The sequence below is a fragment of the Gobio gobio genome, assembly GCF_949357685.1.
Source record: "Gobio gobio genome assembly, chromosome: 17".
NCBI lineage: Eukaryota > Metazoa > Chordata > Actinopteri > Cypriniformes > Gobionidae > Gobio > Gobio gobio.
In genome coordinates, this window is record NC_137110.1 from 2,512,504 (window position 1) to 2,584,592 (window position 72,089).

General features: G+C 39.2%; 4 protein-coding genes across 5 annotated transcripts in view; all 4 read left to right on the forward strand.

The window, feature by feature from the left end:
• csrp1b (cysteine and glycine-rich protein 1b) overlaps nucleotides 1–18,744 on the forward strand; it is a 19,886-nt gene extending 1,142 nt beyond the window's left edge. Inside the window, exons 2-6 of the mRNA XM_079841032.1 lie at nucleotides 527–636; nucleotides 6,099–6,267; nucleotides 12,151–12,280; nucleotides 18,405–18,498; nucleotides 18,575–18,744. Of these exons, the coding sequence (XP_079697158.1) occupies nucleotides 528–636; nucleotides 6,099–6,267; nucleotides 12,151–12,280; nucleotides 18,405–18,498; nucleotides 18,575–18,651 (579 nt within the window). The 5' untranslated portion in view covers nucleotide 527 and the 3' untranslated portion in view covers nucleotides 18,652–18,744. The remainder of the gene's footprint in view (nucleotides 1–526; nucleotides 637–6,098; nucleotides 6,268–12,150; nucleotides 12,281–18,404; nucleotides 18,499–18,574) is intronic.
• A 4,845-nt stretch (nucleotides 18,745–23,589) lies between these two features.
• LOC307141246 (uncharacterized protein) lies at nucleotides 23,590–40,533 on the forward strand (the record flags this gene model as incomplete). The annotated part of the gene is made up of 5 exons (XM_079841302.1): nucleotides 23,590–23,627; nucleotides 29,744–30,128; nucleotides 32,376–33,223; nucleotides 36,744–37,190; nucleotides 40,473–40,533. The coding sequence occupies 5 exons, from the start codon at nucleotides 23,590–23,592 to the stop codon at nucleotides 40,531–40,533; spliced, it is 1,779 nt and encodes a 592-aa protein (XP_079697428.1).
• tnni1b (troponin I type 1b (skeletal, slow)) lies at nucleotides 31,338–48,755 on the forward strand. 2 transcript variants are annotated; one of them, XM_079841033.1, is made up of 9 exons: nucleotides 31,338–31,588; nucleotides 40,991–41,018; nucleotides 41,385–41,400; nucleotides 41,560–41,601; nucleotides 44,726–44,857; nucleotides 45,028–45,117; nucleotides 46,544–46,720; nucleotides 46,788–46,910; nucleotides 48,617–48,755. In XM_079841033.1, exons 2-8 carry the CDS (start codon nucleotides 41,011–41,013, stop codon nucleotides 46,878–46,880), a joined length of 558 nt encoding a protein of 185 aa, XP_079697159.1. In that variant the 5' UTR covers nucleotides 31,338–31,588; nucleotides 40,991–41,010; the 3' UTR covers nucleotides 46,881–46,910; nucleotides 48,617–48,755. The 2 variants fall into 2 exon arrangements, with proteins under 2 accessions (XP_079697159.1, XP_079697160.1); XM_079841034.1 differs by lacking the exon at nucleotides 31,338–31,588 and having other exon boundaries at nucleotides 40,863–41,018.
• A 21,088-nt stretch (nucleotides 48,756–69,843) lies between these two features.
• Nucleotides 69,844–72,089, forward strand: part of tnnt2b (troponin T type 2b (cardiac)) — a 36,650-nt gene continuing 34,404 nt past the window's right edge. The window contains exons 1-2 of the mRNA XM_079840360.1: nucleotides 69,844–69,904; nucleotides 70,012–70,058. The gene's annotated coding sequence lies outside the window, so the exon portion shown is untranslated. The remainder of the gene's footprint in view (nucleotides 69,905–70,011; nucleotides 70,059–72,089) is intronic.

Below are 72,089 nucleotides of genomic sequence, written 5' to 3' on the forward strand. Positions count from 1 at the left end.
TGTGTGTGTGTGTGCGTGCATGCATCCCTGTGTGTGTGTGTGTGTGTGTGTGTGTGTGCGTGCATGCATCCCTGTGTGTGTGTGTGTGTGTGTGTGCGCGTGCATGCCTGTGTGTGCGCATGCGTGTGTGCATGCCTGTGTGTGTGTGTGTGTGTGTGTGTGCATGCGTGTCTGTGTGTGTGTGCGCGTGTCTGTGTGTGTCTGTGTGTGTGTGTGTGTGTCTGCGTGTGTGTCTGCGTGTGTGTGCATGTCTGTGTGTGTGTGCGTGTGTCTGTGTGTGCGTGTGTGTGCATGTGTGTGTGTGTGTGTGTGTGTGTCTGTGTGTGTCTGTGTGTGTGTGTGTGTGTGTGTGTGTGTGTGTGTCTGCGTGTGTGTGCATGTCTGTGTGTGTGTGCGTGTGTCTGTGTGTGTGTGTGTGTGTGTGTGTGTGTGTGTGTGTGTGTGTGTGTGTGTGTGTGTGTGTGTGTGTGTGTGTGTGTGTGTGTGCATGTGTGTGTGTGTGTGTGTGTGTGTATGTTACTCTCAGGATGCCGCTCGGAGGAGGAAACAAGTGTGGCTGCTGTAAGAAGACGGTGTATTTCGCAGAGGAGGTCCAGTGTGAGGGGCAAAGCTTCCACAAGTCCTGCTTCCTGTGCAGTGAGTCTCATCAGTTCCTCTGTCCAACATAAGAGCATCATCTCCTTTACACGTCTGAGGAACACTTTACAATACACTTCCGTCATTAACACATGAGTAGTGCAGTATTAACACTCTAGTAACTACTATTAACTATTTTATTCATACCTCAGAGGACTATAGGAACTACAGTTTATAATTAACGTGAGTGATGCATAATGTATAATTAACTCTAAAGTGAAGGTAATAGTAATGACTCGAGTGTTACTACATACAGAAGGAACTACTATTGTTGTGGATCAGTATTCTACAGTGAAAACATAACTCTGTAGTAATGAAGTCATTGTAAACCTGACGGTTTTGGATAGTAGTGAGTCAGGTGTTACTACAAACTTACAGAAGAATTACTAGTGATTTGGATCAGTATTCAAAAGTAAAGATCACGGTAACCCATTAGTAATTACTCAAGTGTTACAACACTGCAAAAAATGCTCTTCTTATTTGGTATTTTTGTATTGTTTTTAGTCTAAATATCTAAAAGCTTATAATCATTAGTATTCCTTTAGAAGGATGTAGTAACCCTTGAGTAATTACTAGTGGATTACATATACCTTCGCTTTAGAATTAATTATACATTACTCATGTTAATTATGAACCTGTATGTAGTAGTTCTTAGTCCTCTGGGAGTTATGAAAATATAGTTATTGATTAGCTAATAGTGAACTACCTCATTCATCAGAGTTTGTTGTTAGTTAATAGTAGCTATGCTAATATTGCATTACTCATTTGTTCCTGTTATCACAATATGATATCTCAGATGAGAGCAGATGTTCACACACACACACACACACACACACACACACACCGCTCTATAATCGAGTATTTGAAGAGTAAAGGATGTGAGTGTGAGTGTGAGATTGTCCGTGTGGGAACGGGTGGTGATGGCTAGTCCTGTAGAGACAGGGTGTTAACCGGAAAACAGGAAGATCATGCACGCAGATGGTCAAATATGATGGAAAATATAATATGTTTGGGCACCAATAATCTCATTCGTGTTTTGTATGTCCAGTTGCATTTATTGAATGGCTTGCTGAACTGTACACACGATGATTATCAGGACTTTGAGCTCATGAACTGAAGAACTAAAGAGTGGAAAGCTGGCATGATTTTGACACTGGGCTAAATCTCTTCTGCGTGTCCATATTAGGTGTTGAACAAACGAACATCCCAGTGGATTCGTCTGCCTTTTATGGCCGCACATCGCCTGCAGATCTGGGGAACAAATGGATGTTTATGTGCAGATGACACTAGAGATATTAACACTGATGATGATGATGATCATGTCACCACATCGCAGGGAGAGCGAGTGTTAAATGTTCAAACTGAGCTTTGCTATTCACATCAGTTTTTATAGCTTAAGTTAATAAAAAATACTATTGTTTTGCATTAATAAGTGCAGTTACTAATAATATTACATGTTTGTTTATTGGAAATGTGACAGTAATGCACTGAGCTTGGATTAAGAACTTTTCTTAAAGGTGCAGTGTGTAAGTTTTAGCAGCATCTAGTGGTGAGGTTGTGAATTGCACCTGCTCACCCCTCCCTTTCAAAGCACATAGGGAAGCTACGGTGGCCCACACAGGACAAAGATGACGTCATCTGAGACAGCAGAGAGTAGCTAGTACTCTGTAGAGAAGTTTGTCCCTTTAGGGCTACTGTAGAAACATGGCTGCACAAAATGGCGGCTTCACTGTAAGGGACCCGCGGTGTGTGTAGATAGAAACGGCTCATTCTAAGATAATAAAAACACAACGGTCTTTATACTCCACTGAAAACATAGTTATGTGTATTATATTGCATTTCTGTTAATAGAGCCTCGTGAATATTACACACTTCACCTTTAATAACAGTAACGTGCAAAAACCTGATTTTTATAGGGGAATTTTAATATTCTACTCTTGTTAAATTTACCATTGTTCTTTTATAGTATCACCAACAGCTTCTGTGATGATAAAAGGAGTAATTAAGTCACAATTTGAAGAAAAGTTTTGTTTTTCATGAGACTTTGTAACTTCCTACTTTTTTCCTTATATTCGGGAGTGAATTATAGTCAAGTCAAGTCAAGTCAACTTTATTTATATAGGGATTTTTACAATGCAGATTGTTTCAAAGCAGCTTCAGGAAAACAAGGCAACATAATTTGATTCCGCCTGCAGTTGATTCTGATATTGTGGGTATGATCAGCTGGCCAGAGTTTAGAGAGCGCAGTAGACGTGATGGAGGATAATGTGTTAAGAGCTCAAGTACTGGAGATTAACCATTTAGTGCTTTGTAAGTAATAAGCAAAATTTTAAAATGTATGTGATGTTTAATAGGCAGCCAGTGCAGTGTTGACAGAACTGGGCTAATATGGCCACACTTCCTGGTTCTAGTAAGAACTGGAGCTGCTGCGTTTTGGACCATCTGGAGTTTGTTTATTAGGCGAGCAGGGCAACCGCCCAGTAGAGCATATAGTGGTCAATTCACGTCTTCTTTAACACAGTTTTTCTACATCTTTAAACTTTAATTTTTAAAATAACATTAAAATTGGATAATATTTAGAGCTTTGAAGTGCTGGGAAAGCTCTTGAAATCTCTTGAAAGTGCTTGAATTTCACTCTCAAACGGTTTGTACGAACCCTGAAATGAATAATGTAAAAACATTTGACTATTTCTGCCACAATACCATGGTTACAGTCAGCGTCACTGCGTTAAATCCACGGTGAATGTTGGTGATTTGTGGACCGAAAAGCCTTCTATAACTTGTTTGTTCATGACTCAATGTTTCTCCTGGTCTCCACATCACTGTTTGATCTGATGTCTGGGGTTTATAACAGAGTTCTGCGCCGAACGCTTCCACTAGATGTCACTGCGATGTTATTAATTCTGCTGTCAATTCAGACGCTTTCTCACTGGATCTCCCAGTGCTGTGTGGTAATGGTGTTGCGTGAATGAGATCGGCACAGCTCAAACCAGTAGCGCGGGTTTGTTTGATGTTTCTCATATGCAACAGAAAGGCAGCTCTTATAAGTTGGGCTATGTGGTGGTAGAACCAGTGTGACCTCTGACAAAATGTAGTCGCACCGGCAGGAAAAAAGGTGGCCGTCTGGAGCCCTGCTGTGCATCCGTTATGATTTCAGATTTACTTTAAACCTACTCCTTTCCTTGGGTCATTTTGACCTGAAATAAGTTCATTTAATTTTTTTTAAATCAGGTGTTTACCTGAGTGGTATAAGAGCTTGCTTTAAACTCTCACATTTGAAATGGAAATACACAAAAATTGACTGGATTCAATGAGTTTTTGTGGTTGTGATAAAAATTAAGGTCATTCCGTGTCAACTCAACCAGAGCTCCCTGTCTATTTTTTCTGTAGAAAGACAGACATAAATAATTATGAAAGCCAAAATATTACATGTAATCCAGTGTTTTGTAGAGGAGGGTCAAAATGACAATTTTTGATTTGGATCCAAATTACAGGGGTGTAAACATGAATTTAGAAAGATGGCAGCATCATTATTTTATTTTCACACAGAGATTGGTAGACCTATTAGTAAAATATGTTGTCTTCAGCTATCTTTTTTGCATTATATGCCAATGGTGAGCGCTCAAATATGGGAAAAAGCACTTTTTTTTTTTGTACAAGTGACCAATTTACTCACAGAGTTGCATTGAGATCCTCATATCTCTGGGTCTGAACCATCAAGGGCCTTTAAAATGAAAACACCAAAAGTAAAGTTTGTTAAGAACCAGAATCTAAAAGAATATTCAGATATCTTTAATATTTCTTGTGTTATAGGCATGCAAACTTGAGGCAAAAACACACAAGAAGTGCTTTTTTCCCATTTTTGAACCATCACCGTTGGCATATAATGCAACAAAGATTGATAAAGTCAAGATATTTCACTAATAGATCTACCAATCTCTGTGTGAAAATACAATAATGATGCTGCCATCTTTCTAAAGTCATTTTTACACCCCTCTAATTTGGCTCCAAATCTCAGCTGAAAAATGTAATTTTGTCATCTGTGACATTTGTTTTTCTTTTTCTGTTGAACGAAACCAAATGTCTGTGACATTTAAGATTTTGGCTTTCATCACCATTTATGTTTGTCTTTGTACAAAAAAAAAATTAAAACTTGAGCCTTTAATTTTTAAAAAATTAAAACTTGAGCCGGGGAAGATTCCGAAATTTGGTTGATTTGACACAGAACGACCCAATAGTAACAAATCCTTCCCTCACCGGTCAATTTGACCCCCCATAAGGAATGAATGGGAAATGGGGATTTTTTTTTTCCAGAACACACAGAACTCAAGGAATGAGACTATAGAACATCCCCAATGCAGAACACATTCACACACACACACACACACACACACACACACACACACACACACACACACACACACACACACACACACACACACACGTTTGTTTTTGTGAAATGTGAGGACATTCCATAGGCGTAATGGTTTTTATACCGTACAAACCATATTTTCTATCCCCTTACACTGCCCCTAAACCTACCCATCACACACACACACACACACACACACACACACACACACACACACACACACACACACACACACACACACACACACACACACACACACACACACACACACACACACACACACACTGCCCGGAGACTGTGCAGTTTACTTTCTGTGAAAAAAACCTTGTTCTGTGTGATTTATAAGCATTTTGAAAAGTGAGGACATGGGGAACGTCCTCATATTTCACCCTCTTTTTGTAATACCTATGTCATACCCATGTCATTATACACATTTGTGTCCTGATATTTCACAAAAACATGCCCACACACACACACACACACACACACACACACACACACACACACACAAACACACACACACACACACACACACACACACATGGGGGGTCATAAAACGGGGGCTTTTTTTCAGAATGCACACAGATATGAAGTGGTTAGATTTAAACACATTTACAAAGCAGAACAACATTCATAATGTTAGTATGATATATAGCAAATGTCAACTGTCTGATTTTTTTATTCCATCCCAAAATGTAACTATATTTTCACCCAGCTCTAATCTGCTAAATGCAATTATAAGGCATTAAGATAATTATAAACATGAACCACATACTCTTCTGTAAAGCTGCTTCAGGACAATATGCATTATGAAAAGCGCTACACAAATAAATTTGACTCAACATGCTCGACATTCACACAGTGGGAAATAAACAGACAAATGAGTCATTTTGGCAGCTTGTTCTGGTTTGGACTAACAAGGACGTTTCGAGTTCTGAAACTTACAATATAGTAGTCTTGATAGTACATTGAGCTCTTATAGATCAGGGAAATGTAGGCTTCTCAGTTGAAGTCTGTGAGTAAAGAGCAGTCGTTGAGCTGTGGATTATTTTGCTAAACTCTGTGTCTTAAACGTGTGTGTTTACTGCAGTGGTGTGCAAGAAGAATCTGGACAGTACCACTGTAGCCGTGCATCAGGAGGAGATCTACTGCAAGTCCTGCTACGGTAAGAAATACGGCCCAAAAGGGTACGGCTTTGGTGGAGGCGCGGGAACTCTCAGCATGGACACGGGCGAAGCTCTGGGAATCAAACCAGCTGGGTTAGTAAGAGCACTTCATTCAAAGCATACGATCTGTGTCTTCATCAGGGTTGGGGAGGAACCATGTCACTAGTTACGCATTTAAAATACAAAATCTGTATTTCATTTCAGTTGAGCGGTAATCACATTACAGTTACATCCGAAAAAGTATTTTAGATTTCCAAAGTTATTACTTTAATGTTTAAATGACATTAAAATTCAATGTAAACTGGTGATTCTCAGGTGATTCCGCGTTTTCATTACCCTATTTAAGTAAAGGATTTACTCACAGAGCTGCATTGAGATCCCCATATCTCTGGGATTGAACCATCAAGAGCCTTTAAAATGAACATGCCAAAAGTAAAGTTTGTTAAGAACCAGAATCTAAAAGGATATTAAGATATATTTAATACTTCTGGAGTTACAGGCATGCAAACTTGAGGCACAAACACACAAGAAGTGCTTTTTCCCCATTTTTGAACCATCAACGTTGGCATATAATGACACAAAGATTGATAAAGTAAACAGATTTCACTAATAGATCTGCCAATCTCTGTGTGACAATACAATAATGATTCTGCCATCTTTCTAAAGTCATTTGTACCCCTCTGTAATTTGGCTCTAGATCTCAGCTGAAAAATTGTCATTTTGTCATCTGTGACATTTAATATTTTTGTCTTTGTACAGAAAAAATTAAAAACTTTAGCCGGGGAAGATTCTGAAATTTGGTTGATTTGACACGGAATGACCCAATAGTAGCAAATCCTTCCCTCACCGGTCAATTTGACCCCCCATAAGGAATGAATGGGAAATGGGGGAATATGGAAATTAATTTTTTCCAGAACACACACACACACACAAATTCCCAAAGTGATTACTTTAATGTTAAAATTAAATAAATGTAAACTGTAATGGGCCATAAATTGGTGATTCTCAGACACTAGCCGTGTTTCCATTACCCTTCAAACTGCGCAAATTGAAATTGTCAATTGAAACTACGGCCATTGGAAATGCGTCAATTTAGCAAAAACTCCCATATGTCGCAAAAACGTTTTTTTATGCTCACATGTGGTGGATTTTCAGTCAATTTGAAAATAAATGTTTACGCAAAACTGCAATGGAAACGCATTTACAGGTCATCTGGCGTACTTAAAAGACAATAGCCGCGTTTCCATTACAGATTTACGCAAAACTTTTACGATATTTTCTAAATGTCAATAAAAAACTTTTGTGAAATGACGGCGTTTCCATTAACTGATGTTATGCGACTAAAACTTATTTTTTTCCTCTCTCGATAAGTAATTAAAAAAATTATGCCACGTATGTTGGGTTTACGTATATCCCAGTCACCGCACTAGCCATAATTATTATTAATGGAAGGAGACGTGTGTGCTATCCAAGCATTAATGTCAAGGAAAGCCCCTTACACTTGAGCGTATGAGGTGTGTGTGTGTGTGTGTTTCTCCCTCATATCTGCTTCAAGGTCTTCTTCATGATCATTTTTGACATCTCTTTGTTGTTTATAATCCAGTATTCCTGTAATTCTATTGTCTTTTATGAGTTTAATAAAGAACTCTTGTCTCGTCTTCTGTCCAAACACAGTGTCATCTGTAAAGAATGATCCACTTTTATACGGCAGATGACCTGTAAATGCGAAAAAACTGCTTCCATTGTAGTTTTGTGAAAATTTCCTTTTTTGAATTGCCTGAAAATCCACCTCATGTAAGCGTAAAAACTTTTTTGCGATATATGGGAGTTTTTGCCAAATTGATGCGTTTCCATTGGGCGGATTTTCAATTCGCAATTTTATTTCGCGCATTTTGAAGGGTAGCCTAATGGAAAAGCGGCTAATCATTCTTTACAGATGACGTGGACAGAAGGACAGAAGACGAGACAGAGTTCTTTATTAAACTCATAAACAACAATAGAATTACAGGAATACTGGATTCTAGACACAGAAATGCCACATTATCATGAAGGGATATGAGGGAGAAACACACACACACACACCTCATACGTGACGCTCAAGTGTAAGGGGCTTTCCTTGCAGTAAATGCTTGGATAACACAGGAACCTTTAAAGAACCTTTCACAAAACGGTTCTTCAGGGAACCAAAAATGGTTCTTCTATGTGAAAAAAACCCTTTTGGTTCTTCCTGGCACCTTTATTTTTAAGGGCGTAGCCTAATAGATACTTACATACTTCACAAGAAAAAATTACTGAAATTATACAAATGAAGTACAAACCCTTGAATCTGAAGTGCTGTCATTCCCTGATGACTGTTCTCATGTTTCATGTCAAGTCATTTGTTTGGGCAATTGCGACTTTTTATCTCACAATTCTGACTTTTTTTCTCGCAATTGCAAGATTATATCTGACTATATTCTGACTTCTTTTCTGAGTTATAATTCACAATTATGAGTGAAAAAAATACTAGCAACACAAAATCCATAACTTTTTGTCGGCACGGTCTGAAGATGATATGACTCGAATTTGGTGAAAATCATACAAACGGTCTAGTAGTTTGAAAAATTCGTTTTTTAAAGAAAATCTAAATGGTGGACAGGAAGTTTGGCTGACTATGGCAAAATTGATATCCATGTTCTCAGCATGACTCAAGTTTCATTTCATTATAACTTTTGCCGCTGCCCTGTGTACCTTCAGGGTATGGTGCCTCCATTTCGTAACGATACGCCAATGCGCTCGTAAAATACAGAATTTTACAACAAAATTCAAAATGGCCGACCTTCGAAATGGTCAATATGGAAAAATTGGGTATCGTTCGATTGGGCATGCTGCACCGAGTCTAAAGCTGTGTTCATTTTGTTGACAAATCATTTTCGTCATCATTTTCGTCAATTACTTTTTTTCACTGACAAAAACGAGACGATCACTAAATAAAAACTAGTGTTGGATGACAAAAACTATGAGGAAAATCAACTGTCATTTTCGTCAACAAATAAAAGCGAGAGGAGAATAGTGAGGTTAGTGAGGGTGGATTAGGGCAGAGATGGGGTCAGAACTGATGTCCTGTGTCACAGATGAACACATTTGATCTGAACTGATCTAACCTCTGGAAAACACACGATCTACAGGCTCACACACACCCAATCCAGCTCCAGAGCGGCTCAATCAATAACACACACACACACACACACACACACCCAATCCAGCTCCAGAGTGGCTCAATCAATAACACACACACACACACACACACACACCCCCAATCCAGCTCCAGAGCGGCTCAATCAATAACACACACACACACACACCCAATCCAGCTCCAGAGCGGCTCAATCAATAACACACACACACACACACACACACACACACACACACCCAATCCAGCTCCAGAGCGGCTCAATCAATAACACACATTTATGCCAGACCAGTTTTTATCAACTAATGCTGATGAATAATCACAATGTTTATATAGTAATATGTTTTAGACGGTTGTAATAATGCATATTTGATCTCCTGATCTGAACTTGAATGAGCTCCTGCAACTGCAATAGAGGCGCAGACATTTCAAAATAAGAGTCCTGGTGTATTTCCAGCTTGTTTATAATTAAAAGTCACTCATTATATATTCGTTTTTGCTTACACAATAAACTATATTTAATTTCATTCCCATTTAATTCATATTCAGGAGGAAAGACCAGTATTTGACACATATTCAATAAAGTATCAGGGTTATAATAGTTCACTAAAACCATAAAAAAATCTTCATTACTTGAAATTAAATAAAAGTTAACTGAAATTAAAAAAATAAATAAACTTATTTGAAGCTTTAGCTTAATCTGATATGGCCTACTAACTAAAACAGAAATACAAAGTTATAAAAACTATAGAGATGTTTTTAAAAAACAAACTAAAAGTGAATTGAGCTCTTTCGTGTATTTTTAATGTCAAAAACAAAATGATGTCAAAATGTCAGTTCAAGTGACAGTCGGTTATGTAATGCTTGAATGCTTAATGTATTACAATTAAACTAAACTCATTAGATTTTAGGAGACTAAAACTAGACTAAAACTAAAAACAATTGAGGTGACTAAAATATGACTAAAACTAAATGGCATTTTAGTCAAAAGACTATAACTAAATCAAAATTTGCTGTCAAAATTAACACTGGTCTAAAGAGATACTTTTATGATTTTCTTAGAATTGCGACTTTAATAAAAAAAACTTTAAATGTAATTGTAACTTTTTATCTCACACAACTGAGTTTATATCATGCAATTCTGACTTTATAACTCGCAACTCGAAAAAAGTCAGAATCGTGAGATAAATCGCAATTACCTTTTTTATTTCCCAGAAGACAAAATATTTACCCAGTTAATCCAATTCAAAAATATTTACACCCCAGATGTTTCTGCATCGTGTTTCTTTCTTGAGCATCAATCATTTTTTAAGATTTTCTGCATTTTTTGCTTTAATAAATATTGTGGGAAAACTGATGCTGTTTAAAATAACATGAGAGGAAAATGTTTGTGTTTTCATGCCTTAGTATTCCAAAGTATTTACGTTACAAAACTTGTGCAATCTAACGAAATACATGACAATGGACCTTTTAAAGCATGTAATCTGTGGTGAAACACATTTGAAAGTAACCCAGCCCTGGTCTTCAGCGATGTGCATTAAAGTAGCGGGTCTACAGGGAGTGCAGAATTATTAGGCACAATGATTTTCTGATCATATTTTTTTTCCAGGCACATTTGACCAATTCCAAACCACAGTAATCCTAATAACTACTATTGATTTAGTATTTAATAATGTATAAGTGATATATAATTGTTCATGAAGGCTGGAAATGAAAATCACCTTATATTCAGGTGTGCAGAATTATTAGGCATGTTTTCTTTTACAGATAAATTGAGCCAAAAAAGAGATTTAACTCAGACTGAAAAGTCAAAAAGTATTAAATGCCCATGAGAAGGATGCAATGCTAATGCAATACTAGACATTGCAGTTAAGGCGAGACCATTGGACAGTGAAATGCTCGTTGGGTCAGCAGGATCTGACAAAAACAGGTGGTGAAGAAAAGACACCTGTTAACCGCAAAAGAATGAAGAATTAAGGTGAAGAATTAAGGGTGAAACCATCAGGAACCCTTTAGTCTCCAGCGCCAGCATTTTCCAGAGCTGAACCTACCTGGAGTCTCCAGAAGTGAAGGTGTCAGGATCTCAGAGACTTCAGTTAGGTAAAGAATCCTAAAAAATGACCCCCACTAGATAAGAATCACAAGCTGAAGTGTTGTAAAATACATGAAGAAGGTTTTTTTATAGGCTTTATGGACAGATAGGTTGAGAGTGACTCTTGAAGGACCAGCACCACATCCTCTAGTACCACTGTTTGAAGAATTCATCTTCCAGAATCTGGCAGTACGTTTTGGGAGTTCATTTTAGTCCATCCTGAAGTCCGTTTTGCAGAGATGGACTAAAAATGAACTCCCAAAACGTACTGCCAGATTCTGGAAGATGAATTCTTCAAACAGTGGTCTTTTCTTCACCACCTGTTTTTGTCAGACCCTGCTGACCCAACGAGCATTTCACTGTCCAATGGTCTCGCCTTAACTGCAATGTCTAGTATTGCATTAGCATTGCATCCTTCTCATGGGCATTTAATACTTTTTGACTTTTCAGTCTGAGTTAAATCTCTTTTTTGGCTCAATTTATCTGTAAAAGAAAACATGCCTAATAATTCTGCACACCTGAATATAAGGTGATTTTCATTTCCAGCCTTCATGAACAATTATATATCACTTATACATTATTAAATACTAAATCAATAGTAGTTATTAGGATTACTGTGGTTTGGAATTGGTCAAATGTGCCTGGAAAAAAAATATGATCAGAAAATCAACGTGCCTAATAATTCTGCACTCCCTGTATATTTGTCACACAGACAGACATCCCATCATCCCACCAACAACCCCAACCCGTCGAAGCTGGCGCAGAAGCTGGGCGGTTCCGATGTTTGCCCTCGCTGTGGAAACGCTGTATTCGCCGCAGAGAAAGTGGTGGGAGGAGGAAATGTGAGTTTTCTTGACCGGACTTGCAGAGATAGTCATTTTGCCCTGGGCCTAATGGCTTACTAAGTTAACCGAAACCTCATCTGTAAGATTTCTTTGTGCTGTAATAATTTGAAGAAAGTCTTAATTGTTTTGGCCCAGTTGCCAAAATAGACTTTTTACAGACTATTATAAAGAAATCCAATACAAACACAACATCATGCCCTGTCCTGCCTTCAAATAATGCTGCAAACTGACAAAAATCACTGCCAATCCGAACTAGAGGTTGAACGACTTTATGATTTTTGTTTTATGCGATTAAAGTCGAGCTGACCTTGACCAGCATTAATGAACATATGAGCCTGAACCTCGAGCTGAGACTGCACAGATATGCCACATGGCAAGCCATTTTGATTTTTATTAATTCCCAGAATATTAATCCTCGATATCATTTCCACTAGTAAAAATGTTCATTCTTGATATCGACATTGAGTGCACGTTCTTAAGCCGATTATACAACCACGCAAGTGGTCTTTTATCGGTGTAAGGTCATAAAAGGCTTAAGCATAAACTGGTCGACACAGGTCGTTTTTTGCCTCTAACCCTGATGGTAAAACTTTATAATAACTACACGCTATGAAGCATTAGTTCAGCATTAGTAAATAGTTAATTCATCATTTATAAAGCATTAACAATCATTAGTTAGCAGTTTATAAATACAGCTATAAATGTTCTATTCTTGATTTTATAAGCATGTCTATAATGTGTTTTATTTTCATACCATATAAATGATCAATTAATAATTTCTACATTAAGTATTACATTATTTACAAACCAGTTATTTAGGAGTTGTCAGTGGTTCATCAGATCATTTAGAAAGTGTAAGTAAAGGATTAATAAACTATTTAAATGTACATTTATACATCTTATTATTTAGACATATAATAGTTACTCATTGTGTTAAGAAATGCTTTATTAACATGCATTCATACTGTAATTCATGATTAATTCAGGTAGTTATGAAATATTTAGTAGTTGTCAGTGAACTATATCTGTGAGCTCATCTAAAGTGAGGACTATTTATGCCTCGTAAAGCTTTTACAGAGGAGATTAAAGGCTCTTCTGCACTCCTGTTCTCTAATGTTTTAAAGTTATACTGTTTTGACACTGCAAAATATTTAATTATATTATTATTGTTTTATTTAAATTGTATTTGTTGTATTTTGGCACTCCTGTAATCCAGTGTGATCCACTGGTACATTTTTATTCAGCAATGTTTACACTTTACATAAATGTATTTTCATATCAGATTGCAGAGGCTTAGTTTCATTTGACTGCAGTTATGGTTTCTGGCGGTCTACAGGAATATTATTTTCTATGACATTGAAGAGGTTTCATTTTAATTTGATATTAAGTTTCAGTTGTACAGTCTCCATTTTTGCATTTTGAAATACATATTTCTATGCATAAATAGTCCTCACTTTAGATAAGCTCACAGATATAGTTAACTGACAACTACTAAATATTTCATAACTACCTGAATTAATCATGAATTACAGTTTGAAAACATGTTAATAAAGCATTTATTAACACACTGAGTAACTATTACTATATGTCTAAATAATAGGATATATAAATATTTAAATAGTTTATTAATCCTTTACTTACACTTTCTAAAATAATCTGATGAACCACTGACAACTCCTAAATAACTGGTTTGTAAATAATGTAATACTTAATTTAGAAATTATTAATTGATTATTTATAAAGTATGAAAATACAATTATTAAACACAGTATAGGCATGCTTATAAATCAAGAATAAAGCATTTATAGCTGTATTTATGAACTGCTTATTAATGTCTATTAACGCTTTATAAAAGATTAATTAACTATTTACCGATACTTAACTAATGCTTCATAGCGTGAAATTATTACAAAGTTTTACCGAACCACTATCGTCAAAGATGATAGACAATTAGCATATAGTTTAGATTGGCGGTATGGTTCTGTTCTAGGCAAGAACTCCAGCTTAACATGGATAAGAGCAGGGAGAGCAGCAATAACCCCTTAATAAGATGTTTAAAACATAAATTCTCCTGATCCAATGAGCATCCAGATCAGGGGTGTCCAAACTCGGTCCTGGAGGGCCACTGTCCTGCAGAGTTTAGCTCCAACTTGCCTCAACAAGAAGTTTCTAGTCTCCTTAGTAAGGCTTTGATTATCTGGTTCAGGTGTGGTGAATTGGGGTTGAAGCCATAGACTGTAAAGAAATATGGGCGTAGTGTCCGTGACGTCACCCGTAGGATCTGAAGAGCCGTTCTGAAGCTTAAAGTCGGGTCGAGCTGGCCGTCGCCATCTTGTCTTTCACTCCCGGATAACAGAAAACGGGCAAAGAGGCGGGACGTGGGCGGAGCTGAGGTGACCTGATGACTAGCAGACAAACGGCACCTGTCACTCGAAGTGGCCACGCCCTTAATTATGCAGAACTTTAAGGCTTTATATAATGTAAACGAATGAGTTATAAATAAATTGCCCCCCCCCCTAATGTGGCGTTCACACCACATTAGGGTGTGAAAGTGGACGCTTGAACATTTTGAGTTTACTCGCTTCAATCGCGCGTGACATTCACTGCACAACAGACGCAAATTTGCCTCATGGGCGGAGCTTCTGCCAGCGGCTCGTCTCGTTGCGAAATGGCTGACATGGGCTGTGTTTACACGTCTTTTTTGTTAAAATCTACTGTTAATGTGTGACAAAACGTAGTTTTAAGACTTTTTCAGTCGATAATGTAGTGGTTTAAAGCTCAAATCTGTGGTTTATTTATATAAAGAGTGCCTATTTGAACATGTGATCTGGCGTTTTTGGAGTTGTGAGCTCCAGTGGATCAGCGGCGCTCATTAACCCGGTGAGATCAGCTTTTCCTCAGTCAGTCCTTCTGCCGCTGGCTCTGATGTCTCTGTGGCTTTCGAGCTATAATTCGTCTTGTATCGGCCGATCTTTGGTCTCATGGATCTATAATTTTTTCCCTGGCGAATCGTTTAGACTGAAGGCAAAGAGAAGTTTCATTACTTTATATTTTTAAGCTATAACTGTACGTTACAGTAACGTTAGCCTACTAGCACTGACTTTGAATGTTTGACTGAATTGTTTGCTTTATTTCATGTATAGCTTATTATACCTTTTACTTATACTTTTGTATTATTAATTATACATAAACTTGCATTTAACAAAAAGAGACTGGATTGTGTTTCATGTCATTTAATGTTATCACAGTGATAATCATATTGTCTGAACCAGGTATTAATATACAGATTTTCTCCGCATTGTTGTCGCTACTAGAGCAAGCTCCTGATTGGTTAGCGCGGCGCGAAATATCCGCCAAAGTTCAGATTTTTCAACTTGAGCGATTCGCGCGATTCCCGCGAATTGCGCGTTCAAAACGCTCAATGCGCGTCCTTCGCGCCGCCTCATTCGCGTGAATCGCGCCGCAGAATGCCATTTCGCGTCTCTGCATTGACTTAACATGTACATCACTCGCGCGAATCGCATCCGGAGTGAACGCACCATAACAGTCGTCGTAAAGGGCAAAATTAGCCGTACAGACCAAAAGCACAGTTTGTCGCAGACTATAAACATGTGTTCTTCTGCTGTAAAGTTGGGCATTTTAACATGAGCTCAATAAGATTCTGCTCCTTCTGGAGTCTGTCTCTAGTGGCCAGTCCATGAACTGCAGTTTAACTCACTTCCATATCGGCTTCAGGAGATATTGCGGGAGGAGCCGCTTGGTTGGAGCTAAACTCTGCAGGACAGTGGCCCTCCAGGAGCAGGACTGGACACCCCTGATCCAGATGGTATAATCCAGTGGTCGCTAACCCGTCGATCGCAATCCACTGGTAGATCTTTATCACTGTCCCGTTAGCTCCTGATAAATAACCGAAAAATAGAGTTTTGCAAATTGCCCCATGTGTGCATGGGATCGACGACGCTGATAATAAACCCCTTAGAAATATCAGACACGTGAGTTTTTCTTACACTTGGCTACAACCATTCAGGCCAGCTATCCGGCCTCTCTGTGTAAAGCGTTACAAACACATTTTCAAGGCTCGAAATCGCTCCATAGTGCTCCCAAAATTTATTCTCTGCAACCTCAAAATTCGCACCGCACAAATCGGGCGATGTTATAGCCAGAAACTGTCACAAATGAAAGTCAAAGTTGCAGACGCTCAATACACAATCATCATCATTAAAAGTAAAGAAACTAAATGATCAGTGCTTATGCCACTCTCTCTCCTATTACGGTCTTTGATTTTGAAATCAGCTGTTGATCAATAAAATGCAGCTCATATTTGTTGATTTCGGTGACGTGAACTCCATTAAAATGCATATAGCGTGGGAATTTAAGATTTTCAATTTTTGCGGACACACATTTATGTGACCAAGTGTAAATGGAATCGTTCTGATAAATCAGAGATATCTGATCTGTAAAAACACACGAAGTGGACCAGGTATAAATAGCCCCGGCAAGATCACTGTTCGGGATGCTGAAATATAGTAAAAAAAATATAAATATTGAATTGGGGAGGGGGGCTACATGAATGCATCTCTGAACGAAACTCACTGTCTTCAGAATAGTTTCGATGGCATTTTTACAGCAGGCTACCCAAAGAAACGCTTCTTTTCCATAAGCGCCATCTACTGTCAGAAAGTAAATTAGCATTTTTATTCAGTCCATCTGTTTTTAGTTTTTTTTTGTGCAGGTGTGTCTTATGTAACACTTTCACAAACCTAAAGTCAGACCATTCTGTATTTGCTCTAAAACTTTGTCTTGAAATTATGCAATTTAAATAAAAAACCACTGCTTATGCTACATGTGTGTATCTTTGTTTGGATCGTGATTAAAATGCAGTAGTTGTCTTACATTTCAAATGGCTATTTTTTTAAAGGCCAGTTCGGTCTGTTATAGAGCAAATAAACAACAAATAAATTTGCTTAAACAAAGACAAAAAAAAAACGATAGATGGTGTCGAAAAAAAAAAACTACGGAATCGGCCATGAAAAATCTAGGTAGATCTTGCCTTTCATCAAGGCTGAGGTCAGGGATCTTTGGCTTGAAAAGGTTGGTGACCACTGGTATAATCAAAATCTTGAGGAGCGCTCTCAGAGTATGCATATTTGTCATTTTAAAGTCCCTCTGTATATCATTTTATCCCTTAAAACTCATCTTTGATCACCTAAATGACATATTTAAACGTTTCTTTTCCTGTGAAAATAATGTATTTGTGCCTTAAAATAGCTTGAATGTAACTCGACACCCTTGCCTCATTTAGTATGCGTGGATATATAAATATGCAAATTAGCCCGCCTCCACTCACTCACTCCAGATTCACTCGCTCAACTTTACTGTAGTAAACGCTGCACAATGGTATCGCTCTCGACAACGCCAGACACATAACGCTAATTAATATGATTAGCCTTTAGCTTTACTACGTTATCAAACGGATAATAATGTGTTGCTAAAGTTAGCATGTTCCCGTTCACCATCTCAGAAACGCTTTGAACATCATAGAGTGTCAGTGGAGAAAGGCATATAGTTCATCATAACATCGTAATATACATCATATACATAATTAACCCGCTATATTGCTAAATGTACCTGATTTTTCATTACAGAAGAATATATAGGCGGGATGGCCTGCTTTCTCTTGAGACTCACTGCTTCAGAGAATAGTTAATGATATTCTAAAGCCCCGCCCATAGCAGTCATATTTAATAATATGCTAAAGCCCCGCCCACAGCAGTCATATTTAATAATATGCTAAAGCCCCGCCCACAGCAGTCATAGCTAATGATATGCTAAAGCCCCACTCATAGTAGTCATAGCTAATGATATGCTAAAGCCCCACTCATAGTAGTCATATCTAATGATATGCTAAAGCCCCGCCCACAGCAGTCATAGCTAATGATATGCTAAAGCCCCGCCCTCTCGCTGACGTGATTGGTTACAAGGTAGTTTGTGATGTCAGAAACACCAGCAATTTCAAACCGTGTTTTTGAGACTGTCTTTGGTTCAGTTTTAAAGAGAAAATACTCAGCAATGGTGTTGACTTATGAATATGCACACTGTGTTTATGTGTGTCCTGCTTTAGTCTTGGCATAAGAGCTGCTTCAGATGCGCAAAGTGTGGCAAGAGTCTGGAATCCACCACTTTAGCAGATAAAGATGGAGAGATTTACTGTAAAGGTCAGTATCATGTATACGGTTGATGTATATAATAATGTTATTTACTTGAATATTAATTTTATTTATATTTCTATAGGGTGCTATGCTAAGAACTTCGGACCGAAGGGCTTTGGTTTTGGTCAGGGAGCTGGTGCTCTGGCTCACGCCCAATAGAAATACAGCACACATCGGTGAACCCAGGAGGACAAACTGGCCACTTAACCACCTATAAACCTCACGCTGTATGAGAAACGTGTCTAATACATGTTATACACACACATAAGTGCCCATGTTGGTGCTCAATATGTACTAAATCCAATAAACGGGGTTTCATGTGAAAACCAAGACAGTTTCAACTGACATTTTTATGCAATAATAACACTTTTTATTTATTGTTTTTATTTATAAATAGGCTATGCTATGCATTATACTCTTGAAAAATATAATAACTAAGAATGCATGAATGAAACATGCACAAAGAACATGACAAGTCATGCCAACATGGCTGGGAGCATCAGACCAAGTGCAACAATGAGCAATAAAAGACATTTTAAGATGATTTTAGACAAAATGGCTGAAAAATCATAAATATAGCCACTGGTCAAATTATTTAATGGTTTATCATTTTCAACCAATAGGTGGCGCTGTGACCAAACTGATGTGGTGTGGTCAGAGTGAGGTGACAATAACACATGTAAAGTTTGGTGTAAATGTGCCAAAGCATTGCAGAGATACAGCCTCAGAGTCATTCTGGTATCATGCCTTAACTTTTTTGCTGTGGTATACAAAAATTATTTTGTCTGTCAACACGAAATCCATAACTTTTTGTCGGCACGGTCTGAAGATGATATGACTTGAATTTGGTGAAAATCAGACAAACGGTCTAGGCGGAGTTCAAAAAATTTGTTTTGTAAAGAAAATCAAAATGGTGGACAGGAAGTTTGGCTGACTATGGCAAATCTGGTATCCATGTTCTCAGCATGACTCAAGTTTCATTACAATAGGGACATTTTAAACAAAAGTTATTAGCATTTTTGGAAATTTCATTATAACTTTTGCCGCTGCCCCAATATGTTTTGTGTACCCTTCAAAGTATCGTGCCGAAGACACATTCAGAGTTTCGTAACAATACACTGCAAAAAATGCTTTTCTTACTTAGTATTTACGTCTTGTTTCTGGTCCAAACATCTAAAAATTCTCAAAACAAGAAGCATTTACAAGCCAAATAAAAATTATTGTCTTGTTTTGGGGGTAAATAACTCAAAATTAAGTGAGTTTTTGCTTAAAATTAGCAAAATAATCTGCCAATGGGGTAAGCAAAATAATCTTGTTTTCTGTTTGAATTAAGATAATTTTGTTTACCCCATTGGCAGATTATTATGCTTATTTTAAGCAAAAACTTCCTTAATTTTGAGTTATTTTCCCCCAAAATAAAACAACAAATTTTGCTTGTCTAGTAAATGCTTCTTAATGTACGATTTTTTTTATATTTGGACTGAAAACAAGACAAGTAAGAACAGCATTTTTTTGCAGTATACGCCTATGCGTTCGTAAAATACAGAATTTTAAAATGGCAGACGCTCAAAATGGCCGATATTGAAAAATAGAGTATTGTACACTCTAAAAAAATTCTGGGTTAAAGGGGTGGTAAACCACGATTTCACTATTCTAACTTTAGCTAACGTGTAATGTTGCTGCTTGAGCATAAACAACATCTGCAAAGTTACAACGTTCAAAGTTTAAAGCAAAGGGAGATATTTGCTTTTAAAGAAATCAGTTTCTAAGAACTACAGCAAACGGCCAGCAGGCGACTACACACATTCCTCCAGGGTTGGTGACATCACCAGGCTCAATATTTACATAAACCCCTCCTCCGAGAATATTAAATAGGGGGGGGGGGTGAGGCCATTTTGTATCGCGGCGCTGTTGTGGTATAAGTTAGTTAGGCTGGAGTGTTGTTGCCGCGATGCCGAGGAAACGCTGTTATTTTCATCCGGATTGCAGGTCTGGGGTACTTGCTCTGTTCAGCCTTCATAGGGACGGGGGTGCGTTGCAGAGCGTTTAACATACAGCATGTTATATGCACGTGTGTTTGAGTCAGCGGGGAATCAGGCGCGCGCGGGGCTCCTGCAGCACATCTAACAGAGGAAAACATCCACCGTCTTCGCGATTTCAATGCCAGATTTGCACAACGTCAGCTGCGTGAAAAAAACACTGCCGGTGCGTGGATGCACGACGCGCGCGCTGCACATTTCACGGAGGACAACACAAACTTCCACAAACTTCGCGAGTTCAATACAGGATATGCACAACGGCTTGTCCTGAAAGCTGGATTTACAAACAGAAGCTGTTCACGGGCCACAACCTGTAAGTCTGATTTATTTTTCATCGATGTGTTTTCCTGTAATAGGTTGTAGCAAGGAAGTAAACAGATGACAGCGCTGTTCTGCAAACCAGTCTGTTAAATGCTCATTCATACTTAACGTTATCCGACGAACACCTAACATTACAAACACTAACGTTAAAATCTCAACAGCGAACCTGGCATTAGTGTAAATGATTCTTTGATTAGAGCTTTTATGTATTGTTTATCTACAGGCTTGCTAAACATGGTTCTGTGTGTGATTTGGCTAACTTACTAGTTTAAGCCAGTGCTTAGTGTTTGTTTTGGGTTAGTTCTTGCGACAGATATTTGGCTATAATCGTTCTAAAAATACAAAAGTTAAAGTGCCATTCAGTAGCGATCATTATAGATCCGCAGTCTTTACTCTTGAGGACTGAACAGGTTCTGCTCGATCATCTTCACTCAAATGTTCTGGGTCTGATTCGGGCTCATATGGTTTTATTGACGCCGTTGTTTCTAACACTGACCAAAGCACAGCCTCCGGTAAGGGGCGTGACGTTTCCGACATACGTGCACTAGGCGTTTAGCGAATCACAACACACTAGGCCAGCTAACCAATCAGAGCCCACTGCGTATTTTTGAGGGACTGGCTTCATACAACCCGGAAAGCATCAGACCGTTTTACAAGGAGGGACAGAGCAGTGTAGAATAAAGGTCAAATATATGAAAAATAAGGCAATTTTTTTTAAAACGAAGCATGAACACATGTTACAGTGCAGCCCACAAACACAGTCAAGCCTTCAAAAGAATGTGTTTTACCACGCCTTTAAAAATAACCCAAGTTGGGTCGAAAATGGACGAACCCAGCAAATGGGTTGTTTTAACCCAGCGGTTGGGTTAAATGTTTGCTTAAAACAACCCAATAGCTGGGTTAAAAGAACCCAATTGCTGGGCTAGTTCATTTTCAACCCAACTTGGGTATTTTTAACCCAGCATTTTTTAGAGTGTACGATTCGGTCTAAAGAGACACTTTTATGATTAGACCAAAGCGTTCAGAAGTTATAAGCAAAAATTTAAATTTTTCATATCTCCTGACCACTAGGTGGCGCTGCGCCGTAACTGTGCAGGTCGCCTCAGGTCATGGTTGTCAAAACACACACCAAGTTTGCTATAGCGTTGTGGAGATATAGACTCACGTTCCTTTTCGCGGACACTTCGTCAAATTCGTTTGCACGTTATTGGAGAACGATTGGACGAATCAACTTGAATTCCAAAACTTTTTGTCGTCATGGTCTGAAGATGATCTAGTTCAAATTGCGTGAAAATTGGACAACCCGTTTAGAAGTAGTTTTTTTGGTGGGAAAATGTTCACTACAGACTAAAAAGGTGTGAGCCAAGAAATCAGAGGAAAAAATGGTGAGAGCAAATTTGGACAGGTGGTGGCGCTAGACAGATTGAGTTAGAGACTCCAAATTTGGTATGTTGACAGGTCAGACTGATCTCTATCCGTGTGCCAAATGTCACAACTTTCCCGCAAGCGGTTCTATGGGCTGCCATTGACTCAAGAGCAGAAGAAGAAAACACACTTTCAGTGCTTGGCCCCCATTTGGAACAAACATGAAGTGGTCGATGTAAACAGACACGGCTTGAAAGCGGGACACAGAAAGCATTGAACACACACTCAGATGATTGGCTTGTTTTCTCCATGACATCATACACACATCACAAGAAAACAAAGCGTGTTTCTGTCTTTGAGCCTGTCACGGGCCTGATCTAAAGAGACGATGCCACCACAGACCATCAGAGAGATTGCCATGCTTTTATTCAGAATTAAACAATGGGAACGAATGAACACAGAAGGACATTCCCACCATCAGCAATTAAATACTTGCCAGAGGCAAAAACAGAACTAGTGTACGTCATACTGCCCAGTATATATACAACGCTTTTCAAAGCTTCAACTCGCCGGCGACCCCTGCTGGTCAGAACAGTGCAAATACAACTAAACTCCTTTTACAAACCCATCGCAAATGTTTCAGTGAGACTAACATCTATCAAACTAATCATCTAATAAGATCAAGTGTCTGCATAATATGTTCTTTTATTCATTTCCAGGGCTTGTTTTGTTTGTTCCATGGATGGCTCCGCTAGACAGGCCAATAAGAGACAATTAACTACCATTATTCCTTTTAATTATGCTATTATCTCATTAAAAACGTCTACAAATGTATACAACTAAAACCCAATGAAAGCAATGGTTCTCAGCATAGACTGTAAAAGTAAAGAGATGGACGACACACCTTCGCTCTCCTCCATTGTAGAGAAGTGAAGCCGCTGGAAAAATCTGGTCCACCCTGAAATCAGGTCTTCTTTAGGACCCCGAGGGATCCCATTGGTTCAAAATGCTTTTAATAGATAGCCCTACTCACTTTAGCGCCTGATTACAATTCCTGCAAAATCATGTGGGGAGAGTGGGGCAAGTTGATCCACCCTCTTTATCTCGGCAACTGTACACTTTTATTGTCATGTGACCATATATTTTGGAACCACTCATGATTTCTGCCTGTGAAAATGAAGCACATGAGGAGTGGAAAGCACACATTTACTGTAAAAACTGCTCAAAGTAACATTTGATCATAACAGATGTAACGGCTGTCCAGGTCTAAAGTATTTATGATCCATATTAGTGATTTAGTAATGAATAAAACCATGCAAATCATGCAGCTAAATATTAGCCTGCATTGTTATGCTAGCTAGTTTAATCCAAAATGGCAGCTATGGGGCAAAGTGAGCCAAATGCTGTGGGGTAAATGGAGCCAGTGTTTTAACTTACACCTCCATAAGTCACTGTAGTTGAGTTAAATCTCTGAAGTATAAACTGGTATAAGTTCAATGTAATGCTACACAACTTTATTATTTAATTTTACTCAAACTCTGTTAAGTCTGTTTTTGGGAAGGTTACAACTTCAACATATTGTTTCAGAAATGCAAACAATAAAAGAAATTGAAATTTCTGCTTAATTTGGTAGGTTTTATGTTGTTTAAGTCAGCTTTAAGAACAGAAATATGACTATTTGTTAAAGGAAATGTGATTGTTGAAGGTGTGTTTAAAAGAGGTAAATTATCTCAACAATCTCACATGGGTTTGATTCAAATTCAGTCAGATGGTCCGTTTAGATTCAACTTACACACTGACTCGGCTCAACTTACCCCTAACTGGGGGTAAATTGAGCCACATGAACATTTTTTTTTTATTAGAAGCCATATTTTTTTAACCGTTTGTCATGGATGTATTCCTATTATTTAAAATGACAGCAAACATCCTGGAATTACTTTAGAGACTTTTATTGTATCCTTATCCTGCCTAATTTTTTCTTATCTTGAGGACCACATAAGTAAACATGGCTCATCTTACCCCACTCTACCCCTAATGATAAATGCTGTTTCAACAGTGTTATAATCAATGTTATAATGACCATTTAGCTTATATACTAGCATAGCATTCGCCTGATAGCTTAGTTTATACACACATATTCTCAATCATCTAACGAAGCCTTGTTTACTGAAATTACGTGACTTTGGCAGTTTGAGACACGATCTGAAGCTTCATGAAGCAGTTTCAAAATCGCCCATCACTAATGAATATTAATAGAAATAGTAGCAAAATACATTATGTAGCAATATAAACATTTAAAATAGTTGTATATGCTACTTTCTTGTCACACATACTCACTATGTTCAGTTTTTTTGAGCATTCACATATTATTTTGTGTAAAAAAGGTCACATTTTGGCAGTTCCGTTCAGATTAATAATGCATCATAAAGATATGAAAATGCCTGTGAAAGTGAAGGACTATATCAGACACTAGCTCTATTGCTCACCAGAGGGCGTCACATCTTATTAGAATATTTAGTGAAAACTATTTTCAGTTTTTGTGGCATGATGAAATGAATGTATATTTTTGTTCGATGCAGCACAGCTGGGCTGAAATATTGTTCTAAGACTATAGTGTGAGTGTGGCTTGTGTTTGTACAAGTGCTTAACAGTTTATAAAAAGCAGGTGATAATTGTCTGTCTGTGTGGAGGTCTGACCTTTGAACAGACCCACAGGGAAGGTTTAATACAGCAGGAGTGACCGGGGCTAGTTGTCACATGGGGAAGGGCTTTATGGCAGTAAAAACTAAGGTTTCGTAGTTTTGCATGTTGCTTCCAAACACTTTATATAAATGTATATATTTTGCCGTTGGGTTAAATAAGGGAACACATTCATATACAAACATTTATAATATATATAGCATTTATATATATTCATAATTGGCGTAAGCACTTTTGATAGAGATGGTGGTCCAGTGGGTTAAACTGATATGCACAAGGTTGCTGGTTCAATCCCAGCGGTCACCCTTGAGCAAGACACTTTACTCCACGTTGCTCCAGGGGGATTGTCCCTGTAATTAGTGCACTGTAAGTCGCTTTGGATAAAAGCATAAATGTAAAATGTAAATGATAGAGACTGACCACTGTAGACTGGGAACACCCCACAAGAGCTGCAGTTTTGGAGATGCTCTGACCCAGTCCTCTGGCCGTCACAATCTGGCCCAAACTCGCTCAAATCCTTACGCTTGCCCATTTTTCCTGCTTCTAACACATCAACTCTGAGGACAAAATGTTCACTTGCTGCCTAATATATCCCACCCACTAACAGATCATCAGTGTTATTCACTTCACCGGTCATGATGTAATGCCTGATCGGTGTAGGGGAGAGCAGGGACGAAAGTACCATTTTTCAGAAAATCGTAATTTTAAAAGATAATGTTTTAGACCGAGATATATTTTTGCTGTGGCCAATAACTCACAAGTGTGGTCTATCAATAGCAGGTGGTATTTTGTACAAATGTAGAACGACTACAGTATAATTTCACTTTGAACATAAGCTGCACATTTTTACTTTTGACCCCATCAGGTGGGACGAAAGTAACACAACAATACAAGCTAGATTTTTTGGTGCTACTCTTGTTTTTATTAAACATACCTGACTATGACCTTGTTAATATGTAACTGCAAACATATTTTGTCCTTTATCTTTGCCAAAAAAATATTAAATTACATTTTCATTTTATATGTTAAAGTTCATCAAATGTTTCAAATATACTTGAATTGTTTAGAATATTTTTTATTTGCAATGTCAATCTATTTGATACGTTTGTTCTTCAACAGTATGCACAATATAAAAATGAAAATAAATTAAATGTGCATAATATGCATTATATATATAATAGCGAGACAAAAGTAACAAGTATTACTTTCGTCCCGACAGGAAGTCCTGACATTTAAACACGACTTACTTTTATACTGAAAAACTCTGAAAAGACAAACCTTCAGGGTGTGTAACAGCACTAAATAACCAGATTGATCATTACTGTGACACATAAAACAAGAAACACAACTACTGCTCCATAGCTGCCATTTTAGGTTGGCTAATATTTAGCTGCATGATTTGCATGGTTTTATTCATTACTAAATCACTAATATGGATCATAAGTACTTTAGACCTGGACAGCCGTTACATCTGTTATGATCAAATGTAACTTTGAGCAGTTTTTACAGTAAATGTGTGCCTTCATTAATTTACTTGCCGTACTTGAAAACTGCATTTCGGACCTAACCGCGGGAAACGATGGCGGAATCACGTGATATATTCGGCAGATCCGTCATGGGTTGTGTGTTGAACCTGCTGTCATAGCTTGAAATGCAAATGTATTCAGGGCTCGGAGAAAATCGCGTTGTTACTTTCGTCCCGTGTTACTTTCACCCCGGTTCTCCCCTATATGTGTGTGTGTGTCTATTTTGCATTTGCATGTTTTAGAGTGTCACCCTTTCATTGCCGTGCACTTTTTTCTATACAGTGGCTGATTTGTATAGATTTTTTATTTTCCCCTTGATCCTTAAACATATCCGTGATTCTTTTGAGCGAATACGACAAAAGTCGCCAAGTGTCATCTCAATGGATTCCAATTTTTTAAGAGGCCCAGAGTTAAATAGCATTTCAAAAGAGGTATTCAAAGATCAATAAAGCCAATGCTTCAATGTTTTTCCCATACAAAATCAAACCCAAGTGTGACAACAAGCCAGTCACAAGAACCAGACAAGCACATATTTCATGCTGTTCAACATCAACATCGGCTCTGAACACGATTGTCATGCAGCGTCTATAATCCGGCATTCCCACATCAGCCAAGACACAAATCCAACAGAAAGAGCCATGCCGGTAAACAGGACGGGTGTTAACAGCTGACTGACCCTTCAGCGAGTGATGATACAACAACACCATCTGTGCCATGCCACACTATTGCTTTCCTCTTATGAGCCGATGACCGACATGCAGATTAAAAAAAGCCAAAATGCACATCTCCTTCCACACAGACAAAACTTTTTTTCTGCAACACGGAGACAAAAGCAAGCAAGAACACAAAGTCAGTGATCATAATGCGTTGATAATCACTTGGGATGGGTTTAAGTCCAGCTGTGAGACTTCAACAAGACCTGATAGACGAGTACACCTGGCCTAAGCTCGCTCAGATAAAAGCATTGTTGTCCAATGCATTTTTTATCTCTTGACATGAAAATAGCTTTTAGGTCAGAGTGGCAGTATCAGCTGTCCGACCGCTCTATGTTTAGCTAAGCCAACGTATGGGCAACTTTACATTCCTGTCAGATTAATGCTGTCTACAGTTAATATTTTAATCAGGCGTAGGGTCAAACACAGAGCACTGTTCTGAGGAAACATACAGCACATAAACTAACATATCATCCCTTTTCTATGTTTATATAAATGCTAAAATGATCATACGAAAGGCAATGGAGTAAAGTTTATCCTAGTACAAACTGTTACTGATAGTACACAGTCTTATGAGAGATGATCTTCAGCCAAACACGAGGAAGTATTGACTTACTTTCAGATTTTTCTGCTAAAACTCCTCCATAAACACCAACAAATGAGTCAACAGTTGGAAAGTTTGGAGCTATTAAAGTAATATTGACAGCAGATCGTTTAACATGAGAAATCTTTTGACCGAAGACTTTGGTTTCTTGGCCAATTTTTTTTTAGATGTCTTTCAAAAACCCATGCAACACTAAAGGCTTTTTTGTTTTTTTAGGAGAAACATCTGAGAAGCTAATGTGCTTAAAATGATTACACAGCAAAAAATGACAAATTGTCTTGAGAAGCAAAATTTCTCAGGATATTAAGACTTAAAACTCAGAAGAAAAACAACCTTTTTTTATATTTAATAACTTGTTTTGCCGTTTTTTTAAGCATAACATCATTTAATTTTGATCAATTGTTCAGAAAACAAGATTTGCTTCTTAAGTAAGCATATAAAAAGTAAGATACCTGGTTGCCTTAAATATTATATATATAAGTTAATTGATCCGAATGACCCTAAGCCCTGAAATTATACTTAATTTTATTTTTTTGTCCAGAAAGCTTATTTAATTTCATTTTGATAATATTTTTTCTATTTTTTAATGCAATTTTGTTGGAGGTTTTTTTTTTATTACTAGATTTTATCAATAAATAATTAAGTTTGAGCATTTTTAGTTTGAATTGAGCATTTTCTATGTGTACTGAAGCATTCCCCACAATCTATTCATTCCTAAGGGGGTCAAATTGACCCGTGAGGGACGGATTTGTTATTAAAAAAAAAAAAATTTAAACACAAAACTCCTCAAATCCAGTCAAACATTTTTTTGTGTTTTTTAGTGGTTCAAATGCGACGAGCTGCATTCTCTTCTGTCCTTGTGAGTTTTGTGTGTTCGGATCCCAGCACTTCGGTCTAGTTTGGTTTCGATGTTGTGTGTTGGGATTCGGATATTCATGCTCCGTGTGTTTGTCTTCTGTCGTGAGCGCACAGAATGAGTATTTGCTCGTTCTCATGCGCTCTGTCTTGTCGTGTGAGCGTGCGCTCTTCTGTCCATGTGTTTTGTGTAGCACGCGGCTGGTGTTTTTCACTGGCTGTGTGCTTTCATGTGTGAACATGCGGTTTTTGAGTTCTCATTAGCTGCATGTTCATGTCACGTTTGGTGTGAGTGTAACCCCTCCTGTTTGAACCTGCCCGCTCTAAGCGGGACTCGAACCCGGGTCCGCCAGCATGAGAGTCGAACGTGAGAGGAGTGAGGTTTATTCGCACAGCAACTACTAGCTGGCCTCCGTTACATGAGCACATGGCTTGTCATGGTTCAAGTCAAGTCAAGTCAAGTCAATTCAAGCCAATTCCAAGCCAATCCAATCCATTCCATTCCACGCCAAGCCAAGCCAAGCCAAGCCAAGCCAAGCCAAGCCAAGCCAAGCCAAGCCAAGCCAAGCCAAGCCAAGCCAAGCCAAGCCAAGCCAAGCAAATCTAATCTAATCTAATCTAATCTAATCTAATCTAATCTAATCTAATCTAATCTAATCTAATCTAATCTAATCCAATCCAATCCAAGCCAAGCCAAGCCAAGCCAAGCCAAGCCAAGCAAATCTAATCCAAGCCAAGCCAATTCCAGCTAAAACAAGCCAATCCATTCCAATCCATTCCAATCCAAGCCAATCCAAGCCAAGCCAAGCCAAGCCAAGCCAAGCCAAGCCAAGCCAAGCCAAGCCAAGCCAAGCCAAGCCAATTCAAGCCCACCCAAGCCAAGGCAAGCCAAGCCAAGCCAAGCCAAGCCCACCCCACCCCACCCAAGCCAAGCCAAGCCAAGCCAAGCCAAGCCAAGCCAAGCCAATCCAAGCCAATTCAAGCCCACCCAAGCCAAGGCAAGCCAAGGCAAGCCAAGGCAAGCCAAGCCCACCCAAGCCAAGCCAAGCCAAGCCAAGCCAAGCCAAGCCAAGCCAAGCCAAGCCAAGCCAAGCCAAGCCAAGCCAATTCAAGCCCACCCAAGCCAAGGCAAGCCAAGCCCACCCAAGCCAAGCCAAGCCAAGCCAATTCAAGCCCACCCAAGCCAAGCCAAGCCAAGCCAAGCCAATCCAAGCCAATTCAAGCCCACCCAAGCCAAGGCAAGCCAAGGCCAGCCAAGCCCACCCAAGCCAAGCCAAGCCAAGCCAAGCCAAGCCAATTCAAGCCCACCCAAGCCAAGGCAAGCCAAGCCAAGCCCACCCAAGCCAAGCCCACCCAAGCCAAGCCCACCCAAGCCAAGCCAAGCCAAGCCAAGCCAAGCCAAGCCAATCCAAGCCAATCCAAGCCCACCCAAGCCAAGGCAAGGCAAGCCAAGCCCACCCAAGCCAAGCCAAGCCAAGCCAATCCAAGCCCACCCAAGCCAAGCCAAGCCAAGGCAAGCCCACCCAAGCCAAGCCAAGCCAAGCCAAGCCAAGCCAAGCCAAGCCAAGCCAAGCCAAGCCAAGCCCACCCAAGCCAAGCCAAGCCAAGGCAAGCCCACCCAAGCCAAGCCAAGCCAAGCCAAGCCAAGCCAAGCCAATTCAAGCCAAGCCAATTCAAGCCAAGCCAATTCAAGCCAATTCAAGCCAATTCAATCCAATCCAAGCCAAGCCAATCCAAACCAATCCAAGCCAATCCAATCCAATCCAATCCAAGCCAAGCCAAGCCAAGCCAAGCCAATCCAATTCCATTCCAATCCAAGCCAAGCCAAGCCAAGCCAAGCCAATCCAATCCATTCCAATCCAAGCCAATCCAATCCAATCCAAGCCAAGCCAAGCCAATCCAAGCCAATCCAATCCAATCCATTCCATTCCATTCCAATCCAATCCATTCCAAGCCAAGCCAATTCAAGCCAAGCCAAGCCAAGCCAAGCCAATCCATTCCATTCCAATCCAAGCCAATCCAAGCCAAGCCAAGCCAAGCCAATCCAATCCAATCCAAGCCAAGCCAATCCAATCCAATCCATTCCATTCCATTCCATTCCATTCCAATCCATTCCATTCCAAGCCAAGCCAATTCAAGCCAAGCCAAGCCAAGCCAAGCCAAGCCAATTCAAGCCAAGCCAATTCAAGCCAAGCCAATTCAAGCCAAGCCAAGCCAAGCCAAGCCAATTCAAGCCAAGCCAATTCAAGCCAATCCAATCCAATCCAAGTCAAGCCAAGTCAAGCCAAATCTTGTTTTCCCCCCTCTGGTTAGCTTTTTTGTTTTATTTTACTATTTTATTAAAAGCTAATATATCTGTATTATTGAGTCCTCACTTCTTCCCTTCACCCAACCCTGACAGTTTCGGAACTAAAGGACCCGAGGGAAATATGAATTACTTAAGTTGATTTGACAAGAGAAAAAAAATATGTGATGAATCATGAAAATAATGTTTTACAAAGAATGTGTAGATATTTGTACTGGAAAGCAGACACAAGTACTGATGAAGAAAATCTTTTTCTTTTTTTGCGATAAAGGACAGGCAAAAACTGACACCCACGAAGTAAAGTTTACAGATAAAGACTTTTTCTCAGGAGAAACATCTGAAAAGCAAAAGTCCAGGAGAAACAGTTGAGATCTGGACACATTATAAAGGTGGAATGAGATTGCTTTTGGCTTCTTCATAGTAAGCTATATCAGGCGCGACGCACCCTGAGGAACCACAGCTGTCTGACGGGCTGATAAGCGCCGCGTCCGGCCTATCAACAACAGAGCTCCACAAGTGCTGGATAAAAGCTTCATGTGCATGTGTGTGCTAATAATATCACCCAGTGACAGGCCGAGGATGAACAATAAGAGGGTGTCTTAAAAAAGAGAGGCATTGTTCTAGAGCATCACTCTGAAGAACATTTCTCTGCCCATCTGAGCTGCAAGGTAAGTTCATTCCGCTTGCTTGCATTACGACTTAAACCTTTACTTTGTCATCAATGTCTTAGGCCCTTAATATTGCCAGACATAGTCAAGATTACGGTCACCAAATGTAAAGGTTTCAGACCTGGACACTGAATACTGATCATCATTTTCATGGAGATGTCAATGTCTGTGCCTGAATATTACTCTTGCATCGGAAACATTCCTTTCACAATTTACTTACAAATGTGTTTTATGATAATTAATGCTTCCTCCAATCACTTTGATTTTACCTCTCAGATCATTTAATTAAATCACATATTATCACTTTATCAACATTGCTTCGAGAAATATTTACTTTTGGCTTTCCAATATTGAGAGACATAAAATCTCAATTTAAATTGCATAATATTATTCAAACCAAAAGATCTTAAGAACATTAGGTTGGCAACTACGTGTAACATGTAACAATGACATTGAAAAGTAAAATATTATTTTGTAACACTTTATTTTACAGTGTCACTGTAATACTTATAATACACATTATACATGTAGTTACATTACAAAAAGTAATGCATTATTAGGCAACTATTTTTCAAAGTAACTTTCCCCAGCACTACGTGTAACATTTGTAACAATGACACTGAAAAGTAATTCTGATCCACTTTATATTAGGTGGCCTTAACTACTATGTACTAAGATTTAAATGAATCAGTTGTTACAACGCACTTATTGTGTACATACATGTTTTTACATGTACTTACATAAAAAATGACCTGCATGTAATTACATCTGTAATTAATTTATGTAGTTTTATAATTGCACTGTTGACACTTCCCTTACACCTAACCCTACACTTAAACTTACTCACACCAACACACCTGTCCCTAACCCAACCCTTAAACTTACTCACACACCCACACCTGTCCCTAACCCTACCCTTAAACTTACCCATACCACCACACCTGTCCCTAGCTTTACCCTTAAACTAACCCATGCCAACACACCTGTCCCTAACCCTACCCTTAAACTACCCCATGCCACCACACCTGTCCCTAGCTTTACCCTTAAACTAACCCATGCCAACACACCTGTCCCTAACTCTACCCTTAAACTTACCCATACCAACACACCTGTGCCTAACCCTACCCTTAAACTAACCCATGCCACCACACCTGTCCCTAGCTTTACCCTTAAACTAACCAACACCACCACACCTGTCCCTAGCTTTACCCTTAAACTAACCCATGCCAACACACCTGTGCCTAACCCTACCCTTAAACTAACCCATGCCACCACACCTGTCCCTAGCTTTACCCTTAAACTAACCCACACCACCACACCTGTCCCTAGCTTTACCCTTAAACTAACCCATGCCAACACACCTGTCCCTAACCCTACCCTTAAACTAACCCATGCAACCACACCTGTCCCTAGCTTTACCCTTAAACTAACCCATGCCAACACACCTGTCCCTAACTCTACCCTTAAACTTACCCATACCAACACACCTGTGCCTAACCCTACCCTTAAACTAACCCATGCCACCACACCTTTCCCTAGCTTTACCCTTAAACTAACCCACACCGCCACGCCTGTCCCTAGTTTTACCCTTAAACTTACCCACACCACCACACCTGTCCCTAACCCTACCCTTAAACTTAATAATAATAATAATAATACATTTTATTTGGCCGACGCCTTTCTGAGTACCCAAGGACATCTTACATATATCAACAGTCATAAAAGAATGAAATACATTAAAATACATTACATTCATAGTAAAATATGTACCCAATAATATAAATCTGATTAGTGCTAAAAGCGCCAAAATATAATATTTAAATAAAGTGTCAGGAGGGTTACAAGGGCACTGTACAACTAAACTGTTTTACAGATTAAAAGCTTTCTTGAAGAGATAGGTCTTTAACAATTTTTTAAATGAATTGACTGAATCTGCCTGTCGAATGTGGGAAGGAAGGGAATTCCAAAGTCTTGGAGCAGCACAACTGAAGGCCCTAGCCCCCATGGTAGAGAGTCGAAATTTGGGGGTGACAAGGAGGCCAGTCGAGGAAGAGCGGAGGGAACGTGCAGGGACGTATTCTGACAAGAGGTCAGAAATGTAGCTGGGTGCAAGATTATGGAGTGCTTTGTAGGTAATGACAAGGGTCTTAAAATCAATACGGTAGTGCACAGGGAGCCAGTGTAGAGTGATAAGGATAGGTGTGATGTGTTCAGATGATCTGATACCAGTGATGATTCGAGCGGCAGAGTTCTGAATAAGTTGAAGTCTATTTATTAGCTTAGAAGGGAGACCGATGAGAAGCGAGTTGCAGTAGTCGAGACGTGACGTGACAAGGGCATGAATCAGAGTTTCAGTGCTGGCTTGTGTCAAAGTGGATCTAAGCCTGGAGATATTTCGGAGGTGGAAGAATGAGGTCCGTGTAAGAGATTTAATCTGTGATTTGAAGGATAGAGAACTGTCCAGAATGACACCAAGGCTTTTGACTTGAGTTGACAGAGGGGCCGAGATCTCATCTATGGTAAGATTGAGGTTTTGCTGTTTTGAAAGAGTAGATTTGGAGCCGATGAGTAGGACTTCAGTTTTATTGGCATTAAGTTTCAAAAAGTTTGCGTTCATCCAGATTTTAATGTCTTGAAGACAGTTTCTGAGTGAGATGGGTGGAAGGGGAGATGAAGGTTTAGTTGAAATATAAAGCTGGGTGTCATCAGCATAGCAGTGGAAATTTATTTTGTGATGTCTCATGATCTTGCCCAAGGGAAACAGATATATAATGAAGAGGAGTGGACCCAATACTGACCCCTGGGGGACACCCTGAGGCACAGAGGCACAGGCCGATTTATAGTGTTTGAGTTGTACAAACTGCTGACGATCCGTGAGGTATGAACAGAACCAGGAGAGTGCATCCCCTGTTATACCAATGCTGGCCAGACGTTCAACGAGGAGGGGATGTGAAATGGTATCAAAAGCAGCGCTCAAGTCAAGTAAAATCAAGATGGACAATAGACCAGAGTCAGCAGCACAGAGTAGGTCATTGGTTATTTTTAACAATGCAGTTTCCGTGCTATGGTTAGCACGGAAGCCAGACTGGAAATGTTCGTACATGTCATTGTAATTGAGATGGTGATGTAGTTGATGAGCCACGACCCGCTCCAGTATCTTAGATACAAAAGGAAGGTTCGAGATGGGACGGTAGTTGTTCAAGTTATCAGGATCAGCATTTGGCTTTTTTAGGACAGGCGTGACAGCAGCAGTCTTAAGAGTGGGCGGAACAATGCCTGTGGAGAGGGAGGAGTTTACTAAAGCCGTGAGTAATGGAACAATGGAAGGCAGGCATGCTTTAAGAAGACTGGTAGGCAAAGGGTCTAGTTGGGAAGTAGATGTCTTTGATTTGCTGACAAGTTCTTTGATCTGGTTCTCTGAGGCCAAGGTGAAGTTTGAGAGGGTGTTGGTAAAGGCAGGGCCCTGCAGGGCAGTTATGAAGAACCGGTTATGAGCTGGAGTGCTAGGAATATTAAGTAGATGGTGATGTATTTCTTGAATTTTTGCATAAAAGAAGTTTAGAAACTTGTTGCAGAGTTCCGTTGAGGAGTCAGTGGAAATGTTGTCAGGTGGCTTAAGGATGCGGTTTACGGTTGAAAACAGGAGCTTCGAATTGTTATTTCCAGAGTTTATAATGTTTGAATAGTAAGACGTTCTAGCAGCAGAAATGGAGTTACTATATTGCAATAGATGATCTTTGTAGGCCTGCACATGAGATACAAGCCCTGTCCGTCTATAAAGGCGCTCAAGACGTCTCCCACGTCTTTTTAACTGGCGGAGCTCAGGTGTGTACCACGGTGCCGAGTGGTTAAAGGAAACAGAACGAGTTTGAATGGGAGCAAGAGCATCTAAAGAAGAAGATAGGCAGTCATTGTAATGAGCGATGAGGCTGAGGGGACAGAGGGAGTCAGTAGTCGAGCATGTATTTATGAGGCTCATAAGGTCAGATGGATTAATTTGTTTTATGTTTCTGTAGGTTATAGTGCGTTGGTGTTTATACCTGGAAACTTGGACAGAGACTTCAAATAAAACAGCTTTGTGGTCAGAGATGGGTAACTCAGCATGTGTTACATTGTAGGGCACAATACCATGTGAACATACTAAATCTAGAGTATGACCTTTGCTGTGAGTAGGAAAATGTACATTTTGAGTGACATCAAGACCATCAAGTAATGACATAAAATCAGCAGCAATGGAGCAAGTAGTAGTGGCATCAACATGAATATTAAAATCACCAACAAGTAATAAATTGGGAGAATAGACAGCAAGTGACGTCATTAATGTAGAAAAGTCAGTTAAAAACAGATCAGAAGGTTTAGGTGGCCTATAGAGTGTTACAATTACCAATGGTTGGAAGCCAGAGAGTTTAACAGCCAAGCATTCAAATGAAGAAAAATGAGGTATACTGATTGTTTTAGCTTTGATAGTGTCACGATAGACAACAGCAACCCCACCCCCACGCCCACTAGAGCGAGGTTGGCTGATGCATGAATACCCATTAGGGGTTGTCTGATTAAGATGGAAATAATCATTAGGCTGTTGCCAAGTTTCAGTGAGGCACATTATGTCAAGTTTACCATCACTAATAAACTCACTTATCAGCAGACCTTTATTAGTTAAAGATCGAACATTAAAAAGTCCACATTTAAAACAGTCAGTAAGACTAGCGCTTGGCGTTGCCTTGGAAACGGGAAACAAGTGATTTGTATTAACTCCACGGCCAGTGGAGGAAACGGGACGAACTTTAGACCAAATAGAACTAATAGCAGAGGTTGACTTACTGGATATATAAGATCGTCCCGATCCGCGGTGGATGTATCTCGGTCTGGAAAGAACATCACGGTGGGCAAACAGAGCCAGTGGAGTCCCGAAATTCATTGTGTTGAGACGCAATAGCTCCGCTGCCGAGTATTTTAGTGCTGAAGTGGCACTGACAGCAGAGCATAAAAGAATCCACCAAAGACACATATTAATCCTCATATTTAAAGCAGTAGCCTACTTTAGAATCCCCCTTGGTAGGTTGAATCCCGAAGTTCAATAGTTAGGATGGCAGGAAGTATCCACGGGTCTTCGCCGGAGAGTGTGTGTGTGTGTGTGTGATACCCATACCAAAACACTTACCCCTACCACCACACCTGTCCCTAGTTTTACCCTTAAACTTACCCATGCCACCACACCTGTCCCTAACCCTACCCTTAAACTTACCCACACCACCACACCTGTCCCAAGCTTTACCCTTAAACTAACCCATGCCAACACACCTGTCCATAACTTTACCCTTAAACTTACCCCTACCACCACACCTGTCCCTAGTTTTACCCTTAAACTTACCCATGCCACCACACCTGTCCCTAACCCCACCCTTAAACTTACCCACACCACCACACCTGTCCCAAGCTTTACCCTTGAACTTACCCATACCAAAACACCTGTCCCTTACTTTACTCTTAAACTTACCCATACCACCACACCTGTCCCTAACTCTACCCTTGAACTTACCCACACCACCACACCTATCCCTAACTCTACCCTTAAACTTACCCATCCCATCCCACCACACCTGTCCCTAACCCTACCCTTAAACTTACCCACACCACACCTGTCCCTAACCCTACCCTTAAACTTACCCACACCACACCTGTCCCTAACTCTACCCTTAAACTTACCCATACCACCACACCTGTCCCTAGCTTTAACCTTAAACTAACCCATGCCAACACACCTGTCCCTAACCCTACCCTTAAACTTACCCATACCACCACACCTGTCCCTAACTCTACCCTTAAACTTACCCACACCACCACACCTGTCCCTAACCCTACCCTTAAACTTACCCATACCACCACACCTGTCCCTAACCCTACCCTTAAACTTACCCATACCACCACACCTGTCCCTAACTCTACCCTTAAACTTACCCACACCACCACACCTGTCCCTAACTCTACCCTTAAACTTACCCACACCACCACACCTGTCCCTAACTCTACCCTTAAACTTACCCACACCACCACACCTGTCCCTAACCCTACCTTTAAACTTACCCACACCACCGCACCTGTCCCTAACCCTACCTTTAAACTTACCCACACCACCACACCTGTCCCTAACCCTACCTTTAAACTTACCCACACCACCACACCTGTCCCTAACCCTACCCTTAAACTTACCAACGCCACCACACCTGTCCCTAACTCTACCCTTAAACTTACCCATACCACCACACCTGTCCCTAACTCTACCCTTAAACTTACCCACACCACCACACCTGTCCCTAACTCTACCCTTAAACTTACCCACACCACCACACCTGTCCTTAACCCTACCCTTAAACTTACCCATACCACCACACCTGTCCCTAACCCTACCTTTAAACTTACCCACACCACCACACCTGTCCCTAACCCTACCCTTAAACTTATCCACGCCACCACACCTGTCCCTAACCCTACCCTTAAACTTACCCAGACCACCACACCTGTCCCTAACCCTACCCTTAAACTTACCCACACCACCACACCTGTCCCTAACCCTACCCTTAAACTTACCCACACCACCACACCTGTCCCTAACTCTACCCTTAAACTTACCCACACCACCACACCTGTCCCTAACCCTACCCTTAAACTTACCAACGCCACCACACCTGTCCCTAACCCTACCCTTAAACTTACCAACGCCACCACACCTGTCCCTAACCCTACCCTTAAACTTACCCACGCCACCACACCTGTCCCTAACCCTACCCTTAAACTTACCAACGCCCCCACACCTGTCCCTAACCCTACCCTTAAACTTACCCACGCCACCACACCTGTCCCTAACCCTACCCTTAAACTTACCCACGCCACCACACCTGTCCCTAACCCTACCCTTAAACTTACCCACACCACCACACCTGTCCCTAACCCTACCCTTAAACTTACCCATACCACCACACCTGTCCCAAACCCTACCCTTAAACTTACCCACACCACCACACCTGTCCCAAACCCTACCCTTAAACTTACCCACACCACCACACCTGTCCCTAACCCTACCCTTAAACTTACCAACGCCACCACACCTGTCCCTAACCCTACCCTTAAACTTACCAACGCCACCACACCTGTCCCTAACCCTACCCTTAAACTTACCCTTACCACCACACCTGTCCCTAACCCTACCCTTAAACTTACCAACGCCGCCACACCTGTCCCTAACCCTACCCTTAAACTTACCAACGCCACCACACCTGTCCCTAACTCTACCCTTAAACTTACCCTTACCACCACACCTGTCCCTAACCCTACCCTTAAACTTACCCACACCACCACACCTGTCCCTAACTCTACCCTTAAACTTACCCAGACCACCACACCTGTCCCTAACCCTACCCTTAAACTTACCCACACCACCACACCTGTCCCTAACCCTACCCTTAAACTTACCAACGCCACCACACCTGTCCCTAACCCTACCCTTAAACTTACCCACACCACCACACCTGTCCCTAACCCTACCCTTAAACTTACCAACGCCACCACACCTGTCCCTAACCCTACCCTTAAACTTACCCACACCACCACACCTGTCCCTAACCCTACCCTTAAACTTACCAACGCCACCACACCTGTCCCTAACCCTACCCTTAAACTTACCAACGCCACCACACCTGTCCCTAACCCTACCCTTAAACTTACCCACGCCACCACACCTGTCCCTAACCCTACCCTTAAACTTACCAACGCCCCCACACCTGTCCCTAACCCTACCCTTAAACTTACCCACGCCACCACACCTGTCCCTAACCCTACCCTTAAACTTACCCACGCCACCACACCTGTCCCTAACCCTACCCTTAAACTTACCCACACCACCACACCTGTCCCTAACCCTACCCTTAAACTTACCCATACCACCACACCTGTCCCAAACCCTACCCTTAAACTTACCCACACCACCACACCTGTCCCAAACCCTACCCTTAAACTTACCCACACCACCACACCTGTCCCTAACCCTACCCTTAAACTTACCAACGCCACCACACCTGTCCCTAACCCTACCCTTAAACTTACCAACGCCACCACACCTGTCCCTAACCCTACCCTTAAACTTACCCTTACCACCACACCTGTCCCTAACCCTACCCTTAAACTTACCAACGCCACCACACCTGTCCCTAACTCTACCCTTAAACTTACCCTTACCACCACACCTGTCCCTAACCCTACCCTTAAACTTACCCACACCACCACACCTGTCCCTAACTCTACCCTTAAACTTACCCAGACCACCACACCTGTCCCTAACCCTACCCTTAAACTTACCCACACCACCACACCTGTCCCTAACCCTACCCTTAAACTTACCAACGCCACCACACCTGTCCCTAACCCTACCCTTAAACTTACCCACACCACCACACCTGTCCCTAACCCTACCCTTAAACTTACCAACGCCACCACACCTGTCCCTAACTTTACCCATATCCCACCTCAATATCAGCAAAAGTGTTTTGCAATACAATACGAACACAATAAGTACATAATTAAAGCCATCTAATATAAAGTGGGGCCAATTTATTATTGGGTAACACTTTATTTTACAGTCATTTTTACATATGTGTGGTGGAAAGTTACTTTAAAATGTAATGCATTATTAGGTTACAATGTTTTTCAAAGTAACTTTCCCCAACACTGGAAACTACATGTAGTAACAATGAGACTGTAAAATAAAATGTAAGCAAACATTACTTTGGAAACCACCTTTGGTGTTTGGCAAAATAAATCCAATTCTGGATTAATGATGACAAGCTCTTTTGTTTCATTGCGAAATTTAACATCTTTGTTTTTTTTTAAGTGCACTAAACCAGTTAGACAACAATGAGAACATCAATGAGCGGAAACTTGGGCTGGGTTAAAGCCTCTGAAGCTCTGATGCGTGTCTATTTATGGTGCATTGCAAGTGGAGAAAGCTGGGATTGTTATCTGTGTGGCATAGTTATCATGCCAATATAACCGCGCCATGATAGGCGTCTGCCAACACCTTTTTTCCTAGGGGTCCACTTCATCTGTGTGTGTGCGACCACTGTCAGGACTTTAAAGTGTTAACAGACGCCGAACAGACGCCATTGCACAATTTCCCATCAATCAATTAGTGTCAGGTCATTCATTTTAAAATGCCGCACTTAGTTACTCGAACAAATGATACATGTCTCACAATAACCGCGATGATTTCGAGAGTTAAATACGTGAGATTCCTGTTGCTGGAGACATAATGGTCTGATTAGCACGTCTGAATCTGATACTTGAGCCCCTTGAAGAGTCTCCCAATGGTCCTGCCCTTCAGAAACAAATGCCTTTATTTTTATCTCCTAGGTTGAATCACCATTGTAAAGATGCCTGAGTGAGTATTGTGTCTCTGCTTTCTGTTGTTCGTACGTCTTACGGTACCCTCGACAAATGTGCTCTATTATTGGATTTACCGGCTCTGTCGCCTTAACTCAAGGCCTCACTATTAATGAAGTGTGTGTGTGAATACAATGCAGTCCAAAAGTCTGAGACCAGACTGAAAATCTTATGCTGAGATTGACATTAGCTAAGATTAATAAATGCTGTAGAAGAATTGTCCATTATTAGTTAATGTTAACTAACTAATGAAACCTTATTGTAAAGGGGTCCTAGACTATATGCCTTTTTTATAATAAAAGCTTTGTTATGAATAAGAATTATGATGTTCATCATCTAATTGTGTGTTTTTATTCCTTTGCAGGCAAGAGGTAAGACTGGTAAGCCATCGCTGAATGGCACTTTTTCAATACGTTATCTAACAAATCAATCAGCAAATAAATCAACTGTTACAATAACACATGACATTATGAATGATAGTATTCAATATGCATATAATAAGTGCTATATATAACCAATGCTCATTTCAAATTTGACAGAAAAAGTCCAAGATCTCTGCATCTCGCAAGCTGATGCTAAAGGTACGTCTGCACTGCAGAATAATGTTGTAAATTCACAGATTGTAGTTGCAACTGTATGCAATATTTTAGCATTTTCTGTATGCGAAATGTAACTAGAGGTTGCCTGTGCAAAATTGCACATTTTGGGAGGTTGCTAAAAACTAAAGAGCAATACTTAGCAAACACCACAAATGAAGAAAGTGAATTATTAGGGCCCAAGCACTAAAGTTGGCGATCTTCTTCTTCTTCTGCTCTTGAGTCGATGGCAACCCATAGAACCGCTTGCGGGAAAGTTATGAAATTTGGCACATGGATAGAAGTCAGTCTGAACTGTCAACATACCAAATTTGGAGTCTCTAACTCAATCTCTCTAGCGCCACCACCTGTCCAAATTTGCACTCATGTTTGTGCAAATTATGAAAATGATTGATGAAAATGTTTCCTCCATTTTGAATTTTCCGAAAAAAAACTCCTTTTTCTATCTCCTCCGAGGCTGTTGGTCCAATTTTCACGAAAATATTACCCGATTATCTTCAGACAATGCCGACAAAAAGTTGTGGAATTCAAGTCAAAGTGTTCTCAAAAAACGCGCAACCAAATTATACGTAGCGCTTGCGAAAATAGACGTAAGGCTGTATCTCTGCAACGCATTATCGCATTCTGACCAAACTTGGTACAGATCATCAAAAGCATGACCTGAGGCTAAATACTGCGTTTCGGCACAGCGCCACCTACTGGTCTGGAGATACGAAAAATGGCTATTGTTGCATATAACTTCTGAACAGTTTCTGGCGTAACGGTATAACTTCTGATTGGAATTGTTTGATTCGGAGCAGCATGCTGAGTCGAATGATATCCAATTGTTCCATATCGGCCATTTTAGGCATCGGCCATTTTGAATTTGTAATAAAATTCTGTATTTCAAGAACGCATTAGCACATTGTTCCGAAACTCGGTATGGGTCAACGGCACGATGCCCTGAAGGAGCTTGAGAAGTTTTGAGCCATTTAAATATTTACATGCTTATAACTTTGGATTTGGCTTGACTTATTTTCACGGGAGTCATATCCTTAGACTCCTGAATTCTTGTCTAATGATACCAAACATGCTAGGTTTCGCTTTATGGTTTGTGCAACGTTGATATTTAGTGTTTAAACAACTTTCGCAAATATCTTTGAAAACGTTAGTCTGATCCAGAGCCATAGAAAAAGAGAGTTGATCTCCCCGGCACGTGGTTCATGGAGCTCTCAATAGTTCCAAACAAATCCGCGCTGTCAATCTGTTTGAATAGGATTAAGCAGGACAGACAGCAGTTTCACTATATTTGCTGCAATTTCTGGTAAATATTAACACAATATGTGCATCGACTTCGACTAGACTTTACAGTAGCATTTTATTCTGAGGAGAGATAACGTTAATGTTTTTGATCTGGTTATTTTATTTGGGTCATGTGAACATTTCACGGGCATTTCTGTTGAAAATAATGACCAGTCATAAGTTTAATTTACCAGGAATGAGAATCCATATCGATTAAAACAAGTTTTATATAGTCTCAAAACGCTGAATGAATTTTAGTTTACGTTTTACACGAATCTTCCCGTTATCAACAAATCCTCTCATCATAACAAACAAAGCACAGAGACGATTTAAATAAAGATTTATCCTGAAGTTTAGTCAGAAGTTTTTGTTTTTCATGAGACTTTGTGATTTTCCCTACAATTAGCCAATATTCAACACAGTACAAATAAAGTAACAAAAATAATAGACATTTTAATGTTATAATCGTGATTTGATGGCTAAATCAGCCAATAAGTGTTCCTCTTCCGCCATCTACTGGTTAGTGGTAATTTCTTTTATAATTTAAATGTTGTTAACGTCCGAATGTTATTTTATGATAATCGATACACAACAGGTGAACATAAATGAATGATTCTAGCATATACAGAATTTAACCCAAGAAATAAGTTTTAAATAGTGTTTAAAAAAACAGGGCAACCAATTTAATTCAACTCTTTTTATCCAGGCGTTATTCATATTCATTATTCATAGGCGTTTTACGTTATTCCTTGAATGGGCTACTTCATAGAATCGCTTTTTTCGACAGAAGTCTCAACAGAAGTCAGAGGTCTCTTTTTTAGAGACTAAAAAATTTTGAAATATGACCGATATCATCTGGATATAGTGCTGCTCACGTTAACTAACTGCAGTTAGAGTCTAACCATCTATTATATAACAATAAACATTAACTATAAAATACCACTTCTATTAATATTCCTGAGAGGTCAACGAATGCCATAAAATCTCAAAATATGCAGTAATTTCATAAATTTGCCAGCAAGTCTATAGGAGTGTCGTAACTCTGTTTTTCAACGGTTCTGGTCTGATCGACACGAAACCACCGTAGGAAAATCGGAATCATAGCCAGAAATTAATATTCACGGCCAAATGTCAACATTTTGATAATAATTGGCAAAAAATGCAATCAAAGCTGGCCGTGGGTAATTTTGTATGTGCTCATAAATACAAATGTCTATAACTCCTGAAACGAAATTAGATTTTCACCAAATTTGGCACGCTTATGTATGGAGGCACTTTGAGGACACACACAAAAAGCGGTGGGACTGCGCCACTTGGTGGCGCTATAATTGAACAAAACATGACATTTGCTCTAACTACAGTACCATTGGTTGGATTGACTTCAAAATTGACATACCGTGTCTGTCTCAGTTGCTATTATAGTCCATTATGACGCTGATGTACCTTGAAAAACATGACCGCCATTTTAATCACAAAATTACAAAAAAGTTCCAAAGCTGTAACTCTGCAATGGTTTAGCATATTGCTATAATTTACAAACGCATTGGCGTATCGTTACGAAACTCAGTATGTGTGTTCGGCACCAAGTCCTGAAGGTACCCAAAAAGTTTCAGGGCAGCGCCACCTTGTGGTAATGAAATTATATTATAAGCAATTATATCTCATTACATCTATGGGTTTTCAACCTCTTTGCTTAAAATAGTCTCTGAATGTCTTGAGTCTGCTGCTAGCTTCCTTGTTCTCTTCTGTTGTGCTTGCCGCTATATTTATAATTGATTTTCTCCTAGCATATATTACATTTTAAAGTGCATGTCTATGTTTCTGTCAGAGTCTTATGGTAGCTAAAGCAAAGGATGACTTAGAGCAGGAGCTGGTAGATAAAGAGGGAGAGAAGGAGAGATATCTGGCTGAGAAAGCTCCTCCGCCACAGACTAGAGAAATGTCTTTCGCCGAGCTCCAGGTATGTCAACAACTCACAAAACTCAACTGGTATTAATATAGAAAAATACCACAACATATATGCTCTTGAATACTATAGAATTAAAGCACCGTGATATCATCATTTAACAATGGCATACAGTATACAGTATATATAAAAAGACTGTAAAGATGATTTGTTCTCTCTGTCAGGAGCTGTGTCGGGAACTACATGCTAAAGTTGACGTGGTGGACGAGGAGCGCTATGACATCGAGGCTAAAGTTCTTCACAACACAAGAGAAGTAAAGTCACCCTTTAGCCTTTTACTGTATATGAGCTACAGTAACTCAGTCAACAATGCTCGAGACATTAAAAGTCCTCTAACCAGACACAACAAGTTTCCAGCATTTTCCATGTTAACCCTCTGGTGCTGTACGATCGTTATTGACCGAAAAAGTTTACTTTTTTTTAAAAATAGAATCTTTTACTTTATTCGGAATGGTAATAAACTTAGTAAAGGGTTTGACAATTGCTGTGTGAACATGCACACACAAAAAAAAATTTATTTGACTTTATTCGAAAAAGGTTAAATGGTCCTGAAAAATAGTCACACTTGTATTGTGTGCGCATTGGAAATGAATGGGTGGCGAATTTCATCTAGTGGAAGAGTTTGGTACTGCGCACAAACAAATTCTTACTGAAAGCTCATTTTTTTAGATATCAAACTCAAATTTGGTGCACAGCTGAATTATATATATATGGCTTTGATATTCTCACAGTTAAAACGTGTATATGTCATATAAAAAATTTTTTTTGGGGCATTTTCATAACAATAAATGTGAAATTGTATAACTTTTTCCACTTCAGCAAATTCTGCCAAGTGTCGTCTTTAAAATGAGACCAAACTTCAGTCTGTTGCTCCAAAACATTGAAGATTCATGACAGTTTAAGTTGGAAATTTCATTTTCTATGGTCCAAAAGTCAAGTCCAAATGTATTTCTACAGCACTGGACAATAAAATAGTGAATAAATGGATTATAACTACTGCATAAAGACAATTTAGTACCATAAAATCCCCTAAGAACACAAAATAATAAATGACCGCCATACGAACAGTACCAGGGTTAAAAGCAAAAAATGCGGACATATTCACCAAATTAGAATTTGATGATTTAATAGAGCAAGTTTTATCCCCATTCATTTTCATGCATTTTTTAAAATCCAAACTACATTGCAGAAAATGCTTTTCTTACTCAGTATTTTTGTCTTGTTTCCAGTCCAAATATTTAAAAGTTCTTCAATCAAGATGCATTTACTAAAGTAGCAAAATTACATAAGGTATTATGTCTTGTTTTATTTTATATTACTGTCTGTCATTGAGGTAAGAAACATAATCTTGTCTCTGTTTGGGGTAAGTTTTTAGATATTTGGACTGGAAACAAGAGAAAAACACTAAAGTAAGAAAAGCATTTAGCAGCCTAAGAACAAAACCAAACAGGAATCACAATTTAATTCAAAGCGAAATATGAAAAACAGAATGTGCTAATAAATGTATAAACGACTTTAACACCGACTGTAAACACAGACTGAGCCCAACGTGAACAGACCAGATCATCAGTCATCAGGACCAAATTACATTAATAATGGGTCTGACAGCTCGAGAATGTCTCATTGTGTAAGAACATTACATCACACTCACACAGGAACATGTTCACAAACCTGTTGCAGATCAAGGATCTGAACATCAAAGTCCTGGACCTGAGGGGCAAGTTTAAGCGCCCCCCCCTGAGAAGAGTCCGCGTGTCGGCCGATGCCATCCTGCGCTCTCTGCTGGGCTCCAAACACAAGGTGTCCATGGACCTCAGAGCAAACCTCAAGTCCGTCAAGAAGGAAGACACGGAGAAGGTGAGCTGAAGAGAGAGAGTTTAGCATTACTCAGACCTCTGTGATGCGTTTGGTTTTCTCTTTGTAGGAAAAGACAGTGGAGGTCAGTGACTGGAGGAAAAATGTGGAGGCCATGTCTGGAATGGAAGGAAGGAAGAAAATGTTTGATGCAGCGCAGTAACAACTCATCACAATCAACATCTGCAAACATGCAAGTATAGTACGAGAGAAATAAAGGGATAGTTCACTCAAAAATTAAAATTACCCCATGATTTACTCACACTCAAGTCATCCTAGGTGTATAAGATTCTTCTTTCAGACGAACACAATCAGAGTTATATTAATAAATGTCCTGACTCTTCCAAGCTTTATAATGGCAGCCCAAATTTTTAAGCCCCAAAAAGTGCATCTGTCGATTATAAAAGTGCATCTATCATCATAAAAGTGCATCTATCATCATAAAAGTCCATCTGTCCATCATAAAAGGGCATCCATCCATCATAAAAGTGCATCTATCATCATAAAAGTCCATCTGTCCATCATAAAAGTGCATCTATCATCATAAAAGTCCATCTGTCCATCATAAAAGGGCATCCATCCATCATAAAAGTGCATCTGTCCATCATAAAAGTGCATCTATCCATCATAAAAGTGCATCTGTCCATCATAAAAGTGCATCTGTCCATCATAAAAGTGCATCTGTCCATCATAAAAGTGCATCTGTCCATCATAAAAGTGCATCTGTCCAGCATAAAAGGGCATCCATCCATCATAAAAGTGCATCCATCCATCATAAAAGTGCATCTATCATCATAAAAGTCCATCTGTCCATCATAAAAGGGCATCCATCCATCATAAAAGGGCATCTGTCCATCATAAAAGGGCATCCATCCATCATGAAAGGGCATCCATCCATCATAAAAGTGCATCTGTCCATCATAAAAGTGCATCTGTCCATCATAAAAGTGCATCTGTCCATCATAAAAGTGCATCCATCCATCATAAAAGTGCATCCATCCATCATAAAAGTGCATCCATCCATCATAAGAGTGCATCCATCCATCATAAAAGTGCATCTATCCAGCATAAAAGGGCATCCATCCATCATAAAAGTGCATCTATCCATCATAAAAGGGCATCCATCCATCATAAAAGTGCATCTATCCATCATAAAAGGGCATCCATCCATCATAAAAGTGCATCTATCCAGCATAAAAGGGCATCCATCCATCATAAAAGTGCATCTATCCATCATAAAAGTGCATCTATCCATCATAAAAGGGCATCCATCCATCATAAAAATGCATCTATCCATCATAAAAGTTCATCCATCCATCATAAAAGTGCATCTGTCCATCATAAAAGTGCATCCATCCATCATAAAAGTGCATCTGTCCATCATAAAAGTGCATCCGTCCATCATAAAAGTGCATTAAACCAACCCAATCGCTGGGTCAAACCAACCCAATCTCTGGGTCAAACCAACCCAATCTCTGGGTCAAACCAACCCAATCTCTGGGTCAAACCAACCCAATCGCTGGGTCAAACCAACCCAACCATCCGTTTCTGTCAGAGTTTTACAGAAGCACAAGGAGCACGGTTGTGTTTACTTGGTACTCGCAAAATCCTGTCATTGCATCTGTACTCTTCATATCGAGCTTCTGCCAGACCACTGTCCGTATTCAACTTACGAAGAAACTGTAAGAAAACTCTTACGTTACGTCCGACGTCATCATCACGCCAGTCACGCTTTAAGTTGAATACGGAAGGCGGTCTGGCGGAAACTAGACATTTTATAATGTGTCTTTTGGGTGAACTATCCCTTTAAATGTCAACATGAAGCCAAAATGGACCATATATTTAGATTCCTAAAACACATTATTTGTTGTCACAGAACATCCTTTTCTTTTTTCGCAGGAAATCAGGGTGGGACGAAGTACAGAGGAGATGACTACGCCGTACAAGATGATTTGTCAGTGTGTTCAATAAATGTCAAAATTCATGAGAATGATGAACGGTCATAAACGTTGTACTGTAAATAAATTGTGTAATCTTATCAAGATTTGTCATTTCATGTGAATGTTTGTACTGTATCCAGTCAAACGTTTAGTAAAGACTAATCATGTTTTGGGGAAATTGACTGATAAAAGGAAAGCAAATAACCTGGAAATGCAGGCCCTGATGAGCTTTCATGACTACCGGTATGCATGACTGCAGGGCTCTCAAGTTCTATGAGTGAGATTGCATCAGTTAGGGGAATAGATATGCTATAGAATAGAAATGATGCCGCTTGTTGACTGAAATGCCTGTTCTTTGGCCTGATGCCCTTTACTTGTTACATGTCTGTTCACATCTGTCACACCTTGATGGGCACATGCGTCTGTAGGATCAGCTGGAGCTGTCTAATGGCCGTTTGGTTGACCACTCACTTGTAAAAAAAAGTGGTGCATTGAAGTCGAGCGTCTGAGGTTAAAGTATATAAATGTGTGTGTGTGTTGTAAATGTGGCCATGGTTTGTCTAGATCAGACTCTATTCCTCGTCTGGGATTGGTCAGAGCCTCTGAAACTGCAGTGATTTGGACCTTCAGCCGTTGGTTCCCATTGAAGTCCATTATGAGCAGAAAAATCCTGGCTTCAGAATTAATCCGGGCTTCAGTCATGTTGCACAGATCATTGGTCAGTTCTGTTCGTACGGGAGCTTATAAATAGCCTGATTCAGGTTTCCATTAACCATGGTTTAAATATTGGGGTTGTACACTAGCCTGGATGCCAGGCGAATTTAGCCCCGCCCACAAAAAATGTTGCTCGGGCAATTCGGTCTGGACTCGCTCCATAGAGGAGTAATTATGCCCAAACAGAAACTGTTCGGACCAATGAAATTGTCAGGGCGGGCTTTAGACGATGATGGACAGATGATCAACAGTAACGTAATCATCCACGTCATCGAAGGCTCTTGGGTTGAATTTGCTCTTATCCTAAACGGAGAACTTGTTCGTATATGCGTTCACCTTCACTATTTCTCTCAGAAACGATGATCGTGTTGGTAAGTACTCTGTGTATCCTTAAATTATTTTATTACTGGCAAAGATCGTTTACACTCATCTTTTTCTTGTAACGTTACTTAATCCAGCGTGCGTGCAGACAGGGTTTCCAAGTGTTTTTGCAATGTCGCGCACAATTGCTACTCAAAACTATAGCCCAAAACAATAACTTTCCGGGGGGTTCTCCGGAAAAAAATGGCGTTTGGTTGGCAAAATATGTTATGTTAATATGTTAATATGTTAATCGACGCGTTTGTGTAAGAAAAATATCCATATTTAAAACTTTATTAAGTAAACTTTCGGCCGACCGGCTTCCCTGTTCAATTTATGGAAAAAGTGTTGAAAGTTCCCCTGCGGATAGAAAGACTAACGCGATCGTCATGACGTCACGAACACATCTTGAGTTTCACTTTCAACATTCAACACTTTTCCACGGAAGGCAGTCGGTCGAAAGTTTACTTGATAAAGTTTTAAATATGGATATTTTTCTTACACAAACGCGTCGATTCGCTTCAGAAGGCCTTTATTAACACCCCAGAGCAGCGTGGAGCAGTTATATGACGGACAGATGCACTTTTACGGACTTCAAAAACAGAGCAACTATGAATCAAATTCTAATGCTTGGATTAGCCTGGACTTTTATAATATAACTCAGATTTTACTCGTCTGAAAGAAGAATGTCATACACACCTCGGATGACTTGGGGGTGAGTAAATTATGGGCTAATTTTCATATTTGGGTGAACTATCCCTTTAAGATTGAACATTGGTCTGGGGAGTCTGCTCTGTATTTTCTACTGCACAAGAGGCGTGATCAACGAGCATAATTCAAATGACTTTGTATGCAATTGGATGGTCCTTCAACCAATCAGACCACAAGCGGCGTGATCAACGAGCAACGACCCATCGCTTCTCCATCCGTCATCGTGTTAAACCCGCAAATAGCACGCCAGGTGGATAAGCCAGTCTGTGATTGGTTCCCGCAAAAAGTGTAACAGAAGTAGTAGAAATGAATGTAGGGGAGTGCGGGGCACAACCTAACGCGGGGTTAGTTGTAACACACATGCTTTAAATATGTCCACACATGCCAGGATGACGAAACTTAGTATTTACTACACTTTAAAAAAATATAGGATCAATAAGTTATGACAACATATGTTTTTAAGTTAATTTAACTCTAAATCAAAATAAGTTAAGCAATTTCAACTTTTTAATTTAAGTTATACAAGATTCAACTCAAAATTGTAAGTCAGTTGAATGTAAATTTTAATATAGAGAGTTGAAATGAACTTTCAATTGTTGGTTTAACTTAAAAAAAATAAGTAACCTGGTTGCCTTAAAATTCTTAGTTCATTGAAATTAAAAATTTAAGTTAATACACTGAAGGAAATTGGTTTAATAAAAAGAAATATTATTGTATCTGAACCACATAAATAAATAAAAAATGCTGTGATAAATTGTGAAAATAGCACAATTTGGCATGTTTCACTGCATTATTACAAATAAAACACACAATTACGCAATATGCTTACAAAATATTTTTATAATTTTGAAAAAAGGGTGATGTCGTTTCTCAAATGTTTGTATTAACTAATTTAAATTAACTCGAAATGTTAAGGCAACCAGGTAACTTACTTTTTAAATATTTTTTACAGTGTATTTGCCATATCAACATTATTTAGAGAAAAATTTGCGCCAAAATTTAAAAATCTTTGGAAGATATCACTGAACATTTATTTAACCATAGCAAAAGTACATTTTTTACTGAAGTTTTATATTTTTCATCTCTGTTTTTTGTGTTTATTTAAAATAAGACAAATCTGATATTATTGTAATCTTATATCTGTTATTTACCAGTTGATATAGTTATTTAATGCTGATCTAACCAGCAGAAGACGCAAGCCGCGGCTTAAATCCCAGTTGTTCTCAGATTACCAGTCAAGAGCTGATGGTCATCATAGTCCTCCAAGAATTATCGTATTTACGAGTTGGGAAATCGTGTTCATGGCGTCAGGTGCGTTCAAGTCACTTAACATTGGAGAAAGCGTAACACCGTGTCGACAAAAGACAATAAACCCACTTTAATCAGTGATGTTGTGTACACTGGATGCGGCGCGGTGTGACGGGACAAATCCCCGGCAGCAAACTGAAGCCTTGTTCTATTTATGACGAAGGGCAAATGCTTTGCAAAAGTTTAGCTAGCTTCTAGACAGCGGTTGTGTCCGGTGTAGAAACGGTGTAACGGCTAACTTGGATCACGTGAGGCACCTCAGCCTATTGTGTAATGGCATTGACGTCAGTGCCCGGCATTTTAAAGGGTTAGTTCACCCAAAAATTAAAATTCTGTCATTAATGCCTGACCCTCATGTCGTTCGACACCGTCAGACCTCCGTTCATCTTCAGACACAAATTAAGATATTTTAGTTAATATCTGATGGCTCTGAAAGGCCTCCATTGGCTCAATGCACTTTACACTCTCAAGACCCTTAAAAGACACTTAAGACGTCGTTACAAAGTCCATCTCACTACAGTGGTTCTGAAATAACTTTATGAATCGGCGAGAATAGTTTTTGTGCGCAAAAAAACCCTAAATAACGACTTATATAGTGATGACGATTTCAAAACACGGCCTCATGAAGCTTCGAAGCGTTATGAATCAGTGAGTCGATTCAGCGGTTTGGATCGCCAAATTTCAGCAGTTTGGCGGTTTGACACGCGATCCGAATCATGGTTCGACTCACTGATTCATAACGCTTCGAAGCTTCATGAGGCCGTGTTTTGAAATCGTTATCACTATATAAGTCGTTATAGGGTTTTTTTGCGCACAAAAACTATTCTTGCCGATAAGGGTAAGTAATTAATGACAGAATTTTCATTTTTGGATGAACTAACCCTTTAAGTTTTATGAAAGTCAGTAACAGTTTACGTTAATCTTGTGGAGCGTGTTGGTCTTGTGAATATGTTCTATATTTGGTTTTATATCAGTAGTTAAACATACATTAGGTTGGTGGAATGTGCTTTACTGTGGAAAAAAAGACGTACAAATCTCTAATTTAGTCACTAGGGCACATAAAACTACATTTAAGATTACCCAAAAACTTAATCGTCATGTTTAATTCATTAAAATTATATGTTGTGGTTTTTTACCTTCATTCATTAGCGTTGTATCATTATCATTAGGCACATGTGTATAATTCATAACAAGTCATACGACAGCGATAGAAAGAACTTATCTCCATTAAACAACATACAATGTAACACATATTACTTTTTATATATAATTAATTTTCTCTTTATTTACTAAAATGCATCAGCGACATTCAGTTAGTTATTACAATTCAAGTCTAATCATAACTGGTAAAACCTATAAAACCAATTAAAGAAAACATCTGTTGTTGTTTTTTACTTTCTTTAGACAATATTACTCAATATTACTATTAAATATATGGACATGCCTTAAATGAGTAGGCCTATTACCTGTCGCGACATTCCCTTCTCTTATAAATTCACCCCTTTATCATGGTAAAATCTGCATATTGATCCCAACAAAAGAATTGTTTAGCATTACATATTGAAGATTAGCGGACAGGCAGTCGATTCATTAAATGATCATCGGTTTCCTCAAAAAGCGGTTTATTCGGTGTAGTGAAACCTACATCCATTCATATCCATTCAAAACAATAAATAAATTAATAAAATATAGCTGCAAGCAGCAATACCGGGGCCAAGCGCAAAGAAGAAGACAAGACATGCCAAAATGGCTGGCAGTGTCAGATCAACTGGAGCAATGAGCAATTAATCACGTTTTAAGATGATTTTAGGCAAAAGGCTGAAAAATGCATTGTAGTCTGACAGTGTCAGACCAACTGCAACAATGAACAATTATACAGTTTAAGAAGATTAGGCAAAATGGCAGAAATATCATATATAGAGTCACTGATAATATAAGTTAATGGTTTATCACTTTTGACCAATAGGTGGCGCAGTTACAAAATTGATATGGTGTGGTCAGAATAACGTAACAATGACACATGCAAAGTTTGATACCAATATGTCAAAGCATTGCAGAGATACAGCCTCAAGAGTCATTTTGGCATCATGCCTCAAATTCGTCGCTGCGGTTTACAAAAACGGTTTCATCTATTGATGCAAAATCCCTAACTTTTTGTTGACATAGTCTGAAGATGATACGATTCGATTTTGGTGGAAATTGGACAAACGGTCTAGGATGAGTTTGAAAAAGTAGGTTTTGATCAAATAAGAACATTGAGGACAAGATGTTTGACCAAACATGGCAAAATTAGTATCTATATTCTCGGCATGAGCCAATAAATGTATTATGACCCGTTTCATTAAACTAGGCTAATTTAATCAAAAGTTATTAGCATTTTTGTAAATTTTGTTATAACCTTTGACCACAAGGTGGCACTACCCCAAAACTTTTTGAGTACCTTCAAAGCATGGTGCGGAAGACCCATACCAAGTTTCGTAACGATAGACTAATGCGTTTGTAAAATATAGTATTTTAGCACATAATTCAAATTGGCCGAGAGCCAAAATGGCCGATATGGTAAAATTGAAAATCAGACAACTCTGAATACCGTCCTGAATCTAACGAGACAACTTTTATGATTTTTGGACAAACGGTTCAAAAATTATAAGCAAAAATAGCCATTTTTTTGTATCTCCGGACCAGTAGGTGGCGCTGCGCCGAAAGGCTGTATGTTGCCTCAAGTCATGCTTGTGATAACATGTACCAAGTTTGGTTTGAATACGATAAAGCATTGCGGAGATATTGCCTTAAGAGTGCTTTTGCAACCGCTACGTAAAATTTGTTTGCGCGTTTATCGCAAATGATTTGACAAATCAACTTGATTTGCAAGATTTTTTGTCAGCATGGTCTGAAGATGATCTGGTTCAATTTTCGTGCAAATCGGACAAACCGTCTAGGACGAGTTCGCAAAAGTAGGTTTTTTGGAAAATTAAAAATGGCGGGGAAATTATCATGACCGAAAATGACATCATAGGGTGCAATTGAATCGGTATGAGCCAATGAATGTATTATGACCAGTTTCATTTAACTAAGCTAATTTAATCAAAAGTTATTAGCATTTTTGTAAATTTTGTTATAACCTTTGACCACAAGGTGGCACTGCCCCAAAACTTTTTGAGTACCTTCAAAGCATGGTGCGGAACACACATACCAAGTTTCGTAACGATAGACTAATGAGTTTGTAAAATATAGTATTTTAGCACATAATTCAAAATGGCCGACAGCCAAAATGGCCGATTTGGTAGAATTTAATATCAGACGACTCTGCATGCCTTCCTGAATATAACGAGACCACTTTTATGATTTTTGGACAAACGGTTCAAAAGTTATAAGCAAAAATAGCCATTTTTCATATCTCCGGACCAGTAGGTGGCGCTGCGCCGAAACACTGCATGTTGCCTCAAGTCATGCTTGTGATGACATGTACCAAGTTTGGTTTGAATACGATAGAGCGTTGCGGAGATATAGCCTTATGAGTGTTTTTGCAACCGCCACGCAAAATTTGTGTGCGCGTTTATCAAAAACGATTTGACAAATCAACTTGATTTGCAAGATTTTTTGTCAGCATGGTCTGAAGATGATCTGGTTCAATTTTCGTGCAAATCGGACAAACCGTCTAGGACGAGTTTGTAAAAGTAGGTTTTTTGGAAAATTAAAAATGGCGGGGAAATTATCATGACCGAAAATGACTTCATAGGGTGCAATTAAATCGGCATGAGCCAATGAATGTATTATGACCAGTTTCATTTAACTAAGCTAATTTAATCAAAAGTTATTAGCATTTTTGTAAATTTTGTTATAACCTCTGACCACAAGGTGGCACTGCCCCAAAACGTTTTGAGTACCTTCAAAGCATGGTGCGGAAGACATGATTTTTGGACAAACAGTTCAAAAGTTATAAGCAAAAATAGCCATTTTTTGTATCTCCGGACCAGTAGGTGGCGCTGCCCCGAAACGCTGCATGTTGCTTCAGGTCATGCTTGTGATGACATATACCAAGATTGGTTTGAATACGATAAAGCGTTGTGGAGATAGAGGCTTATGAGTGTTTTTGCAACCGCTACGCAAAATTTGTGTGCGCGTTTATCGAAAACGATTTGACAAATCAACTTGATTTGCAAGATTTTTTGTCAGCATGGTCTGAAGATGATCTGGTTCAATTTTCGTGCGAATCGGACAAACCGTCTAGGACGAGTTCGTAAAAGTAGGTTTTTTGGAAAATTAAAAATGGCGGGGAAATTATCATGACCGAAAATGACATCATAGGTTGCAATTGAATCGGCATGAGCCAATGACTCTATTATGACCAGTTTCAATATACTAGGCTAATTTAATCAAAAGTTATTAGCATTTTTGTCAAGTTTGTTATATCTTTTGACCACAAGGTGGCACTGCCCTAAAACTTTTTGAGTACCTCCAGGGCATAGCAAGGAAGTCACATACCGAGTTTAGTAACAATATACTAATGCATTTGTAAAATATAGCATTTTTTGACAAAATTCAAAATGGCCGACAGCCAAAATGGCCGATATGGTAAAATTGAATATCAGAAGACTCGGCATGCCGTCCTGAATGTAACGAGACCACTTTTATGATTTTTGGACAAACAGTTCAGAAGTTATAAGCAAAAATTGCAATTTTTCGTATCTCCGGACCAGTAGGTGGCGCTGCGCCGAAACGCTGTATGTTGCCTCAAGTCATGCTTGTGATAACATGTACCAAGTTTGGTTTGAATACGATAAAGCGTTGCGGAGATATTGCCTTAAGAGTGTTTTTGCAACCGCTACGTAAAATTTGTTTGCGCGTTTATCGCAAATGATTTGACGAATCAACTTGATTTGCAAGATTTTTTGTCAGCATGGTCTGAAGATGATCTGGTTCAATTTTCGTGCAAATCGGATGAACCGTCTAGGACGAGTTCGTAAAAGTAGGTTTTTCGGAAAATTCAAAATGGCGGGAAAATTTTTATGACGGAAAATGACGTCATAGGGTGCAATGGAATCGTCTTGAGCCAAGGAATCAGAGGAAAAAAGAATTTTGTTTCTAGCCCTTATGGTTCAAAAGTTATTAGCATAAACATGAGTCAAATTTTGGACTGATGGTGGCGCTAGAGGGATTGAGTTTGAGACTCCAAATTTGCTACGGTGACATTTCAGACTGTCCTCTATTAGTGTGCCAAATTTCACAACTTTTTACCATACGGTTCTATGGGCTGCCATAGACTTCGTGGCGGAAGAAGAAGAAGAAGAAGAAGAAGAAGATGAAATATAGCTGCAAGCAGCAATACCGGGGCCAAGCGCAAAGAAGAAGACAAGACATGCCAAAATGGCTGGCAGTGTCAGATCAACTGGAGCAATGAGCAATTAATCACGTTTTAAGATGATTTTAGGCAAAAGGCTGAAAAATGCATTGTAGTCTGAGAGTGTCAGACCAACTGCAACAATTAACAATTATACAGTTTAAGAAGATTAGGCAAAATGGCTGAAATATCATATATAGAGTCACTGATAATATAAGTTAATGGTTTATCACTTTTGACCAATAGGTGGCACAGTTACGAAATTGATGTGGTGTAGTCAGAATAAGGGAACAATGACACATGCAAAGTTTGATGCCAATATGTCAAAGCATTGCAGAGATACAGCCTCAAGAGTCATTTTGGCATCATGGCTCAACTTCGTCACTGCGGTTTACAAAAACGGTTTCATCTATTGATGCAAAATCCCTAACTTTTTGTTGACATAGTCTGAAGATGATACGATTCGATTTTGGTGGAAATTGGATAAACGGTCTAGGATGAGTTTGAAAAAGTAGGTTTTGATCAAATAAGAACATTGAGGACAGGATGTTTGACCAAATATGGCAAAATTAGTATCTATGTTCTCGGCATGAGCCAATAAATGTATTATGACCAGTTTCAATATACTAGGCTAATTTAATCAAAAGTTATTAGCATTTTTGTCAAGTTTGTTATATCTTTTGACCACAAGGTGGCACTGCCCTAAAACTTTTTGAGTACCTTCAGGGCATAGCATGGAAGTCACATACCGAGTTTAGTAACAATATACTAATGCATTTGTAAAATATAGCATTTTTTGACAAAATTCAAAATGGCCGACAGCCAAAATGGCCGATATGGTAAAATTGAATATCAGACGACTCGGCATGCCGTCCTGAATGTAACGAGACCACTTTTATGATTTTTGGACAAACAGTTCAGAAGTTATAAGCAAAAATAGCCATTTTTCGTATCTCCGGACCAGTAGGTGGCGCTGCGCCGAAACACTTTATGTTGCCTCAAGTCATGCTTGTGATGACATGTACCAAGTTTGGTTTGAATACGATAAAGCGTTGCGGAGATATTGCCTTAAGTGTGTTTTTGCAACCGCTACGTAAAATTTGTTTGCGCGTTTATCGCAAATGATTTGACGAATCAACTTGATTTGCAAGATTTTTTGTCAGCATGGTCTGAAGATGATCTGGTTCAATTTTCGTGCAAATCGGACAAACCGTCTAGGACGAGTTCGCAAAAGTAGGTTTTTTGGAAAATTAAATATGGTGGGGAAATTATCATGACCGAAAATGACGTCATAGGATGCAATTGAATCGGCATGAGCCAATGAATGTATTATGACCAGTTTCATTATACTAAACTAATTAAATCAAAAGTTATTAGCATTTTTGTCAAGTTTGTTATAACTTTTGACCACAAGGTGGCACTGCCCCAAAATTTTTTGAGTACCTTCAGGGCATGGAGTGGAAGTCACATACCGAGTTTAGTAACAATACACTAATGCATTTGTAAAATATAGCATTTTAGCACATAATTCAAAATGGCCGACAGCCAAAATGGCCGATATGGTAAAATTGAATATCAGACGACTCGGCATGCCGTCCTGAATCTAACGAGACTACTTTTATGATTTTTGGACAAACGGTTCAAATGGTATAAGCAAAAACAGCCATTTTTTGTATCTCCGGACCAGTAGGTGGCGCTGCGCCGAAACACTGCATGTAGCCTCAAGTCATGCTTGTGATGACATGTACCAAGTTTGGTTTGAATACGATAAAGCGTTGCGGAGATATTGCCTTAAGAGTGCTTTTGCAACCGCTACGTAAAATTTGTTTGCGCGTTTTTCGCAAATGATTTGACGAATCAACTTGATTTGCAAGATTTTTTGTCAGCATGGTCTGAAGATGATCTGGTTCAATTTTCGTGCAAATCGGATGAACCGTCTAGGACGAGTTCGCAAAAGTAGGTTTTTCGGTTAATTAAAAATGGCGGGAAAATTATTATGACGGAAAATGACGTCATAGGGTGCAATCGAATTGTCTTGAGCCAAGGAATCAGAGGAAAAAAGAATTTCGTTTCTAGCCCTTATGGTTCAAAAGTTATTAGCATAAACATGAGTCTAATTTTGGACTGATGGTGGCGCTAGAGGGATTGAGTTAGAGACTCAAAATTTGCTATGGTGACATTTCAGACTGTCCTCTATTAGTGTGCCAAATTTCATAACTTTTTACCATACGGTTCTATGGGCTGCCATAGACTTCGTGGCGGAAGAAGAAGAAGAAGAAGATGAATAATAATAATAATAGGAACGGGAACGGTTTCAATAGGTGCCTTCGCACCTTCGGTGCTTGGCCCCTAAATATAGCTGCAAGCAGCAATACCGGGGCCAAGCGCAAAGAAGAAGACAAGACATGCCAAAATGGCTGGCAGTGTCAGATCAACTGGAGCAATGAGCAATTAATCACGTTTTAAGATGATTTGAAGCAAAAGGCTGAAAATGCGTTGTAGTCTGAGAGTGTCAGACCAACTGCAACAATTAACAATTATACAGTTTAAGAAGATTAGGCAAAATGGCTGAAATATCATATATTGAGTCACTGATAATATAAGTTAATGGTTTATCACTTTTGACCAATAGGTGGCACAGATACGAAATTGATGTGGTGTGGTCAGAATAAGGGAACAATGACACATGCAAAGATTGATGCCAATATGTCAAAGCATTGCAGAGATACAGCCTCAAGAGTAATTTTGGCATAATGGCTCAACTTCGTCGCTGCGGTTTACAAAAACGGTTTCATCTATTGATGCAGAATCCCTAACTTTTTGTTGACACAGTCTGAAGATGATACGATTCGATTTTGGTGGAAATTGGACAAACGGTCTAGGATGAGTTTGAAAAAGTAGGTTTTGATCAAATAAGAACATTGAGGACAGGATGTTTGACCAAATATGGCAAAATTAGTATCTCTGTTCTCGGCATGAGCCAATGACTGTATTATGACCAGTTTCATTAAACTAGGCTAATTTAATCAAAAGTTATTAGCATGTTTGTAAATTTTGTTATAACCTCTGACCACAAGGTGGCACTGCCCCAAAACGTTTTGAGTACCTTCAAAGCATGGTGCGGAAGACATGATTTTTGGACAAACAGTTCAGAAGTTATAAGCAAAAATAGCCATTTTTTGTATCTCCGGACCAGTAGGTGGCGCTGCGCCGAAACGCTGCATTTTGCCTCAGGTCATGCTTGTGATGACATATACCAAGATTGGTTTGAATACGATAAAGCGTTGTGGAGATATAGGCTTATGAGTGTTTTTGCAACCGCAACGCAAAATTTGTGTGCGCGTTTTTCAAAAACGATTTGACAAATCAACTTGATTTGCAAGATTTTTTGTCAGCATGGTCTGAAGATGATATGGTTCAATTTCTGTGCAAATCGGACAAACCGTCTAGGACGAGTTCGCAAAAGTAGGTTTTTTGGAAAATTAAAAATGGCGGGGAAATTATCATGACCGAAAATGACATCATAGGTTGCAATTGAATCGGCATGAGCCAATGACTCTATTATGACCAGTTTCAATATACTAGGCTAATTTAATCAAAAGTTATTAGCATTTTTGTCAAGTTTGTTATATCTTTTGACCACAAGGTGGCACTGCCCTAAAACTTTTTGAGTACCTTCAGGGCATAGCATGGAAGTCACATACCGAGTTTAGTAACAATACACTAATGCATTTGTAAAATATAGCATTTTTTGACAAAATTCAAAATGGCCGACAGCCAAAATGGCCGATATGGTCAAATTGAATATCAGATGACTCGGCATGCCGTCCTGAATGTAACGAGACCACTTTTATGATTTTTGGACAAACAGTTCAGAAGTTATAAGCAAAAATAGCAATTTTTCGTATCTCCGGACCAGTAGGTGGCGCTGCGCCGAAACGCTGTATGTTGCCTCAAGTCATGCTTGTGATGACATGTACCAAGTTTGGTTTGAATACGATAAAGCGTTGCGGAGATATTGCCTTAAGTGTGTTTTTGCAACCGCTACGTAAAATTTGTTTGCGCGTTTATCGCAAATGATTTGACGAATCAACTTGATTTGCAAGATTTTTTGTCAGCATGGTCTGAAGATGATCTGGTTCAATTTTCGTGCAAATCGGATGAACCGTCTAGGACGAGTTCGTAAAAGTAGGTTTTTCGGAAAATTCAAAATGGCGGGAAAATTTTTATGACGGAAAATGACGTCATAGGGTGCAATCGAATCGTCTTGAGCCAAGGAATCAGAGGAAAAAATAATTTTGTTTCTAGCCCTTATGGTTCAAAAGTTATAAGCATAAACATGAGTCAAATTTTGGACTGATGGTGGCGCTAGAGGGATTGAATTTGAGACTCCAAATTTGCTACGGTGACATTTCAGACTGTCCTCTATTAGTGTGCCAAATTTCACAACTTTTTACCATACGGTTCTATGGGCTGCCATAGACTTCGTGGCGGAAGAAGAAGAAGAAGAAGAAGATGAATAATAAATATAGCTGCAAGCAGCAATACCGGGGCCAAGCGCAAAGAAGAAGACAAGACATGCCAAAATGGCTGGCAGTGTCAGATCAACTGGAGCAATGAGCAATTAATCACGTTTTAAGATGATTTTAAGCAAAAGGCTGAAAATGCATTGTAGTCTGAGAGTGTCAGACCAACTGCAACAATTAACAATTATACAGTTTAAGAAGATTAGGCAAAATGGCTGAAATATCATATATTGAGTCACTGATAATATAAGTTAATGGTTTATCACTTTTGACCAATAGTTGGCGCAGTTACGAAATTGATGTGGTGTGGTCAGAATAAGGGAACAATGACACATGCAAAGTTTGATACCAATATGTCAAAGCATTGCAGAGATACAGCCTCAAGAGTCATTTTGGCATCATGCCTCAAATTCGTCGCTGCGGTTTACAAAAACGGTTTCATCTATTGATGCAAAATCCCTAACTTTTTGTTGACACAGTCTGAAGATGATACGATTCGATTTTGGTGGAAATCGGACAAACGGTCTAGGATGAGTTTGAAAATGTAGATTTTGATCAAATAAGAACATTGAGGACAGGATGTTTGACCAAATATGGCAAAATTAGTATCTATGTTCACGGCATGAGCCAATAAATGTATTATGACCAGTTTCATTAAACTAGGCTAATTTAATCCAAAGTTATTAGCATTTTTGTAAATTTTGTTATAACCTTTGACCACAAGGTGGCACTGCCCCAAAACTTTTTGAGTACCTTCAAAGCATGGTGCGGAAGACATACCACATTTCATAACGATAGACTAATGCGTTTGTATTTTAGCACATAATTCAAAATGGCCGAAACCAAAATGGCCGATATGGTAAAATTAAATATCAGACGACTCGGCATGCAGTCCTGAATCTAACGAGACAACTTTTATGATTTTTGGACAAACGGTTAAAAAAATGATAAAAGCAAAAATATCCATTCTTTGTATCTCCGGACCAGTAGGTGGCACTGCGCTGAAACGCAGCATGTTGCCTCAGGTCATGCTTGTGATGACATGTACCAAGATTGGTTTGAATACGATAAAGGATTGCGGAGATATTGCCTTATGAGTGTTTTTGCAACCGCTACGCAAAATTTGTGTGCGCCTTTATCAAAAACGATTTGACGAATCAACTTGATTTGCAAGAGTTTTTGTCAGCATGGTCTGAAGATGATATGGTTCAATTTCTGTGCAAATCGGACAAACCGTCTAGGACGAGTTCGCAAAAGTAGGTTTTTTGGAAAATTAAAAATGGCGGGGAAATTGTCATGACCGAAAATGACATCATAGGGTGCAATTGAATCGGTATGAGCCAATGAATGTATTATGACCAGTTTCATTAAACTAAGCTAATTTAATCAAAAGTTATTAGCATTTTTGTAAATTTTGTTATAACCTTTGACCACAAGGTGGCACTGCCCCAACACTTTTTGAGTACCTTCAAAGCATGGTGCGGAAGACACATACCAAGTTTCATAACGATAGACTAATGAGTTTGTAAAATATAGCATTTTAGCACATAATTCAAAATGGCCGAGAGCCAAAATGGCCGATATGGTAAAATTGAATATCAAACGACACGGCATGCCGTCCTGAATCTAACGAGACTACTTTTATGATTTTTGGACAAACGGTTCAAAAGTTATAAGCAAAAATAGCCATTTTTTATATCTCCGGACCAGTAGGTGGCGCTAGGCCGAAACGCTGCATGTTGCCTCAGGTCATGCTTGTGATGACACGTACCAAGATTGGTTTGAATACGATAAAGCGTTTCGGAGATATAGCCTTAAGTGGGTTTTTGCAACCGCTACTAAAATTTGTGTGCGCGTTTATCAAAAACGATTTGACGAATCAACTTGATTTGCAAGATTTTTTGTCAGCATGGTCTGAAGATGATATGGTTCAATTTCTGTGCAAATCGGACAAACCGTCTAGGACGAGTTCGCAAAAGTAGGTTTTTTGGAAAATTAAAAATGGCGGGGAAATTATCATGACCGAAAATGACATCATAGGGTGCAATTGAATCGGCATGAGCCAATGACTCTATTATGACCAGTTTCAATATACTAGGCTAATTTAATCAAAAGTTATTAGCATTTTTGTCAAGTTTGTTATATCTTTTGACCACAAGGTGGCACTGCCCTAAAACTTTTTGAGTACCTTCAGGGCATAGCATGGAAGTCACTTACCGAGTTTAGTAACAATATACTAATGCATTTGTAAAATATAGCATTTTTTGACAAAATTCAAAATGGCCGACAGCCAAAATGGCCGATATGGTAAAATTGAATATCAGACGACTCGGCATGCCGTCCTGAATGTAACGAGACTACTTTTATGATTTTTGGACAAACAGTTCAGAAGTTATAAGCAAAAATTGCAATTTTTCGTATCTCCGGACCAGTAGGTGGCACTGCGCCGAAACGCTGTATGTTGCCTCAAGTCATGCTTGTGATGACATGTACCAAGTTTGGTTTGAATACGATAAAGCGTTGCGGAGATATTGCCTTAAGAGTGTTTTTGCAACCGCTACGTAAAATTTGTTTGCGCGTTTATCGCAAATGATTTGACGAATCAACTTGATTTGCAAGATTTTTTGTCAGCATGGTCTGAAGATGATCTGGTTAAATTTTCGTGCAAATCGGATGAACCGTCTAGGACGAGTTCGTAAAAGTAGGTTTTTCGGTTAATTAAAAATGGCGGGAAAATTACCATGGCCGAAAATGACGTCATAGGTTGCAATCGAATCGTCTTGAGCCAAGGAATCAGAGGAAAAAAGAATTTTGTTTCTAGCCCTTATGGTTCAAAAGTTATTAGCATAAACATGAGTCAAATTTTGGACTGATGGTGGCGCTAGAGGGATTGAGTTTGAGACTCCAAATTTGCTACGGTGACATGCCAGACTGTCCTCTATTAGTGTGCCAAATTTCACAACTTTTTACCATACGGTTCTATGGGCTGCCATAGACTTCGTGGCGGAAGAAGAAGAAGAAGAAGAAGAAGAAGAAGAAGATGAATAATAATAATAAGAACGGGAACGGTTTCAATAGGTGCCTTCGCACCTTCGGTGCTTGGCCCCTAATAATAAGAACGGGAACGGTTTCAATAGGTGCCTTCGCACCTTCGGTGCTTGGCCCCTAATAATAAATATAGCTGCAAGCAGCAATACCGGGGCCAAGCGCAAAGAAGAAGACAAGACATGCCAAAATGGCTGGCAGTGTCAGATCAACTGGAGCAATGAGCAAATAATCACGTTTTAAGATGATTTTAGGCAAAAGGCTGAAAAATGCATTGTAGTCTGAGAGTGTCAGACCAACTGCAACAATTAACAATTATACAGTTTAAGAAGATTAGGCAAAATGGCTGAAATATCATATATTGAGTCACTGATAATGTAAGTTAATGGTTTATCACTTTTGACCAATAGGTGGCACAGATACGAAATTGATGTGGTGTGGTCAGAATAAGGGAACAATGACACATGCAAAGTTTGATGCCAATATGTCAAAGCATTGCAGAGATACAGCCTCAAGAGTCATTTTGGCATAATGGCTCAACTTCGTCGCTGCGGTTTACAAAAACGGTTTCATCTATTGATGCAAAATCCCTAACTTTTTGTTGACACAGTCTGAAGATGATACGATTCGATTTTGGTGGAAATTGGACAAACGGTCTAGGATGAGTTTGAAAAAGTAGGTTTTGATCAAATAAGAACATTGAGGACAGGATGTTTGACCAAATATGGCAAAATTAGTATCTATATTCTCGGCATGAGCCAATGATTGTATTATGACCAGTTTCATTAAACTAGGCTAATTTAATCAAAAGTTATTAGCATGTTTGTAAATTTTGTTATAACCTCTGACCACAAGGTGGCACTGCCCCAAAACGTTTTGAGTACCTTCAAAGCATGGTGCGGAAGACATGATTTTTGGACAAACAGTTCAAAAGTTATAAGCAAAAATAGCCATTTTTTGTATCTACGGACCAGTAGGTGGCGCTGCCCCGAAACGCTGCATGTTGCTTCAGGTCATGCTTGTGATGACATATACCAAGATTGGTTTGAATACGATAAAGCGTTGTGGAGATATAGGCTTATGAGTGTTTTTGCAACCGCTACGCAAAATTTGTGTGCGCGTTTATCGAAAACGATTTGACAAATCAACTTGATTTGCAAGATTTTTTGTCAGCATGGTCTGAAGATGATCTGGTTCAATTTTCGTGCAAATCGGACAAACCGTCTAGGACGAGTTCGTAAAAGTAGGTTTTTTGGAAAAATAAAAATGGCGGGGAAATTATCATGACCGAAAATGACATCATAGGTTGCAATTGAATCGGCATGAGCCAATGACTCTATTATGACCAGTTTCAATATACTAGGCTAATTTAATCAAAAGTTATTAGCATTTTTGTCAAGTTTGTTATATCTTTTGACCACAAGGTGGCACTGCCCTAAAACTTTTTGAGTACCTTCAGGGCATAGCAAGGAAGTCACATACCGAGTTTAGTAACAATATACTAATGCATTTGTAAAATATAGCATTTTTTGACAAAATTCAAAATGGCCGACAGCCAAAATGGCCGATATGGTAAAATTGAATATCAGACGACTCGGCATGCCGTCTTGAATGTAACGAGACCACTTTTATGATTTTTGGACAAACAGTTCAGAAGTTATAAGCAAAAATAGCAATTTTTCGTATCTCCGGACCAGTAGGTAGCGCTGCGCCGAAACGCTGTATGTTGCCTTAAGTCATGCTTGTGATGACATGTACCAAGTTTGGTTTGAATACGATAAAGCGTTGCGGAGATATTGCCTTAAGAGTGTTTTTGCAACCGCTACGTAAAATTTGTTTGCGCGTTTATCGCAAATGATTTGACGAATCAACTTGATTTGCAAGATTTTTTGTCAGCATGGTCTGAAGATGATCTGGTTCAATTTTCGTGCAAATCGGATGAACCGTCTAGGACGAGTTCGTAAAAGTAGGTTTTTCGGAAAATTCAAAATGGCGGGAAAATTTTTATGACGGAAAATGACGTCATAGGGTGCAATCGAATCGTCTTGAGCCAAGGAATCAGAGGAAAAAATAATTTTGTTTCTAGCCCTTATGGTTCAAAAGTTATTAGCATAAACATGAGTCAAATTTTGGACTGATGGTGGCGCTAGAGGGATTGAGTTTGAGACTCCAAATTTGCTACGGTGACATTTCAGACTGTCCTCTATTAGTGTGCCAAATTTCACAACTTTTTACCATACGGTTCTATGGGCTGCCATAGACTTCGTGGCGGAAGAAGAAGAAGAAGAAGAAGAAGAAGAAGAAGAAGATGAATAATAATAATAAGAACGGGAACGGTTTCAATAGGTGCCTTCGCACCTTCGGTGCTTGGCCCCTAATAATAAGAACGGGAACGGTTTCAATAGGTGCCTTCGCACCTTCGGTGCTTGGCCCCTAATAAACGACCCGTCTCCTGAGTAGCTAGCGTTAGCATTAGCCGTATAGGCCTACCTACGCTCTTTTGGCTAAATGTTGCTGGCTTGCCTTCCAGTGGCTTTGCTTTACATATTTTAGCATCTCGTTTGATCCTCTATGTTTGTGGTGTGATGAAACATAAAGTGTGAACATAAGTAAAACCAACAGGCCAGAAACTGATAGCCCTACCCTAACCAGCAGCGAGAGGGCGCTGTTTACCAGCGACATATTCAAAGCTTGAAACATCAAGAACTTTATGTATAAATATATTGAAAAAATATCTAATTGTGTTCTTTAGATGAGTTTTTAATAATGTTATCATACTTTCGATTTTTAAAGAATTGAAGAAGTGCATGAAAAGCAGAAGCCATTAAACCAAACACCACCCAGTTCTCTAAAAAAATTCAAGATGATGAGACAACAAAACCAGTTACTAAAGCTAAATGCTAAATATGTTCACTAAAATATGACATGCACACGAGGTGAACTTTTCACTCCTAAATGACAGACTCTCTATTTCACAAGAGAACGTCTGCATTTCTGACATTCACCCATCCCTGGTAACATGACTCACCTCCAAACTATGAGAGATCTGCCTTTATGTCCCTCACATCACCCCTGTGCTGACTGTAACAATGAGGTTTTGCTGGAGTTTCCTCTGGATTAACCTCTGAATAGTGTTTCCATCCCAGTGATGTTCGCAATTCATCTTTCTTTTATCAAGTGACTTAAATAACCTGGCCGTTAAAGAATGTCTCTTTGTGAAAGAGCAAGTGAGGACAGGAATATGGTTTCTTTATCAGTGTTGATATTACACTAGCAATAATTCTTAAGAATAGCAATGTTATCTCATTTTTATATTGTATATGATTTATATACTTTATACACACAAACCACACACACAAACACACACCCTAGGCCCAAAGTAATAGGCTATAAATACACACTATATTGCCACAAGTATTGAGCCGCCCCTCCAAATCACTGAGTTCAGGTGTTCAATCCCTTCATCGCCACAGGTGTATAACTCAAGCACTAGGCCTCAGCAACTCAGCTACGAAGTGAAATCACAGAGCGGTGTCAGCGCATGCTGAGGGTCACAGAGCGGGGTCAGCGCATGCTGAGGGTCACAGAGCGGGGTCAGCGCATGCTGAGGGTCACAGAGCGGGGTCAGCGCATGCTGAGGGTCACAGAAGTCGCCAACTTTCTGCAGAGTCAAGAGCTCCAGACCTCCAAACTTCTGTGGCCTTCAGATGAGCTCAAGAACAGTGTGTAGAGCTTCATGGAATGGGTTTCCATGGCCGAGCAGCTCATCCAAGCCTCACATCACCAAGAGCAATGCAAAGCGTGGGATGCAGTGGGGTAAAGCGCGCCGCCACTGGACTCTAGAGCAGTGGAGACGTGTTCTCTGAGTGACCAATCACGCTTCTCTGTTTGACAATCCCATGGACGAGTCTGGGTTTGGCGGTCGCCAGGAGAACGGGACTTGCCTGACTGCATTGTGTCAAGTGTAAAGTTTGGTGGAGGGGGGATTATGGGGTGGGGTTGTTTTTCAGGGGTTAGTTCCAGTGAAAGGAACTCTTAATGCTTCACCAAGACATTTTGGACAATTTCATGCTCCCAACTTTGTGGGACCAGTTTGGGGGCGGCCCCTTCCTGTCCCAGCATGCACCAGTGCACAAAGCGTCGCTCCATAAAGACATGGATGAGGAGTTTGGTGTGGAGGAACTGGAGTCCTGACCTCAACCCGATAGAACAGCTTTGGGATGAATTAGAGCGGAGACTGAGAGCCAGGCCTTCTCGCCCAACATCACAAATGAAGAATCCCCATAAACACACTCCTAAACCTTGAGGAAAGAAGAGCTGAAGCTGTTATAGATCTTAATACTCCATATCAAACCCTACGGATTAACAATGGCATTACAGCTCATGTGCATGTAAAGGCAGGCGTCCCAAAACTTTTGGCAATATAGTGTATATTTTATTCGTATTTAGTAGTGATGAGAATGGTGGCTAATATCAAGTTTAACTGACTGAATAAAGCTTTTCATAGAGAGCAGAAGTCAGGCAGAAGTCAAGCAGATGTTTAATGGGACTAAACAGCTTCTGACTGTCCTTGAAACTAATAAAAGATCTGGCATGGCGATAAAGAGCAGAGATTCTCCGCAGCGGGTGAAGACAGCAGGTCAAGCGTGATACACATAGTTACTAATTTTCTCACCTGCGAGGTTAACATCCTGTGACCCTTCAAACGGCAGAGGAAACAAGCCTCAGGTCAACTCAACGCCAGACTGAACGTGTACGAGCTTGGCCTAGAATCCAGCTGAACTGTCTACAACAACATTTACAAGACATTTTTACGATGACTTCACGGATGTGAAAGGACACGGTGCATGAATGTAATCAGTGATGTAAATGTGATGTATTAGTACAGTATGCATGTGTAAGAATAAACAATTGTGCACATATCATACCACATAATCAATGTTTTTATTGTTAAGTATAAACAGTTAGATCTCATCATGCGAGAACAGCTGTCAGCCGGGCTAATAATAGACACAATGCACAGCCACAGAGAATGTGTGTGTGCAAAGTGTGCATGTACTATATGTGTTGTTCATAGGTGCATATGCATGCATGTGAATCCAGCCCACCCTCTATGAAGACAAAACATCACATATCATGTGATCTTTGGACAATTTATATATCGTCAGGGTTCAGCTTGACGAGCAAACAGCCTTCGGAAACAAACCCGTGAGTAACACCATCCCGACCAACCTCAAGACAGGTAAGACGGATACCTAAAGCATGATATATGGAGCGTTTTCATGTTGTCAGACTATTATAATGACTGTAAAAACGGACACATTCTTCTGTAATCTGTGTGTGAAACAGGTCTTAATCTAAGCATGTCGTCCAGAGAGGACGCTGAGTGTGAGTAAGTGCCTTTGTATTTCATTAAAGAGGATTTTGATGCATATGCATTGAGAACAATTGCATCACGTTCAGTCACTGACACATTTAGAGTTATAATAACATTCCCATGTTGTGTGTTTCTGTCCAGGGAGCAAGAGGGTAAGTTTTTGATTTGTTTCCCTCTTCTGTAAATAATACATTTACATCAAGACAAGCTTTAAACTCACAGTAGTGTCCATAACATTCACTTTAAATACATATAACATTCATACATTCAAAACAGTGGAATATACACGTAATATTATTGACTTAAGTAATGTAAATGTAGGTGTTTGCATTTAAAGAATAATTTAGATTACCTAACAAAATACCTGTTTTAATGTAGATATTCAACAACCCAACATACTGAAATAGCTAACAATAGCTAACAATAGCTAACAATAGCTAACCCGACCAGACGATAGCCGTCCAAACACTATGGAAGCTTGTTTCTGCCACAGAATAAAAAATAAAAAAGGCAATTCTGACTTTATATCTCACAATTCTGACTTTATATCACACAATTCTGACTTTATATCTCACAATTCTGACTTTATTTCTCACAATTCTGACTTTATATCACACAATTCTGACTTTATATCTCACAATTCTGACTTTATATCTCACAATTCTGACTTTATATCTCACAATTCTGACTTTATATCTCACAATTCTGACTTTATTTCTCGCAATTCTGACTTTTTATCTCACAATTCTGACTTTATATCTCACAATTCTGACTTTATATCTCACAATTCTGACTTTATTTCTCGCAATTCTGACTTTTTATCTCACAATTCTGACTTTATATCTCACAATTCTGACTTTATTTCTCGCAATTCTGACTTTTTATCTCACAATTCTGACTTTATATCTCACAATTCTGACTTTATATCTCACAATTCTGACTTTATATCTCACAATTCTGACTTTATATCTCACAATTCTGACTTTATATCTCACAATTCTGACTTTATATCTCACAATTCTGACTTTATATCTCACAATTCTGACTTTTTATCTCACAATTCTGACTTTATTTCTCGCAATTCTGACTTTATATCTCACAATTCTGACTTTATTTCTCGCAATTCTGACTTTTTATCTCACAATTCTGACTTTATATCTCACAATTCTGACTTTATATCTCACAATTCTGACTTTTTATCTCACAATTCTGACTTTATATCACACAATTCTGACTTTTTATCTCACAATTCTGACTTTATTTCTCGCAATTCTGACTTTATATCTCACAATTCTGACTTTATATCTCACAATTCTGACTTTTTATCTCACAATTCTGACTTTATATCACACAATTCTGACTTTTTATCTCTCAATCCTGACTTTATATCTCACAATTCTGACTTTTTATCTCACAATTCTGACTTTATTTCTCGCAATTCTGACTTTATATCTCACAATTCTGACTTTATTTCTCGCAATTCTGACTTTATATCACACAATTCTGACTTTATATCTCACAATTCTGACTTTATATCTCACAATTCTGACTTTATATCTCACAATTCTGACTTTATATCTCACAATTCTGACTTTATATCTCACAATTCTGACTTTATATCTCACAATTCTGACTTTATATATCACAATTCTGACTTTATATCTCACAATTCTGACTTTATATCTCACAATTCTGACTTTATATATCACAATTCTGACTTTATATCTCACAATTCTGACTTTATATCTCACAATTCTGACTTTATATCTCACAATTCTGACTTTATATCTCACAATTCTGACTTTATATATCACAATTCTGACTTTATATCACACAATTCTGACTTTATATATCACAATTCTGACTTTATATCTCACAATTCTGACTTTATATATCACAATTCTGACTTTATATCACACAATTCTGACTTTATATATCACAATTCTGACTTTATATCACACAATTCTGACTTTATATATCACAATTCTGACTTTATATCTCACAATTCTGACTTTATATCACACAATTCTGACTTTATATTTCACAATTC

What these genes read in the sequence shown, in the direction of transcription:
- tnni1b (XM_079841033.1), top strand. An exon ending in TGTCTTTCGCCGAGCTCCAG is followed by an intron (nt 44,858 to 45,027) that starts GTATGTCAACAA and finishes TCTCTCTGTCAG; the next exon opens with GAGCTGTGTCGGGAACTACA. An exon ending in AGAAGGAAGACACGGAGAAG is followed by an intron (nt 46,721 to 46,787) that starts GTGAGCTGAAGA and finishes TTCTCTTTGTAG; the next exon opens with GAAAAGACAGTGGAGGTCAG.